General features: G+C 41.3%; 1 protein-coding gene across 1 annotated transcript; it reads right to left on the bottom strand.

The window, feature by feature from the left end:
• Positions 1-29,053: 29,053 nt before the first annotated feature.
• INHBB (inhibin subunit beta B) lies at positions 29,054-42,965 on the bottom strand. Its single transcript, XM_020963094.2, has 2 exons — positions 34,527-42,965; positions 29,054-31,790 (listed from the first exon to the last, which is right to left on the bottom strand). Exons 1-2 carry the CDS (start codon positions 34,954-34,956, stop codon positions 31,015-31,017), a joined length of 1,206 nt encoding a protein of 401 aa, XP_020818753.1. The 5' UTR covers positions 34,957-42,965; the 3' UTR covers positions 29,054-31,014.
• Between the last annotated feature and the right edge of the window lie 29,124 nt (positions 42,966-72,089).

Genomic DNA, 72,089 nt, shown 5'->3' on the forward strand with positions numbered 1-72,089 from the left:
TTTTTGTTTAATTTTTCTTCTTTGTTACAAGTTAAGAACTGAATCTGGAAGGGTAAAGGGGATCCTTTTCCAGAAATTATTGTGATGTAAAGATAAATGGTATCAATGAAATGTTTGGGTTGTTGTTGTTATTGTTGTTGTCAAAAAAAAAAGGTCTACTTGGTTGCAGAGAAACCTGGAAGACTTGTATGTGAGAAATGATGCAAAAGGAAGGGAGCAGAATCAGGAGAACAATTTACACAACATTGTAATGACACACAATTTAGAAAGACTTAAGGATTCTGATCAACACAACAACAGGATTCCACAGCACTCATGACAAAACATGTTACCCACCTTCTGACAGAGAGGTGATGGACTCTGGGTGAAACATATTTGTTGGACTTGGCCAATGTAGAGATTTGTTTTGTTTAACTATGTATATTTGTTACAAGGGTTTGGTTTGGTTTTGTTTTCCAATGGGGGTGGGAGATAAATAGATTTTAGTTCATTGAAAAGAATAAAAGTTAATTTAAAAAAATACCAAAGTAGGTAGTTCCTTCCACCTCATACTGACCTTCTAAGTCCTAGTCATGCTTGAGGGTCTAGCTTTGATGTCACCCTTCTCCAGTCACTACAGCTGGAAATGACTTCTCCTCCCTCTGAATTCCTATTGCCACTATCTGCACCATCCGGGTTAGCTATACATAGCATTTTATTGTTAGTTAACTTTTCCTGGGTAAGTGCCTTGTCTCCCCATCTAAATTTTAAAGTCTCTGAGGACAGAGACACTGTCTTGGAATTTATTGCATCCCTTTGTGGCTTAGCACAATAGTGAGGACTTAGTATAAGTTCAGTAAATATTTATTGGTCAAGTGATTCATCTCCATGTTCCCTGGACCAACTCTGAATGGATGCTCCCACCCATGTCTTCTGCTTTAAGGAACAGGGCCATAGAGCTGGTTCTGATGCAGCATCAGGCAGAACCAGACAAACTAGACCAGGGGTGGGGAACCTGTGGCTTGGAGGCCACATGTGGCCCTCTAGGTCCTTAAGTGTGGCCCTTTGACTGAACTTCACAGAACAAATCCCCTTAATAAAAGGATTTATTCTGCAAAACAGAAGTTCTGTGAAGTTTGAATTCAGTCAAAGGGCCACACCTGAGGACCTGGAGGGCCACATGTGGCCCTCTAGGCCACAGGTTGCTTACCCCTGAACTAGAGGGTGATATTCTCTTTGGAATTCAACCTTCTTATCAAGTTCAACCTAGTCTACCTTCAGAGGACAGAGTCAAGGGTCAAACAGGAAACCCCTGTGGAGCTGAGGCACTGTCTTCAGTTGCTCTGGGAGACAGAGACAACATCTGCACCTGGTACAATAATAATAGCTAACATTTACATAGTGCTTTGTGATTTGCAAAGTACTTTCCTCACAAGCCTGTACAGTAGGTCCAGCAAATACAATTAATTGTATTTTACAAATAAGGAAACTAAAATTTAAGATGCCTTGGCCCAAATTACATGCTTAAGTCTCAAAGCCAGAACTCAAAAACAGGTCCAGCCTCATCTCTGCTGTGCCATGTTGGACAAAGACCATGCAGTGGGAAACCTCAATCTGGACCAGTCAGGTTCAAGTCTCATTAAGATTTCTCAGACACAGTTACTACTAAGTGGGACACGCAGTTAAATGAATACAGGGCTTGTGGAAGAGCCCTGAGATTAGAGGTTAACTGGCATAGCTTCAACAATAACTTTGTTAAATCAACAGATACCGTGGGGGGCAAAGGAGAAAGAGTCAAAGGGCGACTCCTAACATAATTCACACACCAATACGAATCTACCTTGAGCCTCCAAAGACTCTGAATAGAGGAATGTGCCATGCTGCTGACACCACAATCCCTATCCTGAAAATTGTGGCAGAGACACATTCTAGGAGGACCAGCTGGGGCACAGGTTATCATAGAAGGATCAACTGCTAGAGCTGAAAAAGACCCAAGAAGTCAAGATTGGTCCTGAACCGTGATTTTCCCTTTCTGTCTGGATACTTCACTCACTTCAGGGGCCCAGTAATCTCAACTCTCTTCTCTTTCCTCCCCATCAATCCAGAGAGGCAGCTGATATATGCACTCGTTGATAGACATTATACTTTACACAGAGCTAGGCCTGGAGTCTGGAAGATCTGAGTTCAAATCCAGACTCAAATACTTATGAGTTGGGACAACTGATCATTGTCAAAATGGTCATTTAGCCATTGGACAATTAATGGTTAATTGACCCAATTAACCATTGGTCATTTAACCTCTCCCTGCTTCAGTTTCCTCAAGTATAAAATGGGGCTCACAATGGCACCTCCCTCCCCGTGCTGTTACCAGGGTCAAATGAGATACTTGGAAAGCATTTTTCACATTGCCTGGCACACAGTAGTCACTTCTTAAATTATTATTCCCTTCTACTTATTCCCTAAAGAAAATGCGCTTTTCAGTCAGTATGATCCCTCTCCTGGGGGCAAGTACAGTTGAGTCTTATCTCTGATAGTGGAATGAAAGATTTTTATCTCCTGATAAAGGGTCTTGATAGTAAAGAGTCATTGACTGGCTTGCTTGGGGGAAGAGGGAGAAAAAAGAGAAGAGAGCTCCTGGGCTCAATGGTGAGTGTGGCTGCCAAAGAAGATGTGGCCAAACTCACCCACCTCCTTCAGGAATCATTCCATGATCCCACCCCACCTTCCCTGGGAAAGACATCCTCCTGTGCTTTACAAAGCACTTTGTTAGAAATACTCTCATGTAATCCCCATTCTTTGCTAAGTGCTATAGTCACCTATATTACAACTGTATCCATTATAGACAGGCTGTGAGTTCCATTAAAGCAGGGACTATGTCTTATCTAAATTTTGATTTCCCAAATACCTGGCAGTGATCTGCACATAGTGGAAGCCTAATAAATGCTTGTTATTTGAATAAATGAATAAATAAATGACTGGATTGATACATGAGTTAATGAAAGGATGGATTTCAGACATTAGCTAGCAGGTGAGAAAGGAGGATTTTTTTTTTTCTTTGGGGAAGGGACACAGAATAGATGTTCCTTAACTAAGAAGATTCCATCAACAAATGTTTATTGAGTCCCTTAGTAATAATATGGGGCAGCTAGGTGGCGCAGTGGATTGCAGTGCCAGGCCAGGCCAGGAAGACTCTTCTTCCTGTGTTCAATGTGGCCTCAGATGAAAAAAGAAAAAAAAAACTAGCTGTGTGACCCTGGGCAAGTCACTTAACCCTGTCTGACTCAGTTTCCTCATCTGTAAAATGAGCTGGAGAAGGGAATGGCAAACCACTCCAGTATCTCTGGATACTGGAAACTGAAAACATGCTAAAAACCCTAGATCCCAATAAAAACAAACAAGCAAACAAAAAACAAGTCTCTACCCTCAGGGAGCTTATAGTCTAATGGAAAAAATAACAAGCAAACAACCACCTGCAAAGGCGATACGTACAGGATAAACTGGAGGCAGTCTATGAGCACCTCATTGCCTTGCTTCCTCTTCATTAATAGAGGCATTGCTAGAGAGGAGATCGGTGCGGCAGAGTGGACACAGAACCAGCCTCAGAGGCATCATAACTAGGACCAACGTGCTGCCTCTACCTTCTGCTGGCTGTGACTCTGGGCAAGGCATTTAGCCTGTTGGTGCCCCAGAGGCACTCTCTAAGACTATGAATTTTGGAACAGTGGTTGATCCACATTGGTAGGGGGACTTTCTTCTCCTGGAAGGTCCCTGAATGAATAAAAGAATATGCTGCAGGGGTGGAGAACATGTTGCCTTGAGGCCACATGTGGCCCTCTAGGTCCTCAAGTGTGGCCCTTTGACTGGATCCTTAATAAAAGGATTTGTTCTGTAAAACTTGGACTCAGTCAAAAGGCTGCACCCAAGGACCTAGAAGCCCATAGGTGGGCTTGAGGCCACAGGTTCCCCACCCCTGCTAGGGGGATAAAAAGTTTTCCCATAGAGGAGATTGGATCATAAGCCAAAGAGGATCATAGATTTCCAGAGTTGTAAGGGATCTTAGATATCTAATCCAGGAATTCTTGAGTTTTTTTGTGTCATTGGACTCCTTTAGCAGTGTGGCAAAGCCTATGGACCTCCTTATAAGAATAAGGTTTTTAAATGCATAAAACAAAATATCCACAATTGCAAAAGAAACAAATTATATCGAAATAGAGTTATAAAAATATCTTTTTTTAAAGCAAGTTTACAGATCCCAGGTTAAGAACTCCTAATCTAGTCCATTTTACAGTTATGTAAACTGAGGTATAGAGAAAAGTGACTTGCCACGTCACACTTCTCCTTCATGGCAAAGCCAATTCAAACCCAGTTCCCTTGACTTCAAGTACAGCTCTCTTTCCAATTCCCCACACTGCCTCTTTCTATTGTGGTTGCTACTGTCATCCCACCCAGACTTGGACCAATGGTAAATGTCTTTCGAAGGGTTAGATGATCCATAGTCTTCGCTCCTTCTGCAGCCCACAGAGTTCTTAGATGGGATTTTTTTTTTGGTCCCATTCAAAAGTGGCATGTTTTCGCCCACCTAGCCTCCTCACACATGATGTAATGACCACCTGACCTGGGAGGATCTTGAATAATGTGGGAACTAGTGAGCAGATTGCTTCTTCCTCAGAATGTGGTGACAGGACTGGTCTTGTTAATGCAGTGAGGATCCCAAGATTGTAGCCTCCCTTGTTCTGTCTGAGGCAGGCCGAGCGTGTTTGGGGACCTGCCTCTCCGGAGGTGGGAGGAGGATTTGGGCTTCTGTATCAGACCTGAGGAAATGCCTTGACTTCCTAGAATTATAAAATCATTGAACACCAGAGCTGCAAAATACTTTAGGAATCATCTAATCCACCTCCTCCCCACCCCCGGAGTTTAGGCTGGAGAAGCTGAGGCACAAAAATCTGAAATGACTCCCCCAAATCAATTAGTGACAGGAAAACAAAACTAGAACCCAGGCCTCCTGCTTTCAAGTGGGTTTTTTTTCATGTTATATTGCCTCTGGGAAAAAGATGAATTCCATTAATTAATGATTATTACTCATCAGAGAATTATTAGAATTATACACCCAATTACACACTCGATCATAAGAGCCCTTCTTTCCCAGGTCTGAATAATGCAGATCCTTAAACCAAGGACGTTTCCCTCCAGCTCTTCCTCTCAACAAGGTAACCAAAGGAATCAAACATCCTAGTGAAGAAAAATCCTAGAATGAAGTCATGTTGCCACAGTGATTCATGGTTTGAATCACTTCCATTCACTCTTGCTAGATTGAAAAGCCCCTTACTGCAACCCTAACCATCTCCTTGCTGTCCTCTGCCCTCACATCATACTGGCTTCCTGTTTATAAGACCGCTGTAGCTTGTCCATCCTGAGCTAAGCTACCCCCAAATCAGCTGGGTAGTCTTCAAGTGAGCTCTCTAGGCCTGCCTTTCCTACAATCCTGAGTTTCTAGATCAGTGGTCTTCAACCTTTTCAAGAAAGAGGAACCTTTTTTCACAACAAATTTTTTCAGACCCCCCCCGCCTCTGTAAGAGCAGTTGTATTATTAGCGTTAACTAAGAAGATACATTACAAAATGACAGTGTTCATTGTGTACGTGGATTCATGGGATCCATGGACCGAAGGCTGGGAAACACTGTGCTAGACTTACGTTTTGTAAGAGAAAAGAACTTCACGCTGACACCTCTCTGTCTTTGGCCAGTTTCCCATCCATCCCTTTATTTTCTTCCACTGGATTCAGAAAATATCATAGACCCTGAGATTGTGGGGTGAGGGAGGGGGGAGAAGTGCTATGATGCCCAATGAAAACTCCAAAAGTTCAAAGCCAAGAGTGACTGACATCCAAGAAGAATCTCTGGACTGGCCCTATGGATCTAAGAACTTCTTGCTTTACACACAAAGGTGTTAGATTCCGCCATTCCCTGACCCTCTTTCCAGGATAGAGATGGAGGACAAGCTCTTAAGGAAGATGGCTTTGAACTGAAGGCTTTTAAAACTCTATGATCATAGACTTACTTTTTAAAGAATAGCAATGTTTGAAGAATGGGAGGTGAAAGGAATGATTTCAAAGAGGGGAGGGTTTCTCTCTTCTCTGAGATCCTGTGATACCCTATATAATGCCTGAATCATATATCACACCCTTAATTGTACATATGAGGCAACTATGTGTCAGAGTGGATAGGCCTGAGTTCAGGAAGTCAGGAAGGCCTGAGTTCAAATCCAGTTTCAGGTGTTCGTTAATTTTGTAAGCCTGGGCAAGTCACTTTATTTGTCTGCCTCAGTTTCCTAAACTGCAAAATGGGGATAATAATAGCACCTACCTCACAGGGTTGTGGTGAAAAATCAAATGAGATGATATTTGTAAAGCTTTAGTACAGTGCCTGGCACACAGCAGGCTCTAGATAAATGCTCATTCCCTTCCTCCCTTCCCTAATAACTTCATTTTCAGAACCAGACTTGTGATTTCAAAACCCCCTTTACCAATGCAGGTCAGCATATACTCTACTGTAGTCTTAGAAAGTTGTCTAGGGAACTCAAAGTTTCAGTGACTTGCCCAGGTCACATAGTCAGTATGTATCAGTCGGTCAATAAACATTTATTAAGCATATACCATGGGCAAGGTACTATGCTAAGACTTGAATCCAGGTCTTCCTAATCTCAAGGCCGGCTTTCTCTCCATTGCCTCCCAGATTCTTTGACTAAATAACTTAACATGATATCTTATTTATATGTTGATTGATTTAATGTATGTATGTCTTATCTCCCCAGAGATTGTAAGTTCCTAGAGGGTCCAACACAGTGTCCTCTTCCTACTCTGAAATCATCCACAGAGGTAGGCATTGGCCAAGTACTCAGTAAATACTTATTAGGTTGAACTGAATCTTGGGAACAGCCCTCACCTCTTAGCATTGACTAATCGATGCTCAGCTGCTATTTATACAGAAGCCTTCTTCACTGTGTCAATATGTGTAACTTCCCATCGGTGGTGGCAGTAGCAGCAGTATTATTATTATTAAGCATTCATATTATGATCCACACCTGGTTCTCCCAATGAGATGGGGTTCTTGCTCATTTGCAGTCTGAGAAGTTGACCAAAATAAAAATTAGGAATGGAAATATACATGACTTACTTATGAATCCCATCTCCACTTTCACCTCCACCTTTCCTGGCAACATCTCAATGTCTATACTTTAGATTATTGGGTGGACATTTAGCCACACAGATCACAAAACTTCAATGTTGGAGGGGGCCACAGAGGTCAACTCAGAACTGAACAGGAATCTATTCTATAGCAACCTGAAACAAATAATGACCCAATCTCTCTCTCTCTCTCTCTCTCTCTCTCTCTCTCTCTCTCTCTCTCTCTCTCTCTCTCTCTCTCTCTCTCTCTCTCTCTCTCTCTCTCTCTCTCTCTCTCTCAGAATTAAGTGACCAGGGTCACAGAGCTAATAATTGTCTGAGGCCAGATTTGAACTCAGGTCCTCCTGATTCCAAGGTTGGTGCTCTATCTATTGTACCACCCAGCTGCCCTGATCCAATCTCTTCTGGAAAACTTCCAGGGATGGGAAACTACTCCTTTCTTAGGCAGTCCATTCCATCACTGGACAGCTCACGATGTTAGGTTTTTCTTTACATTGGACCTAAATCTGTTTACCTATACCTTCTACCCACTGTTGCAAGATCTGCCCTCTGGAGGCACATCTAAACATTCTATTCCCTTTTCCACATGGAAGCCCTTCAAATATCTGGAAGCAGCTTACAACACGTAGTCTCTGATGTCTTCATTTTTCCAGGCTAAACATTCTTCAGTTCCTTCAACCCATACTCATGTGAACCAGAGGATCATAAAGCTAGAGTTGGATGTCTAACCTCCTTATTTTACAGTTGAAGAAACTGAGGTTCGGAGAGGTCAAATGACCTACAAGGTCACATAGGTGATAAGTGGCAAAACCAAGATTTGAACTCAGGTCCTTGGACTCTATGTTCAATGAGCTATTTTCACTATACTATGCTGCCTCCTAAGGGCATGCTGTCCAGTGGCCTCACCATCATGGTTATCTTCCTATGGATGCACTGTAGCCTGTCAATGTCCTTCCACCTCTCTTGTTTCTCTATTGCCCACCTAAAACATATCTCTTTGGAACAAGGATCTCAAGAGAATAATGCACATGGAATGGGGTTTTACTGGTTATAGAAGAGTGACTTTAGGAGGTCTTTTTTTAAGACAGGGAAGACAGGGCATCTAGGTGTAGTCTAAAAAGGGAGGGAGAAGGCTGGGGAATGTAAGTGAGCTGGTATGGCTCATACGTAGTAGGTAGGCCTTCTAGATAAGAGACAAATTAAGAATCTGGAGAGTGATGGGACATTGGGACAAGGATGGAGTGGGAGACCCATGGAGTACACAAAGGAAATATAAAAGGTATCACAAGACAAGTGATAATCTGAGTCAGGAGTTGAGGGTTCCTGCCTTGTTGAGTACCTATGACTTTGGCCAGTGACTCAGTTTCTCCATTTTTAAAATGCATAGAACAATCCCTCTGATTGTTGCTGAGAGGACACAAGTCAACACCTTGGCACTCTTCAGAGAAAGATTTTCATGGGAAGTTAAAACCACAACTTAAACATTCACCTGACTCTCTGACTCATATGTCCCACAGAGGCTCAATTCTTGGTATGTATCCAAGGTTGGCCTTACTCTGAGTTGCAGCCTCCTGTGTGGTGCGATTTCAGGAGCTCTGGGCTGCCACCAAAATTTAAATCCCCATATGACTCATTTCTTAGAGCTAAGGCTTTGAAGGCTCCTGTAAAAAAAAAAAATTGAATATCACCTGACAGGGGCAACAGATTAAGACATTATCAGTCAGTAACACCTTAGCAACTAATCACTCAACCAGCAAATATTTATGAGCACCTACTATGTGAGAGGCACAGTCCAAGATAATGTAGGGAGAAACAACAATGAATAGGAATCCAGTCTCTGCACTCAAGTTGCTCGCAGATTGGTTGGAAGACAAGACCCACATGGGAAGAGACAGCTAACAATAGAAGACAGCATATGCTAAATGCCAAACGGGTGATGCAGATGACTGCGGGAGCTCACAGGAGGGCGAGATAAAACACTAGGAGCTGGAGCTGCCAGGGAAAGCTTCGAAGAAGAGGTGAGACAAGCTGGATTCTGCACGATGGATGAGACTTAACATAGGCACAGAGCAAGGGGAAGGGCATTCCAAGTGTGAACAAAAGCCATGAGGCAGGAATGCACATGGGGTTTTCAGGGAATGGGGAGTAGAGTGGAGTGTGTGGATGGACTCACACTGAGGGGCTGCTGTTGAAGATAAAGTTAAAAGGTTAGGTTGGGGCCAGATCAAGGAGTTAATCTATCAGATTAGTGAGTTTTATAGAAATTAATTCATGGTGTTAGCTTCAGTCATCTAGCAAAACTCTCAGGGGATAGGGGATAGGCCCTAGAATATGGAAGCTTTGAAAGGTCTGAAGCAAGAGGCTAGACCATGAAAGACTATTTCAATCCATAATGTGCCTGAAAAATGGCACCAATGGTACTATAAAAACCAACCACCAGGTATGGTGGTGTTTGCAGTGGGAAAATGTATTCAGGATTCACAGGCCCCAAGAGACCTTGCTGAGATCAGCAAACCCAACCACCTCATTTGACAGATGGCAAAACTGAAGTCCAGAGAATATAAGTGACTTGCCCACGGTCACACAACTAGTAAATGTCAAAGGCAGGATTTATACCCAGATCTTCCAGACTCCAAGTCCAGGATGGACCTTGGGATGCCAGGACACCATTTTTCTCTCTGCAGTGAGGCCCAAGGTTTCATAGCTCCAAGCCACTCTTGGTGGCTCCCAATGCCTTGGGACAAGACAGAGGCCAGTGGAGGGTAAAGGGCTGAGGAATAGAAGGAAAGAAGGGAGGAAAGAAGAAAGGAAGGGAGGAAAGAAGAAAGGAAGGAAGGGAGGAAAGAAGGAAAGAAGGGAGGAAAGAAGAAAGGAAGGAAGGGAGGAAAGAAGGAAAGAAGGGAGGAAAGAAGAAAGGAAGGAAGGAAAGAAGAAAGGAAGGAAGGGAGGAAAGAAGGAAAGAAGGGAGGAAAGAAGAAAGGAAGGAAGGAAAGAAGAAAGGAAGGAAGGAAGGAAGGAAGGAAGGAAGGAAGGAAGGAAGGAAGGAAGGAAGGAAGGAAGGAAGGAAGGAAGGAAGGAAGGAAGGAAGGAAGGAAGGAAGGAAGGAAGAAGGAAGGAGGAAGGGAGGGAGGGGCGGAGGAGATAGGATGGGATTCCAGTCAGTGATAAAGTGTTTCCAGGCAGTGTAAATCCCTGGGGATGCTTCTCAGCTGGCAGGATCTTCCTCGGGTTCCAAGGAAAGGCCCACCTGATTCTTTTTCCAGTGTTACCTCTTATTGCTTCCCTGACCTACTGCAAAACAGAACAAAAGATGAGAGAAAGAAAAAATAAAAAGACTTCCTCTTATCACCCCTCCTCCCCTCCAGGATTCTCTTTTTTTCTCTTATACAGGTTTTATGCAGCTAAGTGGCATAGTGAATAAAGCACTGGGCCTGGATTCAGGAAGACTTATCTTCCTGAATTCAAATCCAGCTGCCTCAGACACTTATTAGCTGTATGACAATTAATTTAAGCCTGTTTGCCTCAGTTTCCTCATCTGTAAAAGGAAATGGCAAAGGACTCCAGTGGTTTTGTTTGCCAAGAAAATCTCAAATGGGGTCACAAGCAACAACAACATTTTGTTGAAAGCAAAATTATGCAATGGTGGTGTTTTGTACCTATAAAGGCCTTGTGATAAGAGGAAAGTGGTGGATTTGGAGTCAGGGGATCTAGGTTTGAGTCCTGGTTCTTCCATTTTCTCTCTATGTTACTTTGGGTAAGCTACTTCTGTGGGCTTCTATTTTTTTCATTTGTAAATTGAGAGACCTAAACTAAATGGTCTCCAATTTCCCTTCCAGCTCTAAATATATGATGACCTATGACCATAACAGAAAAGAGTAAGCCTGAGAGGGGTACCACAGTGCAAGAACCCTGGATACCTGGGAAGCAGAAGGTACAAAGCAATCAAAGCAAAAGGAAAATACTCGTGGCTACGAACAAAAATCATAGCAGCTCTCTTTGTGGCAGCAAAGAACTGGAAACCAAAGGAGTGCCCATTAATTGAGGAACATCTGAACAAATTATAGTGCATAAACACAATGTTATACTATTATTCCATGAGAAATGACTAAACGACTTGGAAAGACTTAAGAACTCTGATCACTGAAATGACCAACCAGGATTCCAAAGGACCCAAAACCAAGCATGCTACCCATCTCCTGAGACAGAGGCCACGAATACACTATGCAGAATGAGATATACGTTTCTGGACATGGCCAATGTGGGAATTTGTTGTGCTTTCCTATGCATATTTATTACAAAGATTTTGTTCTGTTTTGTTTTGATGGGGGTGAGTAGGTAATAGAGAGAAAAAAAATAAATGCTTGTTACTCTTTTTTAAGGGAAATGGAGGTGGGAGGGGGGCATCAGAACAAGGGGGCTGAATGGAAGAAACTTGGCCTACTTCCCAATACTACTCCACTGGTGTCCTTTTAATCATGGCAACCAATCACCCTGGGGTCCCAAATAGGAGATTAAGGGGGGGGGGTGTTGAGCTGACACTGGGCAGGAGGAGGATGGTGATGGTTTTCAAATGAGCACAGGAGAGATGGGAGCTGTCCCCTGTTACTTCCTCCCTAGCCCATCCCTCCCCTGTTCCTGACAACCCACTTTCCATTAAGCCTGTTTCCATGACAATGTCCCACTGTCCATGGTGGTGGAGGGGGACAGTAATAATGACAAAACGAAATGAAATCAACTAATAATCCAAGTGGAGCGGAGACCAGCCGAGTGCGGCCAACGTGAGAAAGGAGCTGCGTGGAGGCTCCGAGCTGGGTTTCCCCCTCCCACGTTTCCCCGGAGTTGTCAGTAACTCTTCAAATACCTTTGTCGGAGGCTGCCCTCCCCTCCCGCACAGGGCCCGGCTCTAATTCCAGTTTAAAAGCTTTAGGGCTTAGCCGAGGCAAACAGATAAAAAGGGGTTTAGAAACAGATACAAATGGGAAAACGGGGGCTTTGTGGAGCCTCATAGATACTGTGAATAAAACTCGGCAGCCAGAAAGGCTGGTTTAATCCACCCCAGAAACACCCATCGGGCAGGCGGCTGGGGGCAGAGGCACCCAGTCCCCAGACCAAAGAAGCTGCCAGGGTGCCAGGGAGAGGTGGGCAAGCTCTCTCCACTCCCATGGCCTCCTGGCTTCATCAGGGGCAGGGAAACCTGGAGGAAAACTGCAAAGTGGCCAGAATAAGGAAGGCTTTCCCTCCAATGCTTCTCTCCCCATCAATTTTCTTCTCTGAGATTTTCATTAGTTTCTTGTTTGGGCCTGAGATTTGGTTTTTCTGTTTCCCTGAAGTCCAATCAATAAATCATAGGATCGTAAGATCTAGAGCAGGAAAGGATCTCAGAGGCCATCTGTCTTAACCCCCCTTGTTTTACAGATGTGGAAACTGAGGCTGATGGAGATTAGGTGACCTGCCCAGGTTCATACAAATAGTTAAGCATCAAAGGTGGGATTTGAACCCAGATCCTTTAACTTTAGGGCCAGTGCTCTTTTGACTATATTTATTAATCATTTAGTAAAAGCACTGTAATAGAATACAAATACAAAAGTGAACCAGGCCTTACAAATTCATGTGTGACCCAGCCTTGAGAGCTTGATTCACAAAGTCCCATAATCCTTATATAAGAGTTGGAAAGAACCTCAGAAATCCCTTTAATTAAACCCTCCATTTTACAGAGGAAACTAAAACTGATCAAAGGTATTTCACCTTTCCCAAGTACACAGCCTGTTAGCCCTCAATGTTTTCTTTCCCCTTAAATAAACAAATAAGAGGAATTGTGGTGGAGAAGGATAAAGAATTGGCATCCGAATCAGGAAGTCCTGGATTCTTCTTCTGACTTAAACTGGCTGAGTGACCTTCGGTAGGATAGCCATTTAATCTGTGTTTCCTCAGACAGCTCTCTATGGCTATAACGCGTTGCAGATTGGTCAAGGAAGCTCCTTCCCCGAAAGCCTTCTCTGCCAGTGAAATCAAAGGTCCAACAAATAAACAAAACTAGAAAATTCACTCTAATATTTATCCTTTCACTGCTTTCTGAAAACAAAAACCTAGTGATCCAAAACACCACCAGGAGAATCCAGCGGATGCTACTCAGAGAGAAGCCCAGCTAAGGCCTTAGAAACACTGGAAGTTTCATCCATGTCCGGCTCAAGGCCCAACTCTTTCAAAAGGCATTCCTTGACTCCAGCCCACATTGATCTCCCATACCTCTCGTCTCCCACAGTACTTGTAGCTGACATCACACACTTTGGCACCTACTTATCCATACACTCTGCAGAAGGAAATGGCAAACCACTCCAGTATCTTTGCCAAGAAAACCCCAAGTGGGGTCATGAAGAGTCAGCCACGAGTGAGCCGACTCAACGAAAACAATCTGTATGCTATCTTGCATTGCTCATTAATGGTTTCATACTGTACTTATACCCATATACACACGCACACATACACCTACACATACATACACACGTGTATATGCACATGCATTTACAAATACACACATATATGCATCATATCCATGATGAGATTATAAACTACCACAAGGTCCAAATAATGCCCTGTTCTACCCCTTTTCTTTATGTCCCACGGTATCTAGCAAAATGAAGGCACAAAGCAGGCTACCCCCCAAAAAAAGAAAGAAAGAAAGTAACTGTTAAGTTCAGCTCAATTATCTGTGTGACGTTGGGAAAATCCCTTCATATCCTTGGGCTTCACTTTTTTCCAGTATAAAATAATGAACTAAGATCCCTCATGCTTCTAACATTTATGTTTTGGTGCTTCTGTTGGCCTTGAACATTTCTTCCATTTCTATGCGAGTGCCCTAACCTCTGAAAATCCAATCTACTCATATCCTTCACAGTTTGGGGTTTTAATTACACAAAATGGGGCAGGGGTGTTCTTTTTTTTAACATATGAAAAACACACATCTATTCAACAAAATTTTTAAAATTATTATTCATCTTTCAATGTTCCACTGCTTTTATCCTCCTATTATTCCCAGAGATTGTGAAATTCAAAGGGCCCATTAGGTTTCAGCCTCAGACCAGAGCTTAGAAAAATTTTCATGGCTGCCCCACTCATTTGGTAAATAAACATTCCACCATGCCACTGTGGTATGAGTCACTTGTGCTCTGTGCCACAAAGGGCTTATATAATAAATAACTAAATGGCACAGGAGAGCACCCCAGCGCCATCATGTCAGCCTCAGGTTTCTCTGAGATGGAACTGAAGCCAGCTTGAATCTGGCCCAGGGCAACCTCTCATTCCCAACCAGATTCTAATTCTTATCATCTCATCTCATAGAATGTGAGGGCCAAAAAGGACTTTAAAGACCATCAAGTCCCAGCCCTCATTTTATAGATGGGGAAACTGAGGCTAGAAGAATGGAAATATATATAGAATCATAGGCTTATAAACATAAAGCTGGAAGGGACCTAAAGGCCATTTGGTTCAATTCCTTCATTCTACAGATGAGGAAACTAAAGCCCAGGAAACTTAAGTGACTTTCCCAGGGTCATACTGTTAGTAAGTGTCAGCAGAGTTGGGATTGGAGGGCAGGTCCTCTGACTCCAAATTCAGTGGTTTCTTCCCATTGCCCACACTGTACAATGATCAGACTGGGATTGCTTACATCATGCAGGCTGGAGAGATGATGAAGAGCTGGCACAATTTCCTTTCTTTTTCTGTACTCAGTGGTTTGTAGCAGAATGAGTGCCTGAGGAACTTGACATGGGTGAGGCTGAATGGGTGGTGGAGAACCCACTGAATGTGCAGTCAGAAAACCTGAATTCACATCCTGGTTCTACTAGTAACCACCTGTTGGAATGAATAATAATAATAATAATAATACTAACATTTATGTAGTGCTTTCTGTGTGCTGGGCATGTGCTAAGCATTTTATAATTATCTCACTTGATCCCACACACACACTCCGGGAAGGAGTTGTTATTACTTTCCGCCTTTTACAGTTGAAGAAACTGAGGCAGACAGAGGTTAAGTGACTTGCCCAGGGCTAGTAAGTGTCTGAGGTCATATCTGAACAGGTATAGGTTTGATGCACTTCGGCAGCAAACTGGCTCAGATCCTCCATTTCATCATCTATAAAGGGAGGGAGTTGGACTGGATGCTAAGGACCCTTCCAGCTCTAAATCTCAGGATTTTGGGCTGTCCTTCCAATGGTTACAACATGGTCCTACCTAGAAGGAAAGGGGGTGGGTTAGCTGGTTTCTGCAAAGTCCTTCAAGACCTAAGATTTTGCTATCTTGCTACTCATATACCTGGATATTTGGTACAGTGAGTAGAGGGCTTGACTTGGATTCAAGAAGACCTGAATGCAAAGCTGATCACTGTCACTGTCTAGCTGTGTGACCCTGGGTAAGTCCCTAACCCCTCTGTGCCTCAGCTACCTCCTATATAAAATGGGGATCTTAATTCCTGTGACACCTGTAATAGAGGTGGTTGTGAAGGTCAAATAAGATAATACATGCAAAGCATTCTGCAAACTGCTCAATACAAATGTCAGCTTGTGTGACCCTGGGTAAGTCACAGGGCTGTAGGCAGCTCAATCATGTTAAGTTCTGTAGAAAGCGCCCTCCTATGTTACCAGAGAGAGTTTCCTATGCCATTGGAACCAAATGAGTTCATCCTCAGTCCTTACCCCTAACCTAGAAAAGTTGGCTATTATTATTACAAGCTCTCTATAACTTATAGTCTGAGGTTCAGAGAGGTTATAATTACCCTTGGTCACATAGTACTAGTGGTAAGACTTGAACCCAGATCTTCCTGACTCCAACATTCTATCTATTGTGTCACATTGCTCTCAGCAGTAGTAGTGGTGGTGGTGGTGGTGGTAATGGTGATAATGGTGATGGTGGTAGTGGCAGCAGTAGTAGTAGTAGCAGCAGCAATACTAGTAGTAATACTAGAAGTAATAGTACCACATAGTTCTACTAGTAGTAATGGTACTAGCAATAGTAATACCAGTGGTAGCAGCAGTAGTGCTACTAGTTCTAGTAGATGCAACAATAGTGCTACTGCTACCACATACTAGTACTACTAGCAGTAGCAGTAGTACTAGTGATAGTAGTATTAGTAGCAGTACTAGTAATAATAATGGTAGTAGTATTAGCAGCAGCAGTAGTAGCACTAGTGATAGTGGTACACATAGTAGTAGTACTAGTGGTGGTAGTAGTATTACTAGTACTTATAATCATAGTAGAAATAAGACAAGACCTGGAGACCCCAGTTCTAGAATGGTCTCCACTACTAGTTATGTGACTTCAGCAAGTCCCTTAAGTCTCTCTTTGCCTCAGTTTGCTTGTCTATAAAAAACGTATAGTGATACCCAGCCTGCCTACTTTTACAGAGTTGTTCAGGGTGATTAAATGAGATCATAAATATGAAAGCAGATTTATGGGGGCGGGGGGAATCAACTGCTTGCTCAGCTTTTGGGCAGAAACTAGCTCTTCTCTCTCCTCCCTTCTCAGTGAAATATCCATCAGCAAGTCATTTGCCGAGTGCCTGCTATACACCTAGCACCTCTCCTCCTCTCCCTCCTTTCCTCCCTTTCTTCTCCTTTTTAGCCTTCTTTTCCCCACCCTCTCTAATTCTTTCATCTTTCATCCTTTCAACCTTCTCCTTCAGCTATTGAACAATTTAACCTCAATTCCATCTAAATCTTTCTCCATCTCCCTCCTGTTCTCTCTCCCTTCCTTACCTCTCATCTTCACCTTCTTTCTCTTTCCCTCCCATTTTCACCTTTCCCCCTCCCACCTTCACCTTTTTATTTCTATCTCCATTCTTCCTCAGTAATTCCAGAGAAAGTCCATATTTATTTTTAGGATATTAGATCTTGAAGAAATGATAGACATCAAAATGCCTAGCACTGGACCCTTGACATAGGACATATTTTATTTAAAAATTGGCTGATTGAATTAATGACTGAAGGAGTGAATCAATCTAGTCTGGCTCCTTAATTTGACAGATGAAGACACAGAAGTCCAGAGAAGACAGATGACTTGCAAAAAGTCACACAGTTAATTAGTTAGTGGCAAAACCAGGACTAGAATCCTTACTTTCCAGTCTCTTCTTTTCTACTAACCCCAGAACTAACACTATGCTAGGACAGTCTGGTTTAAGGTCTTAGACGTGAGGATCAGCAAGCAAGATTCGTTTCCAGGATCAAGGGTTCTAGCTTTCTCTGGTCTCCCCTTCTTTCTAACCTGTGGTGGTAACATTAATTATTAACATTTAAAATAATTGGTACTCATAACAGAGCCACTCAGGACAAAGGAGCGTGGCTGGCTTTAACCAATGCAACTCACATGTCACTTGATTAATTAAAGCTGAGGCTTTTATGAGACACCCTCAGGTTTCAAAATGCATCCTTCCCAGGCTCCAGGATAAGGACAAGGAGGAATATGCTATTCATGAGATGCCAGAAGTGTCCTAAGCAAAAGCTGAGGGGCCAACTAATGTATTTTATTGGAGTCAATTTAAAATAGTAACCACCCGTTCGAACCGGCATCACCCTCACCCACAATGGATGGTGTGTTTTATATCTACACCTTGGAACTTGATACGCTCTTTGTAAATTATAGGCTTTTGCAAAATGCTATTAGATGATTCATATGTGGAACATGGAGTGATCTTGAGAAGGAGATAAATACAGAGGTGTGGTCGGGAGCTAGAGGGCCAGAGCAGAGCAGTGCCTCCTCATCTTCAGCCATGGCTGCTCTGCGGACCCTGAGGATTCAGGTAGGTAGCCCATTCTGCCTCATCAGGAAAAGAGAGTCATAAGCCATGAGCATGGGACAGAAGGGAAGGTCATCTCATCCAACCCATTTTGATTTTTTACAGGAAAGGAAACTGAGACACAGAGGGATGACATTACCTGCCCAGGGACAGATGGTCAGTGATTGCTTTTGCTCTCAACTTGTTTCTTAGGGATAATTAGTAAATACTAACTAGGGATTGTAAGTTCCATATGGGTAGGGGTTATTTTTGCCTTTTCTTTGTATCTAGCAAAGTGTCTGACAAATAGTAGGCACTTAATAAATGCTTAGTAAGTGTGTGTCGGGAAAAAAACCTTCAGTTATTGTCTAACTACAGCACAAGACATTGACAAGTGAATTTTGTTCATGGTATTCTTCAGCTTCCCTTTTTGGTATCTGTGACATTTCTATTCCTCCCCGATCAGACTCCTATGCCCCAAACATGCTCTGACTATTGTAGACTCATAGATCTACATCGGGAAGAAGACTCAGAAGGCATCTATACCAACTTCCCTCACTTTACAGAGAAGGAAAATGAAGGCCAGAGAGGTTAAGTCACTTGCCCATGATCACACAAAGAAGCATCAGAGATTTGAACTCAAATCTTTGGGCTCCAGAGGATCTCATAAACTCAGTCACCAGGCAGTTTAAATAATTGATAATAGATTCAAAGTGTTACTATCCCAAAGGGTATTTTAACATGGGACAATCTCTTTATCCAAAGTTATAAGTTTCAAATAACCTCAAACTCCTTCACAATGAAGAAGAAAAGGGGCCTTCTCAACGTTCCTCAAAATCACACCACAGGTTGAGGCCCACTCCAGTAGGCATCCTTGCCTGCCAACTATGATCTTTCTTATTCCAAGGAGTACCATAACCTGTTTTACCAAGGAAAGACAAGGACCCAAATGTTTACAAATGACAATTGTTCTGACATAGTGCCACCAAAATAAATCCCTATAACCCATGACCTTGCTAAGAATCTGGGGCTCACAAAGATCCCCTCAGACAAGGACTATTTTTATGGACCTAGGATCATAGACCTAGAGTTAAAATGGACCTCTAAGGCCATCTAACCCAATCTTTTCATTTTGCAGATGAGGGAATTGAGACCCAGGCGTTGGAGTCTCTGATCACATGGCTCTCCCAAGGTCACACAGTAAGCAACACAGGTAAAATTTGAACCCAAGTTAGCATTTTTTCAGAGTTAACTTTTTTTTCCCTTTATGCTATATACTGCCTCCTTTCTCCATGGAAGTGGAGATCAAGGAGGCAAAGGCCCATGTCTCAGATTTCAAATTTCCCTTCCTCTACAGTGCCTTTGGCCCTTTCCCATACCACATGGAACCTCATAAAGGAGGACTCTTAATAAGCTCACTTAATGAACTCTGCAATCGAGGGGGACATGGCAGCTATTTGTTTAAAGGATTTGTCTGTAGTGGATACTGCGTGAACATTTAACAAAAGCCCCCAATGAATTCATAGAAACAGGAGGAGGTAACTTCCAGGTAAGCCACTTCAGGCCCCTTCAGCCTCTAGGACCCCCAAGGATTTCAAGGGGATGCTTGGATGGTCACCCTGTCAATGCAATTAATTGGTCTTAAAAGAGCAAAGTCACAGAATAATAATAACTGCTGTTTGCATAGCATTTTACCTCTTCTGAAGTATGCTACAAAAATTATTTCATTTGGGCCTCACCACAACCTACAGAAGGTTGGTGGTGCATCACCCCATTTGACAGTTAAGGAAATCTAGGCCGAGATGGGTTGAGTGATCTATCCATACTCATAGATATGAAGTATCTGGTGGAATTCAAACCCAAGTCTTCCCAACTCGGGGTCAAGCACACAATCCTCTATTCCCCACTAATCACCTCTCTGTTTTACTGATACAGGTCTTTAAAAAATAATCACCCAGGCCAATCTGTTTATTTTATAAATGAGGAAAATGAGACCTAGCGAAGTGACTTGGAAAACACCTAATTCTACAAATAGGATAACTGAGGCCAGAGAGGTTAAGTAACTTTCCCAAGGTCACATAGTAAGCTAAGTGGAAGAGCTGGAAGTAGAATTTATGTCTTCTAACACCCAGTCCACTGCTCTTTAATGTTCTCTTCCTGTTTCAAGTAAGCTTAAAATGTAATAGAGGAATAATGTTTACCCCACATGCTGAGGCGTAGGAGTATTTTAAATAGCCAAATATAGCCAACCTTTCCACTATCTGAGCTAAGGACAAAGCTCATGGCTCTCACGGATAAATGATTCCCACTGGCATTTTAACCAGCAGCCCCAGCCTCCCCCAGTGCCCAGTCTTTAGAAGAGCAGCCAGCATAATTGTAGTATCACAAGGAGAGCCAGGGAGAGCATGAGGGACACACAATCTGAAACTAATGAGGTTAACTTTAAAAATCTTCCCAGTTAGTGACACTCTGAACATGTGCTGGCCAAACAGAACCCCTTCTCTGTAAGAACGTGGGGTAACAGAAAAGGCTTGAAGGAGCCTAAAAATGGTTCAGTTAAATTGGACAACATATCCCAAATCCCTGAAGGGGACTAAAAGTAAATTGCTTTTGGGAGAAGAGGGAGGGAGACAGGGAAAGGAAAAAGGGAGAGAGGGAAAGGAAAAAAGGAAAGAGAGAAGGGAAGGCAAGAAGGGTAGAGAGAGATGATAAAGACAGAAAGAGGGAGAGGAGAAAGGAAAGGTGAAGACAAAAGAAAACATGAAAGTAGGAGGAAAAAAGGTAAAAATGGGAGAGAAGAAATGAGAGAGAAAGAAGGTACAGTGAGAAAAGAAATGAAGATGGGAAGGAAGGAGAGGAGGAGTGACAAGGACAGTAGAGGCTGAATTTTTCTATAGGCAAAACAGGAAAGAACGAAAGTGTGAAAGGAAAAAGTGAGAGAATTTGGCTGAGACAAAGAGAGCTAGAAAGACAGAAGGGAAGAAAGAAGGGGAAGAGACAGAGAGAGACAGAGAGGGGTACCATGCATATAGTAGGCACTCAATAAATGACCTGTTTGATGTTTGATTAAGAGAGAGGAAAGGAAAGAGCCAGTTTCCACCCAGAATCTGTGCAAGCTGTGGATTTTCTTTCCCTATAAATCCGCTTTTCTGTTTCTCTGGTTATCTAACTTGGAACCATGCTTGAGCATCATATGCCCTTTTCGACCCAAGGCCTTTTAGTGGGCTTTGGAGTTCCATCTTTGCTTAAAATGTGTTTGGACTTGACCTCTTCCTCTGGCTATTCTCTCCTTGGCTCATGGTGGGCCTGAGTCTTTCCAATGGTACTACAACTGCTTTTTTCTCAATTTGGTTCTCAGGGATAAGTGATACAATGACAACTAAAGATTTTAAGCTTCTTGAAGGATGGGACTTTTTTTTTTTGCCTTTTCTTCATATCTCCAGCACTTGGCACAGTGCCTGGCATATAGTAAACACTTAATAGATGCTTTAAATTAAAAAAAAAAATTTGGAGGCAACCTTACCTCATGAGTTTGACAGTCCAAGTCAGTACCTAAAGGAGATGTCCCCTACAGCTACTCTAGAACTTCCTGGATCACCAACAGAAGAAGGCTACACACCCTGCTCTGTCCTACCAAAAGTCTTGGACCTTTAGACAGCGCACAGCTGTCAAAAGTAAAAAGCTGATTCAGCAATGTCACAAAATTTTTGATGTTTTGATGTTCTAAGTATCAACCTCCTGGGGGAGAATAATGTGGATATAGTACTGTACCTGAGTTCAAATTTGACCTCATACACGTACTAGCTGTGTGACCCTGGGCAAGTCGCTTAACCTCTATCTGCCTCAGTTTCTTCAGTGGTAAAATGGGGATAACAACAGTACCTCTCTCCCAGAGTTGTTGTGAGGATCCAATAAGCTAGTACTTGTAACGCATTTAGCACAGTGCCTGGCACATGGTAAGTCCTATGTAAATGTTAGCATTATTATTATCATTAGTAGTTATCACTTACCGCTTGATGCCTAAGTTTTTGTCAGTTCACACTTGTGGGTAGTTTTGTGTTTTTTAACTTTTTTTTCTGCATGGAGAAAATAAACAGCTCTTTCATACTTAATTAAAATTGTGCATCTAGTACCTTTCTTCTCTCTTCTGAGGGAGGACCCTTGACATGAGGCAAAGCGAAGCTTGAACTGTTTCCCCCAGGGCTCTACAGTGGGATTATAAAGTGCCCAAAAGTGTGAGAAAAAAGCCTGACCCTTCTCCCTAGGGGCCATGCTTGCTTAGGACTGAGCTCAGTCTTGTCCCTGGGTCCAGAGCTATGGATCCTTTTAGAGGAAAAGGGCATGTGTCCCCTGGGCCAGGAGCAGATCCTATGTTGTCACAGTTAGGAAACCTGTCTAGATTCAAAAGTCTACTTACAATTAGCCCTGACAGCTTCGTTTCTTTTTGGGAACCCCACATATATGTTTGTGGCCCAGCTGATTTTCCTAGGAGTGAGGATCCAGGACTCAAGCTCACCACTGCACAACTTTCTAGCAAGAAGGGTCACCAGAAGCGGCCAGGGCCCAGGCTTGGGATGGCCACCATTGCATCAATAAGCATATATTAAATACCTACTATGTGCCAGGTGCTGGGGATACAGATATAAGAACAATACAGTCTCTGCCTTCCAGAAGCTTCATTCCAATCAGAGGAAACAACATATATACACATAAGTAGATACAAAAGTAAGTACAAAGTAAATTCAGAGGACAGGACACCATCCCTGATGTAGAGGGACCAGGAAAGGCCTTGTGTAAGAGGTACTATTTGAGCAGTTTTGAAGGAGGGTAGGGAAGCTAAGAGGGTAAGGTGTGAAGAGTATACTCCAAGTATGGGGAAGGAAGGTGGGGAATAGCCCATGCAAAGGCCCAAGGACGGGAGATGGGATGTCATGTACTAGTAATGGCAAATAGGCCCCTTTGGCTGCACCATGAAGTACATGGGAGCAAAGTGTAACAAACCTGTAAAAGTGGCTGTAGGGTTCTTCATCTTTTGGGGGTCATGGTCCCCTTTGGCAGTCTGGTGAAGCCTATGGACCCCATCTAGGAATAATATTTTTAAACGCACAAAATGGGATTATAAAGGAAGCCAATTATGTTAAAATATGTGTGTGTATATATATACACATATACATATATGTATATATATATACATGTATATATATACACATATACATATATGTATATATATATATATTATATATATATATACATACACACACACACACACACACACACACACACACACACACACATACATTCTTTTTAAAGAAGTTCATGGACCCCAGGTTGAGGCTGCCCTAAAGGGAACATGGAGCTCAAACTTCTTGAGCAAGTACAAGGTCAGCCCTGTGCTTTAGGAAGATTATTTTCCCAGCTCTTTGGAAGATGGATTGGATAGGAGAGGGACTAAAGGCAATGAGGATGCTACTGCAAGATGTGATGAGGCCCTGAATGATGGTGGCAGCCACGTGAGTAGAAAAGAGGATGCAGAAGAAACACCTATTGTGAAGGCAGAATTGATAATACCTGACAATTTTTCGGTTGCGGAGGATGAAGAAAAATGAAGAATTGAGAATGATTGCAAGGTTGAGAACTTGGGTGCCTAGAAGGATGGTGGTGCCCTTGAAAGAAATGGGAATGGTATGGGGAGGAGGGTTAGCTTTTGAGGACAAGATACTGAGTTCTGTTTGGGACATGTTGAGATGTCCACAAGATACCCAACTGGAAATGAATGAATGAATGAATGAATGAATGAAAAAGCATGTATTACTATATGTAATGTACCATTATGTGCCAATCACTGTGCCAGGCACTAGGGTTACCAATACAAAAGGGCAGTATAAGCCCTGCCCTCAAGAAGCTTACATTCTAAAGAGGGAGACAACACACAAAGTGAATGGAGCTATAGAGAAGTAAACAACCTCAATCCAAAAACAATGGTAGGGATCTTATTTAAAAAAGGGGTGGGGGGAAGGGGCAGAGAAGAGACTGAGGAGGCTTATGGCAGGGACTAGGAGGGTCCTAAGGTAAAGGAGACCTCTGCCAATAAGGTCTCCTGGGAAACTTAGCACAAACTGAGGTAACAACATAAGAGCCTCCCAGAAACCTGGAGCAGCACAGAGCACCCCTGGGATGGGGCTGCAGCCTCCAGTGTGAACTGAAACTCTACCTTCTTTATAGATACTCTTCTCTCCTATTCTTAAGATCTCCAAAGAAGGGGGTTCCATAATACACACTGGCAACTCTGCTAGGCATTGGCTAGATGCTTTAGGATGTGGGCATGGCCTACAAGAACTACCTTTGGGCAACAACAGCAACAGAAAATGGATATTTATACATTTCCAAGGGACAAAAATTCCCTAAGTAGCTGTAGCATATGGGTACATGCTCCCCCCCCACCGCCGTTTATGAGGGCTTTACAATGTATTCTAACTGCACATTCTAATTACCGTATGTGATTCCCAGCAATTACCCAAATTAAATATGTTGATATAATTACCCCAATTACAGAATTGTACAACAGTTTAGTAAAAACCCTCATTTGGGGAGGAAAATGCAAAAAGAAAGAAACATATGAGCAGAAGAGCCCCGAGGTTGTGAAGTCCCTTGAGGGAATGTATCCTTTGCCTAACATGTAAAACTACCAGGCCGAGAGATGGGCTATTGAATATGTATGCCAGACCATTCTCCCAGAGCAAAATGGATAGGTTGCAATCCATAAGGTCAACCTGAATTCCTATAGCAATCTGAGGAAGATGTGGAATTCTCTGTCTATACCTCTACTGAGCTTTTATGTATGTCTTGGAATCCCTACTTTATCTCAGCCTGGACCATAGGTCCCAGGAGGACTAGTGTTTTGGTTGAGGCTGGAGCTAAGGAAAGCAGGAAGCAGGTCAGGCCCTAGGCAAAAAATGTCAATCAATCAACAAGACAAGGGACATACCAAAAATATACGACATAATTCCTACCCTTAATAACTCCTTCCATTTACATTCATTCATTCATTCCTTTGTTCATTCATTCAACAAGCATTCACTAAAAAAAAAAAAATCCTAGGCACAATATTAGGCCCTGGGGACATACAGACAAAACACAACAAAATGAAACTGAAAACAGTCCCTGTCCTCAAGGAACTTACAGTCTATGGAAGAAACAACATGAGCACAGAAGGGCAAATATATGTATGTGTATTATGTATATGTAAATATGTGTATACATAGAGATAGACATACTGATAGATAGCCAGAGGCCCCAGCAACTGAAGGGGATCAATATAGCTTCCCTATAGGAGGTGGCACTTGGGCAGAGCTTTGAAGAAAGCTAGGAATTCTATGAATTTATAAATCTGAGGCAAGGAGGGAGTACCTTCCCAGGATGGAGACAGAAGATCGAATGTCTTGCATAGGCCAGGTTGCCTCCAAAGGGAGGCTAGAACAGAGGAGTTTGTCTTATATTCCAGGGGCAGAAGGAAGCTACTGGAGTTTCTTGGGCAGGGAAATAATGCTTTAAGATATTTTAAGTGTTAATTCAGGACCGGCATTCAGGAGAGAGATAAGGGCTGGGAGTCATTTGCATAGAGATAACTGACTGGCTGCTAGGTGGACAGTGGATTAGAGTACTGGGCTTGGAATCTGGAAGACTCACCTTCCTGAGTTCAAATCCCTCCCAAATACGTACCACCTGTGTGACCCTGGGCAAGTCACTTTACCCCGTTTGCTTTAGTTCCTCATCTATAAAATGAGCTGGAGAAGGAAATGGCAAACCACTCCACAATCTTTGCCAAAAAATTCCAAGTGGGGTCACAGTCAAAAATGACTGAACAACCACAAATTGGTACCACCCATGAGAGACAGTCACAAGACCACCAAGAGACCAGAGAGGAAAGGATCCAAGACAAACTAGTAAGTAGCAGAACCAGGATTTAAACCCTTACACAAAAATACAAGCACTCTGGGACTTTACCTACAGTATCTCATGGGATCCTAAGAGGTAGCATTTTTATATACAGCACTTCCAGGTTTGCAAAGCCCCGAACATGTATTATCTGATCTCTACAACAACTCTTGGAAGTAGGGGTTATTCTCACTACTTAGAGAGATTTGCACAGGGTCAAACAGCAAGTGTCCAAGGGGAGATTCCAACTCAAGAAGCCTTCATAACTACAAGTACAGCACTCTATGTACTGCCTATTCTTGTTAACTATTATTCAGTCCTCACAACCACCCAATGAGGTAGGCAGTGTAAATACTGTTATCTCCATGGCTCTCTGGGGAAAACTGAAGTGACTTCCCTAAAGACAGCCTTCTATGGCATTTATATTCTAGCTGGGGAAACCAAACTAATGCATGCATACTACAACAGAGGACAAATAAGGGCAAAGGGGGTTCAGGGAAGGGAGTGATCAGTGTAGATCAGAGGAGAGCTTTGTCACAGAAATGTGATGCAATGGGAAGTCAGCAAAGTCTATCCTACACTCCCATTGTGCCTGTCTGGGCTCTTTCCTCCTTCATCACTGCACCCAGAGCCTGGGGCTCTGCTGGTCCTATCTGACCGAGTATTCAGTCACTCTAAAGCAAAAGGGAATTTCTTTTAATAAGGAAACTTGTGTTCTTAAACAGGGCCTAGAGAAGGTAATAAATAAACCTCAAATAGTGGAAACTTGGGCACCCAAGCACCTTGGTTTGGAGAGATATTGTGACATAGTGGGGTTCTTCTGGCATTCTTCAAAGTGGGTTACATAGGTGACCATCTTTTCCTTCTGGATGGGATAAAGGAAGAATAAAGGCCAGAGAACAAATCTTTGATAAAGGCTGAAGAAAATGCAGGTAGATTGCTAACTTTGCTCTGTCATTAAAGACCTGGCTGGATTAAACAGGCTGTATGTTTTTTGGTGAGGCAATTGGGGTTAAATGACTTGCCCAAAGTCACACAGCTAGTCAGTTATGTCTGAGGCTGGATTTGAACTTGGGTCCTCCTGACTCCAGGGCTGATATTCTATCCTCTGTGCCACCTTGCTGCCCCCAGGACCCATTTTTTAACAGTAGAACTTCACCCCTCTCACTTCTTATGCCGCTGCTATGGTTTTATTAATACTGTTTCTATAACATGGAACATGCCATGGCTAATGTGTTTTGGCAAACGTCTATCAACATGCCTTATTCATCTTTGAATGCCCACAGCAACCAGCACAGTGCCTGGCACCCAATACTTGTCAATAAATACTTGATTGATGGGTTGGCTAGCATCCATTAGTTTTCAGCAAATCTAGAGATTGTGCCTCTTCTACAGGCACCGGTTCAGTCCTGTCCTATCAGCGTTTAAAGCGGAAGCCCCTTATAGCCCAAAAGTTGGTAGGAATATCTTATCAGTGAGGTTACAGATTCAGTGGCCCATTGAAGTAGTTTACAAAGATCAGTGAATTGTAATGTCTCCACTAAATGCAAAACAGAAGGAAATAGGCTTTACCTGTAACAAGAGGGATTTAGATAGAAAGCATGACCAACCCCCCTAACATGGAGGCTGTGAGACTCTTACCTGAGGTGGCTTAACTCTGCTTCTCTGTGGAGGTAGAAATAAGCTGGATGACTGACCTTTTGAAGTCCTATCCTGATGTGAGTGAGACCTCAGCTTAATCCCTGAGGACTAGCTGCCTTGTGCATGTGTATACACTCACTCTCCCTCACACACACACACACACACAAACACACCCTTGGTTTGGAAGAGGGTAGGGGACAGCTAGGTGGTGCAGTGGACAAAGTATTGGACTGGAGTTCAAATCTGAAGAACCTGACTCCAAATCCAATCTCAGACATTTATTAGCTGTGTGACCCTGGGCAAGTCACTTAACCCTGTTTGCCTCAGTTCCTCATCTGAAAAATGAACTGGAAAAGGAAACAGCAAATCACTGCAGTATCTCTGTCAAGATAACCCAAAAAAATAGAGTCACAGAGTCAGACAACAGTGAAATAACTCAACAACAAACAATAACAAAAGAAAAACAATGAGAAAGGACGGACCAAAGAGGAATAAAAAGAAAAGCAGTCTTAGGCAAGAAAGGAAGTATTTCAAGGCCTAACTCCAGACCTGATGGTATCAGGGTGAGGGCAGTCCATTGATTCATCTGATTAACAGAAGCCAGGTTTTCACTGGTATTCCAAAGATGGGAATAGTAACTTAAGCAAAGGCAGAATCCTTGAATGGGAGATGGAAGATGACAAGGAAAGGCTTCTGAATAAAATGTATCTCTATTCCTCCGACTCATAAAGTGATGTTTGGCTGGTCCTCGGAATGCAAGGAGCTACAGAGCCTGGACTTTGTTCCCAATGAGCTATACGATAGTGTCAGGCACTGGACTGAGAATCAGGGAGTCTGGGCCCAAGGACTGACTCTGCTGCTCACCAACTACATGGCTTTAAAGCAAGTTCAAGTCACCTCTCAGAGAGGGTAGACCGAGGTGATCCTTAAGGGCCCTCGGAGCTCTGACAGTCCATGGCTCAAACAACAGATTGCCTATTTCCAAACCAGCATGAGACCAAAAACCATACTTCAGCAGTCACTTCCTAAAAGGACAAATAACCAGGGATATGACCTGACTAAAGACTTCATACTATGTTAGTTACAGACTTAGCTAACAATAGAGAACGAGGAGATTTGTAGAAAATATGTAGAAATAATGTTTCTGCTTATATTTCTAGCCCAAAAACTAATTCAAATAAGTGGTTTTGCCTGGATCACCATCCTATATAAATGAAAATCTGTATACATTTTTTAAAGTGTGTTTGAATTTCCTAAGCATAAGATTTTATGTCAGGGCACCAGCCTTGAGCAACACTTTCAATGCAGATAATTAGCCATTGGAAGAGGACTTCAAATAAATACATAATCTGTCTACTGTTCCTCTCAAACTATAGATAACAGCAATTCATATTAATGGTAAAAAGCCAAAATAAAGTAGAGAACACACAATGTGAGGTGAGTACTTAGGTCAAATAACGCTTGTATTTAGCTTTTCCCTACCCAATGCATCAATTTTGAGGGCTAAACTTCCCCGAACATTATATGCTGCAAGAACAGTATTCTCAATCTTGCTTTTTTTTATTTACTTAAACTGTACACAAATGTAAAATACTTTAACAGCAAATCTATGTGAAAATTGTTTGGTTTTAAATTATTATGAAACAGAACCTAAAAGGAACTTTATTAAATAAACATAATGGGGATGTAAAGATGCACTTCTCCATTCTACAGCTGACATTTTCTTTCTACATTCTGTGTGCGTATGGTATAGAAAAAAAACATTGAACTGAATAAACAAAATCCATTTGTACCCTGAAATAATTGGCAGGCCACCCAAGGGATTGCTCGAAATGTCTACATCCTATGTGATGGCCTAGCCATCTAATAAAAAATCACAACTAATACGTTGGCCTCTTTGGTTCCAAAATTATGTATAATACATTTAACTGTATTCGTTTTTGCTGCTATAAAAATAACTTTTTTTTCAAATGGCAGTTTTTGACTAATCATGCAACTAAATCAGTGCAAACATTAAAAGCAATCATTCGCTTAAAAAAGAAGCAAAAGATTTCATTTCAAGTATAAAAAATATAAAAAGTCATTATTTGAAGTCCAGTTTCACCTAATATGGGTCAACACTTTAAATTGCATAGCTCGTGTGGCACCTGTTTAACTAGATAGAGAGCCACAGTGAATGCACTGTCAAGTGCCACTTCTGAAGACATGGATGGAGATCAGCAACTGCTGCAGAGTGGGCCTTCAAGCTGTTTTGCAAGTGCTATGCTGGATTGGTGTTTTCTGAACTTCTTGGCCGTGGTAGACATCTCCCGGTGAGGAAACCGAAAGCATTCATCCTCCTCCTTCCCAAGACCAGTGAAAACTCGGCTGCTCTGCGGACACTAGGTGAAACGCTGGGTGCTCTGATCATGCATGCATCCATCCATCATGTCACTTCTGCTTTGGGGGACCACTGCTGGGTTCGTGGGCCACAGAGGGCTTGTTAGCCCAGCCCCGACTGGTCCTGGAGAAAGGCCCCATACAAGAATACAGACTGCAACTTGGAATTTTTCCCCCCACTTAGGACAGTTCAGATTTTTAACTGAAGGTCAGACCAGGGAGGAAAAGGCCCTTTTCAGTTTTACACAACTGGCATATTGATCTATGAACTCCTTCTGTGATCAGTTAAAGCATCAAATAATGTGTCTCCCCACCACCACCCCCCAAATCCCTCTCCACCCCCACCCCTCAATCTCATCTGGATGACAAGTCAGGGAACAGCGCAAGTCACACTGTTTTTGCCTCTGCATGACTGTCTCTGCCTGACTGTTTTCTCTCAGAGCCTCCCTCTCCTTTTTTCTGGAAGGGCTGCAGGAAGAGACGTATATCTGTGATTCTCAACATCACTGAGCCTGAAACGTGAGAAGAAGCCATCACCTTCAGTAGCAGGTAGAGCCTTAAAAGGTGACAGTCACTCTTACAGCAACACATAAGAAAACATAGCTCATACTGCACCCCCCAAACCCCCGCCTCATTCCCTGGCTCCCCATCGTCCTCAAGCGCTCTCTCTTTGTGCTTTTATGTGAGCATGGAGAACTCATTTCAGTTCAGCTTGGACAGCTGGTGGGAATAGCGGCTGCTTACCCATTCGCTCGGACTGACAGGCGTTTTGAGATAGGCTGCCATTTGTCACTGTATCCATTTGCTAGTATTCTGGAAGCTGCTCAGTGGGTGGCTCTGTGTGTGTGTGTGTGTGTGTGTGTGTGTGTGTGTGTGTGTGTCCGTGTGTCTGTGTGTCTGTGTGTGTGTGTACATGTGCATTCTAAGGTATTTCATTTCATTCATGGGTTCTCTTTTTTTTCAAGCAGTGGCAAAATTTAAATGTCCAAGATTCGCAAGCCGGCACCATCTTTGCACCCCAGTGAAATGGCCACATCCAACTCTCCACAGTGACTTTTGTCAACACCGATGTCTGGAAGGATCTAGTCTGGGAATGTTCTCCCCCCACCCCAGCTTCCCCACCCCTTAAATCAAGCACAGCCACATTCTTCCACAATCATATTGGGAACGTCCCTCTTCACAATGTTGTATTCATCGTCAAAGTACAGCATTGACATTGTGCTGAGTTTTGTTGGAATGCAACAGGAGTTCACGGTCCCTGGGTTCAGCCCTCGCATTCGGTACTGATTCACCACAGCGGTGTGAAAAGAGGAAGCTGACCCTGGGACTCCGGCCAAGTAGGCCGGGCAGCTCCCTTCACAGTAATTCCCATAGTAACCCGTGGGCGCAATGATCCAGTCATTCCACCCAATGAGTCGGAAGTCAATAAAAAACTGTTGCCTGCAACAGAGATTGGTCCTGCCGTCACACTCCAGCCCCCTTTTTCGGATTCGGTGCTTGTTGTCGGCTAGTCTGGCCTGTACTACCAAGAAGGGTCGGTGTGATTCTTCCCCAGGGTCCACAAAGACAGGGACCACTGCAAGCTCTTCACAGCCCTCACACTGGAGTTCCAGGTTCAGCCTCCTCTCCCCTTTCTCAAACAGGGACTGAATTGCCTCAGTCAGGGGGAAAGTGTGCCAGCCACTTCTCTTGAGGTCTACCTTTTTCTCCACCACATTCCACTTGTCACTTCGGTCCAGATCCTGGAAGTACACTTTGATCCGGACTTTCCGTCGGGTGCCTTTCTCAAGGACATAAGGGAGCAATTTCAAGTATAACCACAGGCTGGCCTGCACCACAAACAGATTCTGGTTGCCCTCATTGGAGATAAAGAAATACAGGCGGACCCTGGAGGAGGCAAGGTCATCTGTGGAGAAGGGGAAAACATACCAAATTAATCCAAGAAGATAAGGCAAATGGGGGAAATTCAGACAACTTTTTTTTTTCCTGAATGATGCTAGAATTTGTGTTCACCAAACAGATGGAAAAAGTTAGTGACCAGAAATACTGTTCCCAAGCCCCAGCGTCTCTAAATGTATCCTGGGAGAGACTGAAAAAATAATTTCCCATTGAGAAATTCGGATCAGGTTAGAGCTGGAGGGTCCAGGCCTATAAAATCCTGCCTCACCTCTCTGGGGCCAGGATCCCTGGAGACAGATTGTCAGGCCTCAAAGCTAAACAGAGGAACTTGTAAAGATGCCAAGATCTTAACAAGTTGTGATGGGTATCTGTGAAATCTGAAAAACAAAACCGGGATTGCACGGAGGTTCTTTGGGTGGGTTGGCTTTTTTTTTTTAAGTTAGGGCATTGCAAAATAGACCTCAGCTACCTCCTCTTTTCACTAGAGTCTGTTTACCTAAGCATGATCCAATACCTGGTGAAACCTCCACAGCAAACAAACCATCTCTGCTCTGATTTTCAAACACTTGGAACATGTGTTTCTGGAGCTATAAGCTACAGTCCTCATTTCAGATCAGTTTTAGGGAAGAGGACAATTCAGCCTTGAAAACTCTGGTCCAGTGCTTTGGCCAGACCCTGACTCCTAGGTAATGGATATGCTCAAAGTCTCTAGGGAAGAGAAGGCTGGTTTGTTAGTTTTCTCAATAATTCAGCTCTATGAGAAAAGGGCTGTGCCAACTGATAGGTAACTCCTCTCCCATACTGCATTTCAATTACTTTTCCCTTCTGATGGCTTCTACCTTTTTTTTTAACCTTTTTTTTTTTTGCAGTAAGGACAAATGAAGCAATTGTGTAGCAACTGCACAGCATTATCACATATACCACCCCCCACCTTTCCCCTGCCCCCAGTCCTCTCCACTTTCCCTGACTTGCTTCTTTAATAACACTGACATCCACCGTTAGAAACCGGGAAAGCTGCAGCCTTAAAAGCTGCTACTGGATGAACTGCCTGTGACCGGAATATGTTATTTATAACCCAAAAGGTCCATTCTATGGAATGGACCAGAAATATCATAACCCCTACTGTCCTTTTGTGCTATCAGGATTAAAGTTTCATGGCAAAGGGGATAGATAACATTTCCACCTTGGGCCCCAAAGCTCCTTTTAATCTAGGTCCTCTAATTATGCATCATACTTTCAATTACTACTGCAGATGGCAGAGAGAGCCCTGTATTTCCAAATGGTTTCCCTCTTAGTGATTTTTCTTCTTTTTTTTTCTATTCATGTTCATGCAAAACTTTTTAATCCCTGAGTCCCCCCTCCCAAAAAAATATCTCAAACAGATTCTGGCTGCTTATTTGCAAAATATTCATTTCTATTTCTGAGAGATCCCATTTAGGTTTACTTAACTGCCTTCCTGTTACAATACATCTCTCATCTGCTTCCTCTGGAAGTACTCTCTGTATAAATATGATCTAAAGGGCGGCACAAAAGCAAACCAACATCATTCGTGTCCTGAAAAAAGACAGCAGAGCCAGAGCTACTTTCATAGCAGGGCCTTTTTCCTCTTTCTTCTAATGTTCTGAAATACTTTCTTCCTTGATTTTTACATATAGTCAGTTATAAAATCTGGGATCCCAAGCAAAAAACAAAAACAAAACACCATCAGAAAGGCCCCTTGCCCTTTGTTAACAGCAAAATAACCGTATTCTAGCCAAGAGGTATCCCCACACACCCCCTGCAATGCAGGTGCTGATTGGGTAGTATTTATGCCTTTGCTATTGACATGTATTTATTTATGGATGCATCTTTACCTATATAAATTATGGGACCTGTTGAAAATGTATTTAAAAGAAGCAGTTTTATAATTCCATGAGTAACTACAGCGTGTTATCAGCGCAACTGTACACACGTCTTGCAATTACAACCCAGACTCTAGGAATACTAGTATTCATGGATGATATGCAATTGGAGTACTTACACACGCATACCATCCATGTATGTCAACAAGAATATATATCCCACTGTAAGCCTATCTTCCAATCATAAGAAACACAAACATTAAGCAATCAGTGAGCAAGTGTACAGATAGACAGGGCCAGATCGCTACTAACCATGGGGTAGCAGACAAGTAAAAAGATGTATGTAGCTGACATTCACGTACAGAAGATGAAGAGAACCGCAGAGAAAAGTAGGCACAGTAAACAGGTAGAAATGGTTTTATATATATAGCCTGGAGGGGGTGGGTGAAGACAGACCAGGCAATTCTATAGGAAACAGAGAGCACCAGCAATGATTTTTTAAAAAATAGATATGTATATATAGGAGTATAGAAATGCAGAGCTAACTTAGAAAGCCAGAGAGCCAGTGAGATAGATACATAGATAAATTACTAAGAAAGGTAGATTGGTGAATGAGCCTGACAGATGATAAATGATTGACCATTTAAATGAAGGACTGTGGCTGGAACACGGGGAGGGCTGCACGAGAGATGACAGATGAGCGAATTAATTAGAGATGCAGCAGGTGGAAAGACAGATAGAGTTGGGGTCAGAAAAACACCAAATGAGGCTGGAGAAGAAACGGATGGCTGTATTGATAAAGAAACGGGAGGAATGAAAGCTAGGGGGCAGGGATAAGAAGGAACTGAAGGGGCCAGGGGGGAAGCTGACCAAGTGCGGCGGCGACGCTGGTCCCCACCCACCTGTCTCAGCGAAGCTGATGATCTCTGACACCTGTTCCTGGCCGTCTGAGCCCGAGCTGGCATGCCCGTCGAGGTGCGGGATCTCCATTCGGCCGTCTTCCCGCACCTTTCCCGCATGCAGCTTGCGCAGGGCGGTCACCATGGCGGCCTTGGGCACCGCGTGGGTGATGTTGGGGCGGCCCCGCATCTGCAGCCGGCTGAGAATGTGCCGCTTCACCGCCTCCAAGAAGTCGCCGTCCACTTTGCCCGGCTCCTCTGGGCGCCTGAAGCCACACGACGTGCAAGTATCTGGGGGGGCGCCCTCGGTTCCCGGAGGGGCGGCTGGGGAAGGCAGAGGTGTCGGCGAGCCCCAGGCCTCTGGACCCAGCCAGCCAGCTACCAGGAGCAGAAGGCAGGCGGCTCCCAGCGCCCTCCCGGGCAGCCCGTCCATGGTGCGCAAGGAGGGCGCAGAAAGGGAGCCGGGGATACAACGCGCTCCCTCCCCCGCCCCCCAAAGCTCTGGTCCTCCTCCCCGCGCTGACTGCTAAGCGCCCGGAGTGGAGGTCTGGGGTCGGGGGGGGTGGGGGAAGGGGAAGGCTGGTTGGGGTGGGAGGTAGGGAGTATGTAGCCTCGGCGGCAGTTCTTTGCTTGGGGAGGAAGGGGAGGAGGACGTGGGGAGAAGCGAAGCGAAGGAAAGCGCGCACGGGAGGAACCCGGGGCGGGGAGGGGAAGGGGGAGGGGGTGAGATGGAGGGAAGGCAACAGATCACGGGGGAAAGGGGGGAAGGGAAGCGAAAAGAAGAGAACCGGGCTGGGGCTTCGGGGAGGGGAAGCAGCGGCCGGAGCAGCCCCGGGACTGGAGGGGGAGGTAAGGAGAGAAGAAGAGAGCAAGCAACGGGGGTCACATCCAACTGGGTCCCTCAGAGCAAATCAAAATCTTCAGCTTTCTCTTCATTTCTCTTAGGATTTACCACCCCCGCAGTCCTCGCTTAAAAACAAAAAATTTTAAATTAAAAAATAAAGAAAAAGAAAAAATATTTTAGTCCGAAGTCGTCAAGGTGAGGTGAGAGGGCTTAATTCAACTTGGAAAAGAAGGAAGGCATAAAATGTTCCAGCACCGTCTCCGTGCTGTAGCGGGTCCCCAGGACACACACCTGAGCGCCCTCCCAGCAAAAGAAAACACAGTTTCTCCTCGAGGCAGCCAGTGCTGCTGCCGAGTCGTGACTCGCTGGGCTCCGCTTTATAGGGAGGCGCTGGGCACCCTGTCCTCTTAGCCCTTGCAGCTCCCTTGACGCGTCACGCAGCCAAAGTTGTCTTTAAGAAAGGCGGAAAAAAAAGGATCACATCAAGGAGCGACCCTCTGTCCTCACTCTGCCTCTCCTCTTCCTCCTCTCCCTCTGGATCGCTTATTTGTTGGTGATGATGGTGATGGTGATGATGGTGATGATGGTGGTGATTTTCCCCCCTTCTTCCTGTCGCTGCGGCGGAGGCGGTGTTTTTCAGATCTGGTGTCTAAAAGTCTCGCAATGCCCTCGGTGTGTGCATACATACACACGCGCGCGCGCGCGCACGCACACACACACACAGACATACACATACATATACACAGAGAGAGAGGGAGAAGGGGGGGCAAGACGGAGGAGAGGAGAGAGCTCGGTCCGAATGCAGCAGCTGCGAAATGAAAATCCTCTCTCGGTCAGATGAGTTCTTCTCTTTTGCCCTCTCCTTTTACTCTCCCTTTTTTTTTTCTCCGGGGGGGCGGAGGGGGGAAGCAACACAATCCCTTGTGTGCGTGTGTGTGTGTGTATTTGTATGTGTGTGTATGCGTGCGTCGCTTATAGACGCTGGCCAAAAAAAAAAAAGGCTTTGCGTTGCAGTAGTGGATGGTGTCTCTCCTCTCTTCTGATTCTCCACCCCCCCCCCGGGAGGAGGAGGAGGAGGAGGAGGAGAAAGAGGAGGAGAAGGAGGAAGGGAGGGAGTCAGAGAGGCTGTTCAGGTTGGTGTCCCTTCTGCTTGCCCCCCCATACACAGACACACACATCACACATACATACACATACACACATAATATATACACACCTTTTGCTTCTTCCCCCTTCTCTCTTTTTTTAAGGAGAGGAACGGGGAGGGAAAACCACCCCCTTTGTCTCCCCATTCCCATTATGGTGCTACTTTTTTTTCCATTTGAAACTTATATCGGAGTTCTAACCACGTGAGGAAACTCCAACCTCTAAACGACTCCGCGGACTTCGAGATCAAAAAAGACGTTATTTGTTATGATCGTATCATTGTTTTATGCCTCTTATTTCCCCTTGCACCCCAATGTGCTGGGGTACTTAACTTCCTGAGGCGGGTGGGTAATAGGGACCCCAGTTTGCTCCTTCACTGTCTGTCCATAGCACATAAAAGCCTTTCCCCAAAGCGTGCCCTTCCCCCAACTTAGCCAGGCTCACTCCTTTCCCTCATTCCACCCCCTCCCGCACATCCGTAGCAAACTACTAGCTTCTATTTGTCTGTTACGATATACGACTCATACTGGCCCCTCTGCCGTCTCTTCAATCCCTCACCAATCACAGATAAATCACGACTAGAGATAGGGGGATGGGGGAATTGCAAATAACAACTACATTCCATAGCAAATTGCAATGTAAACAATATGAGTGGATTTTTTTTTAGGAGTGAGAGGTTGGGAATTTTCTCCTGGAGTTGAGGGATGGGGGGAAGGGGTGTCAAGAAGACCTAAGTAAGTGAAGCAGGCTATATTAAGAGGAATAATTACAAATCTTTTCCGGGCTGCAATGCCCTCCAGCGTCAAGGGCTGGTGATCCTTCATCTCCGAGGTGTGAGCAGGGGGCGGGTCTGAGGAGTTAGCTGGTGTGGCGCTTCTAGGAGGTTCATGGAGGTGGAGGAGGTAGAGAAGATAAGGGGCCCAAGTGGAAATAGCCTGGGAGCTGGGTAGGGAATCCCCAGAATGCTGACACCCTTCACCTTCTGTGGCCCTTAACAGTGACACCCCCCACCACCACCATGGTGTGCTAGGATTGGGGCATCTAGGCTGAATCAGACCACTTACTAAAAGAAGGTGCCTCTGAATCTTTAAACTCCCCCATGAGCTACCAACTCCTTCCCCAACATCCTCTTCCACCCCCCCCCCAAAAAGAATCCCTACAATACAAATCATGTAACACCTTTCCTGGTATGTTTCGCTTACACATACCAGGATATATTGAGCTTTAAACACAACACTTTTTGATACTTACATCCCCATCCACCAATCCTACAATCTTATTCTCAGAATGTCTTCCTGCTTCCTTTTCCTCCTTAGACCTACATAACACAAAGTATGCTACAGTACTTTATATGCTCTCAATTGGAAATGGTAACTCTGTGCTTTCCCCCACACCCCCATTAAGATAATAAAACAAATATCCAGAGATACAGGCCAAATTCCATTCCCCCTCTCCCAAGCCCCCAACTGTACAAACTGCAGACATGGAAACCCAATAGTCATATGCTGACACCAACATCTTCCACAGAGCACAGAGTGTGCCAATAGCATAGCATACAAGCAATGGCCCTGGCACCTGCCGCCCCCTCAAACCGCACACTTGAACCTAGTACTCCACAGCAGACACACCCCATTCCTATATACTCTCACCTGCCTGACACAGAGCTGAACTGCAGGCCTTGAGTTGGCCACCTTTTCCAAAGTCACAGTTTCTATCTTTCCTCTTCTAAATGGAAGGAGAGCAGAGGAAGCATTCCTATAGTTTCTTTATAATAAATTAGAAGTATTATATGTGGAGTGAAAATGCAAAAAGGAAGACTCCACACACACACACCCTAAGGCTAGCCAAATGCCCATTTTTACCATAACTGGTAGCTTCCTACCAGTTAAATGTCTATCTGTTAAATGTCTCTAAGCACCTTGTACAACCTTTGAGTAGCTAGAAATCTGGAGACAGAGCGCCCCCTCCCTTCCACTATGAGAATGGCCTTGTGATCTGCATTGGCCACTAGAGAATCTTCACTGAAGCAGTGACAAGATATGTGTGAAGGTGCAGGGGAGAAATGAGGAAGGTGACTGAGATGGGTGGCTAAGAAGGTCGAGAAGTACAGAGAGCAAAAGCTCTGAGTATGTTGCAAACACATACATACACAGGGAGAGAGGAAACAATTATGTACTTGAATATACATACCAGGAGACTGTGGGCCTTGTCTATTTGCTGAGCAAAGAGAAGGCTGGCTTATGTAGGCCTCCGAAAAGACATTCTCATAAATCTTGTGTTCCTTTTCCTGCCAGAGGCACTACGGTGACATTGTCTATGGAAGATAACTGCTATACCTGGGTTTCAACTTCTTTTCTTCCCCCAAAGCTAAGTCAAGACCTTAAGAGTAACGTGGTGACTGAAGTTTATGGGATATCACAGAGGCTTGGTGTTGGAAGAGGCCCTCAAGGTCCTCTAGTTCAACTAGTAAGTGAAGAAGAGTCCCTTCTCCAACATGGGGGGGGGGGGGCCTTAACCTCTCCAAGAGGATCTGGAGTAGGAAGGAGCTGGGAGAGAAGGGATTAAGGGTAGTAATAACTAACTTCAACCTACAAAGTTGGCAGCCTTTTTCCACAATTGTAATATAGACATCTGAGACACTACCCACCATAGACCTTATTTCTCCTCACTAGAAGTCTATAAGCAAAAGTTGGTGATCGTTTTTTGGTTAACAGACTGGTAAGGTTTTTAAAATGCTCAAAATAAAATACATAGGATTGCACAGGAAACCAATAAAATTGAAATTGTTATCAAGATTTAAAAAAAAGTTCATAGATCCCACTTTAAGACCCCTACAGGTCACCCCCTAGGAATAAGATTATATCTTGTTGCCTTCCTCATCTCTCTCCCAGGTCTCTGCCTTCAACCCCTGGTCTCATCCTGGTCTTCCTCCTTCATCTATTCTAGACACTCATCCTATGTTCTCTTCCCCAGGATTTACCTCAACTAACAGACCCAGTAAGTTGCCATGTGAAGGTTAAGGTGTTATCCCATGCCAGAGATCTGCATTTTAATAGAGACTGTTGGAGGTAGGAAAATTTCAAACCCATAGAAGTAGATCACTAATGGTGGAATTTCAGGAATTGAAACAGGTAAGGGAAGATGTTATTGGGAAGAGTTCTGCCTGGTATTTTAATCAAGCCATGTAGGCATCAGCTTACACCTTGGATCCTAAGGCTGGCCCTGCCCACAGGAACTCTTCTTCTTCAGTCCCTACCGGCCTCCCTGACTCTTCCCATGATCAAAACATTGGATGCAAAATGAGGGAAGTAGGTATATGGATTATAACCCTTTGGGAAGGCGCATTCCTGGTTTAGGACTAAATAGCAAGATGGTACTTATGAAGAAGAAAAAGAAAAATCATTTCCCTCAGGATCTGGAGGAAATGGAAGGCTGGTGGAAGCAGGCCTTTGCTCCCACCTAGGGTAGGAGTTGTCATCCTTGCTGCCTTTTATCTGCTGTGAGGGAACTGGGTCAAGTGGTAGTCAGAAACCATCTGCTTGAGAAGCTGGGATAATCCCTGACCTATGCTGATTCCACCCAGCCCATAGGAACAGAGCGTAAATGAGGTCCTACCAGATCACCTCGTGGCTCTCTGAGGGGAGGAGGGAAATACAGTCATTCACTCCCAAATCCCCTCCCAGTGATATAGTGACAGGTTCCTGTTGCTTCAAATCCTCTTCTAACACCAGGCTGTCCATTCTAATCCAGATAATGACCTTGGCATTTGCTTTTCCTGCTTGCTATAGGGAGTCTGGGGAAAGGGAAACCTTAATTGCTAATAAAAAATACAAACTATTAAGAACTCAGAAACTATACCTAATTAATCAAATTTATCTCATCATCAATTATCATAACCATCATCAATGGAGGATAAAAAAAAAAAAGACTACTCCTCTGGCTATTGCCCAAACCCTCAAAAAGCAAGGCTTCCTGCTGTTACAGAGAAACTTCACCCCATAGTAGAGCAGACTGTGTGGTAGTGAGTTTAATGCCATGGATTATACTGGATGCAGAGGAAGGAAATTTCTTCTAAAGAATTCAAAGAGCTTTCATGCATTATTGCTTTCACATCTTCCATAATTAAGTGGCAATCTGGGGACAATAAGCTTATCTAAAAGAAGCAAATCCCAATTCAATTCAACAACGATTTCTTAAAACCCAGAAGGTACCAGCCCATCCTCTCTCCTTATTTTATAGATGAGGAAAATGAGGACCATAGAACTGATTCACCCAAGATCACATCAGTAAGTCACAAAACTAGGATTTGAACTCAGGTCCTCTGACTCAAAATATAATGCTTTTTCCATTAGACCTTGATATTTCCAGGGGTTGGTAGACACTGTCGAAAGATTCTGAATGTGGACAGAGGCCTAACATGGTGACTTTTGTGAAATTTTCAGGACACAGGCATATCAGTAACTTCATTTTGGTCATTTTGAAGTGACCCCTGTAAGGTGTCCCTGTAGAGTTACCAGATTCACAAAGGGAGCCTAACAAAACCCGGGAGTTCCAGGGGGCTGGTCAAGGGTCATTTACAAATTTGCCTTTAGGGGAGGAGGCGTAGTAGGGTCTACCTAGAACAAGCTGGAAAGGCCTTCAGAGGCCACCTACTCTTTTCCAATTCCCTCATTTTCCAGATGAGGAAAAAAAGGCCCAGGGAGGTTAAGGTACTTGCACAAAATTGGTTAGGCAGGAATATGATTAATATGTCTTCCTCCAAGTGTCAAATATCCTCCACATGTCAAAATCATACCCTATTTCTTGAGAGATAAAACAGAAAATTTTGTTCAACAACCTTTGATCATTAATATCAAGCAAGGAATAATAAAATAGAGGGCAGGAGGGCTGTTGCCAAATCCCACACATAACTGTGGCATCTGAATAATTAAACAGGAACAACTGGATTCCAGATGGAATTCAGTGTCATGCCACACTGATTACTGAACTCACAGGTAACAGGAAATTCCCATAGGAGCACAAGGACTGAGAGTCAAATGGATAAAGCAGATAGCTATGGTTCTCCCAAGTGTGCTCAGTTTATGCTTAAGTTTGTACCAAAGTAATTACCAAAATGAAAACACTGCCTTGCATGGGCTCTAAAAATTTTTCAGTCCCACTGATTTCTATCTTTCAAGGCAGCTCCAACAATAATAAAAATAAATTTATTTATCACCTACTTTGTGTAGGACACTGGAAGGTAGGGGGGGTGGGGAAGAGAAGGTCTATGAAGTTTAAACAAAACATGATTCCAGCCACCCTCACAGAGCTTATAGTCTGGTACAGGAATAGGATATTAACAGACAGTGAAAATATGCAATATTACATGGTAAGTCTATTGCAGTTACGAAACACTATAACAAGGTAGAATTTTGTAATGAATGTTTTTTTCCTATAATTAGATGGGACTTCATTTATTTACCAGTGCATTTCTTAACTGGATAGCTCTCAATTTGCCACATCCTGGAAGCTAAATTGGAATGGATCTTACAGTCATTTTACAAATGACATAGCTAAAGCACAGAGAATGGCTCAAACAAATTACACAACGAACAGACATTTGAATTAAAGTTGGATGACATAATTACTACCTCGACAATGTAATATTAAATTGTTTGAGTATATATGTTTTCACATCCTCTTTTATTGGGAAATAATGTTGCTAACAGAGAAACCTGTCACAATTTAATTCAACCAACCTTTTAGGTGCCTACAATGTGATAGTTATACAAATACTGTGACCTGATAGGATAGAGTAAGATAAAGAGACAGCACAACCTCATACTCAACAAGCTTAAAATCTAATCATGTCGTGCCTTTTCTCTCTTGTTGCAAAGTGTATTTCTACAACCAGGTTTTGGCATTTCCATATCGTCCTTCTGATTCGAGGAAGTTATTTTTCTATGCTTTCTCCTAACATCATTTTGCCAAAACCTGATTTGTTAGTGATGGTGGTAGTGGTGGTTGCAATGTTAGGGATTAAGGAGGGCTGTTTTTTGTTTTTTTAGGAACAATAGTTTTTTTTTAAAAAAGTATTGTTAACACTTATTTTGGTGGCTTTTCCAAATAAATATGTTGCCATTCACACAATATGATGCTATTTCTTTCTGACCAAGAAGCCAGATGGGAAGGAAGAGGAAAGTCAAGTGAGATAAAACATGAGGCAAGGCTAGGAGGCAAACCTCTACCATTTTGCTAGACCAACCTGCCCTGGCAGGGGCCATTTACATTCTGTACAGTATCTAACACATTTTGGATACTTAGGAAATAATCAATAGCAGGCCACAAGCGTATGGCTGTCACAGGAAGCAGACTTTCTCAGAAAAACAGAGGAACTAAATACAGCAGTTGAATAGGTAATACATGTCATACTGTTAGTCATTACAGCTAGAAGATAAATTTTCACACATGCAGTTTTCTTATTTCTTCTTAAGTATATAATGATCCAATCATTTGTTTACATTTATTTGCATACTTAAATCCTAAAGGGCAACTGAACTCTTTTGTTGAACTTTTCTGTTGCTGTTCAACAATTAACTAGATTGATTTTATTAAAATACAAACCAATTATACAATTTGAAAGCCGGAATAGACCTTAAGATCACTTAGTTCAACTCACTCATTTTACAGATTAGAAAAGGGAGGCCACAAGAACCAAAGTAAGCTGCCCAAGGTCACAAGATAATAAGTTAGCCAACCTGCTAACTTTGAACCCAAGTCTTCAAACTACAAATCCAATATTCTTACCCAACCCCACCCCCATCACACATACTATCTATTCGTTTGAAACGCATCAAATTGATTTATGTTATAGGCTCCAGTCTTTAGGGCTGTCTTTTTATAAATAAATACACATTAAAATGCCATGCTACAGTATCTGGGAAAAAGTTATCATAAAAATTTAGGACCACACTGCTTCTACCCAAGATAAGACTCCTTCGGAGACCTCAGTAAAGTGGTCTCAATCTTGCCATTGAAGGCAACCCTGCAGGCAAAACAACTAGGGTTATAGAAAGAAAAAAAAGAAGAAAAGCAAGAACATAGCAAACTTAATCTCCCTCAAAGAGCATGGCCTATTGATTAGTTCATAAAGCTGTGTTAATTTCAAGTCTTCTCAATTTTCAGCACTTTCCCTTGGGCACAACCCTACTTCAAACCTCAGTGTTAGGCTCCTTTATAAAGCAGTCTCCTTTATTCACACTGCTTCTTCCTACCCCACCCCACCCCCCAAACTCAACTTCTCACCCACCTCCCCACTTCCCCACCCCACCCCCAAACCCTTGGATGTTATTTGTTAGGCGCTAATCTGAGAAAGGATGAATTTTTCACATACCTCCTCAGGCTCTCCCGCATTCAGCTCTTCCAGCATCATGCCTTTCCCATACATCAGATTGTGTATTGAAATGCCGGCAAAAAAAAAAAGTGAATGAAAAGGAAAGGATCAGATTTTTGCTTGATGGCTAAATGTATTTATATCTAATTAGGATACCCTACTGTGAGTGAAGCAAAGTGTTTTAGCTCCACCACAATAAGGGACAAGCACCTATTATACATTCACTCTATAGGTTGGCAAAGGATTTCCAGAGTCACAGTCCATATTAGTGCCACCAATATAATTGAGAGCATAACACACCAGCTGACAACACTATTTGGGGCCCTGCCTGCAGATACATCTACTTAAACAAATTTTATAAGTTGAATAGTTGCAATATGGTATTTTTCCTTTCTATATAAGAATTTTTTCCAAAGACAGACAAGTAGAAAGTGTCTTAAAGAAGATGAATAAAACATTGTATTTGGAAAACCTTATAGAATGGTATAGTGAACAGAGGATAGAGCACCGGCCCTGAAGTCAGGAGGACCTGAGTTCAAATACAGCCTCAGACCAAATACTTGACACTTACTAGCTGTGTGACCCTGGGCAAGTCACTTAAACCCAACTGCCAAAAAAAAAAAAGAATAGTATAGTATAGTGAAAAGTGCAGAAGACTTGGGAGCCAAAAGCTCTGGGTTCAGTCCTGGCTCTGCCTCTTACTAGCAATGTGACAATGTGGCATTACCTCTCAGAGCATCAGCCTCCTCACTTATAAAATGAGTAGCTTGTATGAGATTATTTTTGAAGTTGTTTTCTGCTCTGAGTTTCTATGATTTCCTCTTAGGGAGAACAGAACTCCCCATACTCTAGAAACAGAATCAGGGAACAAGAAATTTGATTTAGCTTGCAAAAAAAAATGTTTAAAAGAAAAAACACTCCTAGTCCAAAGTATGTTGGGTTTTTTTTACCAAAACTCACCAAGGTATGGTTGATATATTAATACTGACTAAGCAAAGCAGTTTGATGGATGTATTACTGCTAATAGTAAACCCATGTTGCAATGAACCAATAGTGAATTGTTTAATACTACTGAAGCAAGAAATGCATAAATGTGTTTGTTGCTCAGCCTGAAAAGGATAAGGTATGATCAAGGCAAAGGTCATATTTAGGCAAAATCTTCCAGGAAATTTTGAGGAGGGTGAATATTTTTGCCTAGGAAGGATAACTGGAGGCCTTCTAGAGAAAATGACACTTACGCTAAGCTTTGGAGAAAGAAAAGCCTAATGAAAGGCCGAGATGAGAAGGGAGGGCATTACAGGCAAGAAATAATATGTCAAATTCAGAGAAGAGCAAGAAGCCTGGTTTGGCTGTCGTGTAGTGAATGAAGGGAAGCAATGTGAAATATAAGTTCATAGAGAGGTGACTGAGACAACCATTTGGAGATGGGCAGAAGGCAATTGGAGACACAGGAAGGACTGCTCGGTTCTAATATATAGATTTGAGAGTTTTCTGTGATAGTGGTAATAAATCACAGAGGTGTGAATGAGATTCCCAAGGGGGGAAAGTAAAGACAGAAAAGTGGGCCTCCTCTTGGGGAACACCCATATTTATGGGGTGAAAAGAAGGTAAGGATGGGAAAAGATTGAGAATGGTCAAGCTGATAAGGGAACCAGGAAAGAAAAGTTTCATGGAAGCCAAAGGACCATAGAGTATTCAGGAAAAGGGTGTTCCAAAAGGCACAATGGAAGAGGACAATGCATAATTGGTAAAGGGGAGCAGCAGGACTTCACAGTGAAGCAAGGAGAAGCAAGGAAAGGTGTTTTGTTTGTTTGTTTTGTGGGGGCGGGGTTTGTTTTTGTTTTTTGTTTGGTTGGTTTTTGCCTAATCAAGTATTTAAGTACCTACCACCCGCCAAGCACTGGGGATGCAAGTACAAAGAAATAACCCTACTAGCAAGGAGTTTATGTTCTAATGGAAGAGACAAGTAAAAGACATAAAAACATAGACAACATAAAATAAAGTAAACAAGTACAAATAGATACAAAGTAGCTAAAAATAAGGTAGTTGGTAGAGTAGTTGGTAGTGAATGAGAAGGAAATTTTGCAGGGAGAAAGAGGAGGGAACAGGCATTTATTTAGCATGTACTATGTACCAGGCTCTGTGCTAAGTTGGGAATATCAGCAAAGGCTTTATGCAGAAGATGTTGCTTGAGCTGCATTCAGAATCACAAGGACAAATAGTAGGAGGTAGGAATTTTTTAGCCATAGGACAGGTGGAACACCTACCAGGGCAAAACTTAACAGACTAAATTGGCCTAGTATTCTAATTTGAATACTACACTAAGGTGCCTCTGCTGAGGATCACCTAGTCTCCCAAATGGAATCACCTCTGTAAATTACAATGCTTATGGTGTCTAGGAGGGTCCTAAGATAAAGGAGACATTTCAGATATATCTAAGGGTAACTTATAGCAACCAGGAAGAACAGGATGTCAACGTGAAAAAAAAGATTTTTCTGGCAATCATTAAGGAAGGATTGGGATACTGAAAGAAGAGATCTAGAAAGACCTGTAAAGGAACTGTTGCCTATTGCAGCGGTCCAGACAAAGGTAATAAGGGTCAGTATTTGGGTACTGGCAACTGGGCAGGGGGTGGGTGGAAAGGAAGGGGAAAGATGAAGGAGATGTAGTAGAAGTATAATTAGCAAGATTCTATAACTGGCTGGATCTCTGAGGTGAGGAATAAAAAAGAGTCAAAGACAACCTGAACACTTCAAATATAGAAGACTCAGTGAATGACACTGCTACAGTGACAAACATAGTCAAGTCAGCTAGCCATAGAGAAGGGGGAGTAACAAGTGTGAAGAACCTGGTACACTAAATTGGCCCTGGAGTTTTAACTCACTGAGGTGCCTTTCCTGAGGATCAGACTGCCCAGGACAAAGCAAGCTTGGTTATCTCTGAGTCATTGGAACAAGGTGCAACATGACATGACCTTTTGAGCTATACCCATTCACAGTTTTTAGTATACTATAATCCAGTAAAATAAAGTAAAAATGTTCTCTACTGAGGCAGCCTGATGCATCAGAGGATCCCAGCACTGCTGTTTGTTACCTGTGGTACTTCCTGCAAGTAATCAAATTTTTCTGGGTCTCAGTATCCTCACCTGTAAAGTAAACAGGGCTGGACTAGATGACCACATCTATGTCCTATGACCATAAGCAGACAGATCCACCCTCTACATACCAAAAGCTGAACATCTAGAAAGGGAGGCAATTCAGAACAGTGGAAAGAATATTGGCTCTGGAGTCCAGAGAACTATGTTCCAGTCTTACTTCTGATAATTAATACCAGTGGGACAGAGGTCTCTAGACCTCAGTTTCCACATTTATAAAATAAGGGGTTGTATTAGATGGTCTTTCTGGCTCCAGATCTATGATGAGAACAACTTTTCCCATGAATGAACATCTTTTTGTGTGGAGATAAAAGCCTTCTTGAATGAATCTATGTGTTTCTATGTATGTATCTAACATGTTTTGCTAATATAGGTTTATTTTGTAGCCAGGGCAGAGACTTACACATAGAGATGTACCAACCAGGCCTTTTAGCTAAGTTCTTTGTATATAACCAGACATTTAAAAAATCACAGAATCTCAGAGCTGGGAGAGATATCCAGAGTCATCTAGACCAGGGGTCAGCAAACTACTACCCAAGAGCCAAATCTAGTCAGCCACTTGTTTTTGTATTGCTGCTAAAAAATGTTTTTTACATTTTTAAATATAATAAAACTTTATTTTAAAAAGGTAAAAAACATTCTTAATTCCTGAACTATAGAGAAACAAGCCTTGGGCTAGATTTGGTTGGTTGGCTGGCTGGCTTAGTTTGTCTTGTTTTAAAATATGTAAAAAAAACCAGACAATTGTAGCATGGTTTGGCCCACTGGCCCTAGTTTGCCAACCCCTGACCTAGATCAACCAATACCTACATAAGAATCCCCCTCTAAAGCATCTCTGAAAATAGCCAGCCATTATTTGAGGACCTCCATCATCAAGGAACTCTCTTCCTCCTAAGGCAGGTCATTTTACTTTTGGATTGTTCAGTGAGGAAATGTTCCCTATATCAGACTCAAGACTGCTTTTCTGCAACTTTTACCCTTCATTTTGTCCACTGTGACCATAGAGAACATGTCTAATCCTTTTACATACAGTAGCCTTTCAGATAGTTGAGCTATTGTGTGCCCCCACTATGTCTTTTCTTCTCCAGGCTTACAATCCAAAATTCCTTCAATTGAGCTGCATATGGCATGCTATCAAGGTCCTTCATAAACCATACTGGTCACCTTCCTCTGGATAGTCTCCAGTTTATCAGCGTTCTTACTAAAATGTGATACCCAAAGCTGAATACAGTAATCTAGATAGGGTCAGAACAATGACCCTAGTCTGAGACATTAGACCTCTCCATGCAACTAGGTTACTTTGTTGACTCATATTGGGCTTTTGTTGTTATTGAGTCATTTCAACCGTGTCTGACTGTGACCCCATTTGGGTTTTTCTTGGCAAAGATACTAGAGTGGTTTGCCATTTCCTTCTCTACCTCTTTCTTTTTTCTTTTAACAGATGAGGAACTGAGGTAAATAGATTTAAGTGATTTGCCCAGTGTCACACAGCTAGTAATAAGTGTCTGAAGTCACATTTAAACTCAGGTCTTCCTGGCTCCAGGTCTGGCACTCTAGCCACTGTGCTACCTAGCTGCCCCATATTGGGTTTGCAGTCAAAACAACGACAACAACAATAACTAAAGATTTTAGTAGATCGCATATTGAGCTTGCAGTCTACTAAAACCTCTAGGTTTGTTGTTTTTTTTTGAGGGGGTGGGGGTGTTTGTTTTTTCTACTCAAAAAAGACTGAATCAGGCATCCCTCCCCCATCTTGCATTTATGAAGTTGGTTAATTGATTCTAATTGTGAAACTTTATCTATATGTCATTCAAAAACCTGAGAAGACTTATATGAACTGATACAAAGTGAAGTGAGCAGAACCAGGAAAACTTTGTACACAGCAACAGCAATAATGTAGCTATGATCAACTGTGAATGACTTAGCTCTTCTTAGCAAAATAATGATCCAAGACAACTCCAAAGGACTTAGGATGAAAAATCCTATCTACTTCCAGAAACTGATGGAGTCTGAATGCAGATCAGAGCATACTTTATTTTTCTTGGGTTGTTATTGTGGGGGGGGGTGTATGTGTGTTTTTTTTCACAACATGACTAAAATGAAAATATGTTTTGCATGACTGCATATGTACAATCTACATCAAATTGCTTGCCTTCTCAAGGAGGGAGGGAGAGAATTTGGAACTCAAAAGTTTTTTTTTTAAATATTAAAAATTGTTTTTACATGTAATTGGAAAATATATGTAAAAAGAGAACTCAAAAAGAATTTTATTCAATTAGATTTAGCCCAACATTCTATTCTGTTGAAATCTTCTCAGAGCCTAAGTCAGTCACATAACATTTCCAATTTCATGTCAAATGCAAATTTGATAAGCATCTTATCTATGCCTTCATCTGAGTAATTAATAAAATAGCACATAGCCAACGATAGATCCCTGGGACACTCCACTGGAGGCCCCTATCCAAATCTACACCAACCCATTAATGACTACTCTTTGGTTCCATTCATTCAACCACTTCCAAATAAAAATAATAGTTAGTATTTATATAGCACTGTAAGGTTTGCTAAACATTTTATATATACAGTGTGTCCCAAAGGTCTTAATGCAGCTTTAAGTTTTAATAGCTTAAAGACTCTTAAGATACACTATATTATATCTCATCGGATTCTCACAACAATACTATGATGTAGGTGCTTTGATTATCCCCATTTTACAGATGAGGAAACTGAGTCTCAGGGAAGTTAAGTGACTGACTTCTCCACAGTTCCAAAGCTAGTAAGTGGCTGAGGTGGGATTTGAACCCAAGTTTCTTGATTTCAGGTCCAGGTCTCACCCTATGCCATTCTGCTTCCTAAGAGCACTATTGAGTACCTTGAATAAGTCCATCTTGTCGACAAGGAGAGCATGAGAGGTTTTTGTTCAGTGCTTTGCTGAAATCTAGGTATTCAAATGTCTACAAAAGAGTTGTCAAATGGAGCACAACACTCCACAATGCACCTCTAAACTGATTAATATGTAATTGGGAAATATTTAACAAAATAAATAAAAACAATAAAACATAGATAATGTTAATATGTGGTTTTCTAAGTCAACATGCTGCCTATAAAGATCCTTATGTATAATTTAATGGCCCTGTTTCTATTTTAAGTTTGACACCACTCATCTATAGCATTCTCCTGACCTATCAGTCTAGTAATAATAATGCTGTCAGAAAGAAAATTAGCTTAGTGCGATAATACAAGCTCTTGAAAAAGCCATGCTGGCTCCTAATAAGCACTGTTTCCCTTTCTAAGTATTCATGAACCATCCCTTTATGTAAGTTCCACAGTAAATCAAAATCTTTGAGAGATTACCATATCTATGGGCAAACAGCAAACTTTCTGAACTATATGGCCTTACTGGATTATCACTCATTCTCATCAGCCTGAAAAAGGGTCTATGCCAGGGGTGGGGAACCTGTGGCCCTCTAAGTCCTCAAGTGGGGCCCTTTGACTGAATCCAAACTTCACAGAATAAATCTCTTTAATAAAAAAATGTGTTCTATAAAACTTAGACATAAGGCCACACCCAAGGACCTGGAGGGCCATACGTGCCCTTGAGGCTGCAGGTTACCCACCCCAGTCTATGCCTTTCATGTTAGGAAAGTCTTTTGATATGGTAAGGTCAAGCAGCATGTAGACAAATTCCAGGTAACAAAAACAGATTCCATATGCGGTTTGCTGACTGATCTTCTTTCTGGGCCTAACCAATCAATTACTGTTAGCCTTTATGTCCCCTACATCCTAGCGTTTGGTTATCCCCACACCTATTCTATACTGTCAATCTAACTTATCAGCTCTTCTAATCTTTACATTACATATTTGTGTGTGAAGTATCTATTTACAAATACAGTTATCCCTTACAAATTGTGACCTTCCCCATTGAAGTTTCAATATATCATTGGTCAGCATAAGAAATTAAATGGCAATTTTTTGAGAGTTTTGCAGAAGCTGCAGATGACATGCAAAGGCCAGTAGATGACACAGGAAAAGTTTAGAAGGTTAGAAATGCATAAAATATAAGTACAGTATTGTATAATATCAACATATTTTATCTTTTAATACCATAATAATTCAGACTTCTTCTTTGGTTCAAAGGGAGGACCAAAAAATTTTACGTGGATTTTCCAGATCTTGGGGGTGCTGCGTCCCTAACTCTCTCAACTCGGAAGGGATAACTGTATGTATCTCCAAGTTTGCAACATTATATAGGTCTATCAATGTATGCATACAAGTGGTAAAAAGATCGCTAATGGTCTGAATTCATGTTGTCTGATAACATTTGCCTCTGATAACTCATTGGAGCATTCTGGGAATCCCAAAGTTTTGAAGGACAGGCCAGTGGAGTACAGGTCCTTGCCCATCCTACAAAGTTAGCCCAATAATAGACTGAATGTCCATCCTAGGAAAACCCCTAGCCCTTCTTCCATTTAGTTGAAATGTTCTTTGGTCTTCTGGTTTTAGCCACACAGTTGTACTTCCACCTGTGTTCTTCCATTAGCATGTGATTTTGTTTGTTGCCAAATAAAAATAAGCAAATACAAGATATTTTGAGCACTAAAAATGGAGAGGATCAAGAAAAGTTTCATACGGGAGGTGGCACCTTAACGAAGCATAAAAGCAGGGATTCTGAACCTGGGGGCTGTGAACTTGGTTTTGACTGTTTTAGTTTACACATTTACACATTTAAAAATATCATTCTGAAAAGGGTCACCATACTGCCAAAGACGTCCATAACACAAAAAAAGTGAAAAACCCCTGCCTTAAAGGAAGCTAAGGATTCTAAGAGCCCAAGGCAGGAAGGGTCTGTATTCCAAGTTTAGGAAGTAGCCTCTTCAAAGGCTATATATAAGCCACAGAGAAAGGGAAGAACTATTTAACTCTTATTTCCCTTCTATTTTCTCTACTAAGGAAACAGACAGAGGTCAGCCAGCAGAGTGGCTAAGATTCCTTCAGACTAGAATGAAAAAGAAAAAAAAAGAGCTAACAGGGAGTTACAACTGAAGATAAGGAAAAGATGATAAAACTACCTCGTTACTCTCAGTAAATTCAAGTCAGCAGTCTGGGGATACAGGTCCAAAAATGAAGCAGCACTTGCCCTCAAGGAGTTTTAGATGTGGATAGATAGATAGACAGACAGATAGATAGATAGATAGATAGATAGATAGATAGATAGATGTATATATGCACACACATATAAAATCAATTATATAAATAATATTTATATCATTGTGTCATACAACATGATGCATATATGTATTATATAACATACTTATGTATTCTATATTATGATTTCTATAATATAATAATTGTGATATGATAAAATATAATTTAAAATATAATATAAAATAATAATAATAAAATATAATATAAAATATCATTTCTCTATTAAATATTACATTGTATACAATATATAATTATATGATAAATTGTTATACATAATTTATATATTTTATAATATAATTATTATATTACAGAAAATCATCATATAGAATACATAATTTTTCATATACAGAGAGAGAAAGTATTGGTGTGCTATGGTCCATAGGATCAAGAAGCATAGGACAAAACTGAATGACTCAGCAATAACAAAAGTAAGGGAGGTAGACTCAATGGCTTCCAAGCTTCTTTCTAGTTCAAAATCTATGATTCTTTGCTGGTTAGAAGATCAATAACAATTGGCTCAGCTATTCCATCTATCAGTTCTCTCGGTACCTTGGAATGTGTTTTAGTTTAGTGAGGGGGGAATAATCTGAAAACAGATAGCTTAGAGTCACATTGTGAAGAGCTTTAAATGCCAGCAGAATCTGTATCTGATCTTAGAAGCAATAGGGAGCCACTAAAATTTCTTGAACTTTAGGCATGTGAATTTGGCCTCTGTGTAGATTTAGGGAGGGGTGATACTTGAGGCAGGGGGACTAACTGGTAGCTACTACAAAAGTCCAGACAGAAGGGATGAGGGAATAAACTAAAATACATTCCAAGGTATTAAGAGAACTGATGGATTTAATAGCTGAGCCAATTGTTACTGCTCTTCTAACCAGCAAAGAATCATAGATTTTGAGCTAGAAATGACCTTAGAAATCATTGAGTCTCCTTCCCTTATTTTTGTTGTTGCTCAGTCAGTTGTGTCCTATTCTTCTTGACCCAATACTGTCCATGGGGTTTTCTTGGCAAAGATACTGGATTAGTTTGCCATTTCCTTCTCCAGTGGATTATGTGCCTTGCCTAGGGTAGCTAAGAAATGTCTGAGGCTGGATTTGAACTCAGACCTTCATGACTCCAGGACCAGCACTCTATCCACTGATCCACCTAGCTGCTCCTTATTGTACAGATGACAAAACTGAAGCTCAGAGAGGCTACGGGACTTGCTCAGGGTTCACGTGGCTAGTAAGTGTCTGAAGCAGTATTTGAACCTCAGTGACGTGGTTATCAGCAAACAACAAGCTTGAAGTTTCATCCTAGGGAGCAGTGACCTTCAAGGTTCACATGGATGACTTTTTCTACCATTTTAGGGAGCTTAAGAATATGAGTTAACAATAAAAATCACCACCATAAGATCCTCTGTCACACATATAGTTCATCAAGTCCCCAGTTAGGGACATTTTTAACATTCAGACAGAGATTTAGCACTCTGACCTATTTAAATTCTGTGTATTCAAACTGGACATTGATGTGTCCCTCCTCTCCTCTCTATTTTCACTCTCTATATGCAAGATATATACAACTCAAAAGCAAGTAAGATCAATATTATTCTTATCTAAAAAAATTTGACTTTAAAGAATTATTGAAAACAGAAAAACAACAACAAAAAAAGAGAATTTAAGATTTAAATATCTATCCTTTCTGATGGAAATGGAAGAGGAAGAGAAAGAGACACTTTACCAGCTGCCCTGAATTCTCAGACAAGGTTAAGTTCACCAATGGTCAAGAATGTTCAACACACTAGTCTCCATTATCCCATCTGTTCCTGGTGAACAAAGACATTGGCAGCCCTAGTGGAAAGACCCTCCTCCACTTCCGCTGTCTGCCTGTCTATGCCTCTGAGTCTGCCTCAGTCCACTCTACCATAAAGTGATTTCAGAGTGATTTTCCATTGCAATGGAAATCCTAGCCTCCTGTTTAGAATCCACAATAACCACCTAGTCTTCCAGGACTACAAATCTCAGGGCCCTTGGTTAAGGTACCAGAATTATTTCCTCCATCTGTGGGTAAAATTAAGTCTGAACTGCTCAAAATATTGTTACAACCTAAAAATAATGGAGACTAAGAAAGTTGTCACAGAAATGAAGATGGCAAATGTCCTGATTTTTTTTAAGGTGATAGTAGAATCTGTACACTATTAACTATAAAACTTGGAGTTTATTCCTGATGAAGTCCTAGAACATATTGTTAAGGTATGGTTTATGAGCATTTAAAAAGAGAAATGATGGCTAGGAGTCACCATGAATTGGTCATATTAGACTAATTTCCTTTTTCACAGAATCACTAAACAGATCAAGTAAATGCCGTAGACACACTGTGTTTTGATTTAGTAGACTATATGCTTAATATGAACTAACCAAGGGATAAATAAGCATTGATTAATGCTTACATGGGCCAGGTACTATGCAAACCACTGAGGATACAAAGAAAAGGCAAAAAATAATCCCTGCCTTCAAGGAATTTGCATTTTAATGATGGAGATAATCATAGTTGTTGTTGTTCAGTTGTTTTTAGTCATTTCTGACTCTTGGTGACCCCATCTGGGGTTTTCTTGGCAAAGATCCAGGAGTTGTTTGCTATTTCCCTCTCCATTTTACCCTCCCAGTTCATTTTACAGATGAGGAAACTGAGGCAAACAGGGTTAAATGACTTGTCCAGGGTCACACAGCCAGTAACTGTCTGAGGCTAGATTTGAACTTAGGTTCTCTGGACTCCAGGGAAGGCATTCTATCCACTGTACCACCTAGCTATTACAGTAATGACATTTACATAACAATGTAAGGTTTGCACCATGCTAGAGGCACTAGCAGATAGAGGAAACAGGAACTGCCTCCTGCAGAAAGGGAAATTTGAGCTGAATCTCAAAGGAATTCAGGGATTCTGAGAAACAGAGGTGAGGAGGGATAGCATTACAGCTAGGAGGGAACAGCCACTGTGCAAAGTCATAGACACAACAGATGGAGCATAGTGTGTAAGGAACACAAGTGAGTAAGTATGGTTGGAAATACATAAATACTAAATACATAGATTTGTTGTTCAGTTGTATCCTACTGTTCATGTCTCCACTTGAGGTTTTTAGGCAAAGATCCAGGAGTGGTTTGCCATTTCTTCTCCAGCTCATTTTACAGATGAGGAAACTGAGGCAAACAGGGTTAAGCAACTTGCCCAGAGTCACACAGTAAGTGTCTGAGGCCAGATTCTTGAACTCATGAAGAGGAGTCTTCCTGACTCCAGGCCCAGAGCTCTATTCACATATATACATATATATATAGAATGGAATAATCTATAAAAGACTGGAAAGACAGAATGGGGCCAGATTATGAAAAGCTTTAAATGCCCACATAGGACTTTCTATTTTATCCTAAGGATGATAGGGAACCCATGGAATTGCGGTAGGGGGAAGGTAACATGATCAGAACTACATTCGAAGAAGATTAGTTTCACATCTGTATGGAGGAGGGTGCAATGGGGAGAACAATTGGAAAATTATTTCAATATTCCAGATAAGTGACAGTGAAGGCCTGAACTAGGATGTTGGCTGTATGAATGAAGAGAAAGAGAAGTCTACGAGGGATGTTGTGGAAGCAGAAGTGACAAAATTTGGCACCTAACATATAAGTGGATCCATGAGGCTGGTGGGAGTTAAGGATGACACCAAGTTTGCAAATCTAGGTGACTGAGACAATGGTGGTGCCGTTCCTAACAATAAGGAAGTTCAGGAGAGGGATAGATTGGGGCAGGGTGGTTTTAGAGATATTGAGCTAAAATGTCTACAGGACACATGGTTTGAAAAGTTCAATAAAAAGAGCCAAAAGGACTGATGTGACCTTAGGCTACTTGAAAAGAGAAGTGGTTTATAAGAGTAAGCAGGTCTTAGCCTATGTCTATAGTATTCTATTCAGTTATGGGTATCACAATTTAAAGAGACTTTGATAAGCTGGAGAGTATCCCAAGGGGGCGACCAAGATGGCAAAGGGCCTCCTGTCCATGTCATATGACATTGATTAAAGGAACTAAGGATATTTATCCTGGAGAAGAGAAGATTCAGGGAGGACACAATAACTTTTCAAGCATTTCAAAGATATCTTGTGAAAGAGAAATTCTTGTGTTTGACCCCAGATACACAGCAAGTGACATTGCAAAAAGGATGGCCATTTACTTGTGGGCTGTATTGAAGTAGGGATTATGACTAGATGTTACTAGATTAGATGGCTGTTGATTCTGTGATTCTGATTTCAGCATAACAATCTAACCTCTCAAAAAAAAACCCACACAAACCAATCTCTTCAACCTAACCTTGCAGACAAATAAGGAAATATTGGTTAGATGATGGAATCAGGTGAATTGGGACCTGGTTCAGTGGACCTGAAGAATAATAATTAATGGATCAATGCCCACTTGGACAGAAGTTTTTAGCAGAATGCCCCAGGGACGCATTCTTGGCACTGTACTGCCTTAACTTTTTTTTTTAAGCAATTACTTGGATGAAGGCATTGATGGGATGTTTAACAGAATTATAATGTCCCCAGTCTGGGAGAGATAGCTAATGTATTATGTGATAGAATCAAGATTTTTAAAGATCTCAACTGTACAGAACAATGAGCTGGTCAAATATGACCAGATTTAATAGTGACGAATGTAAAGTTCTATACTTGGGTTTAAATAAAAGAAAAACAAACCCCTGCACAAGTACAATAGGGGTAGGAGGCAATAGTTAATGAGAAAAATGTTTGGGGAATTGTAGTGACCTGAAAGCTCATGAGAAGCTAGTTCATCATTTGAGTCTGGGCATTCATCACCACTTGCCTGGACTATTGAAATAACCTCTTGATTGGTCCTCTCCCCACTGCACCTTCCACACAGATGTCAAAATGATCTTCCTAGAATATAGGTCTGATCACGGTACCCTTCCCCTCCCCATTTTGGCTATGACACATTAGCCAAAAAACAACCCCAAAACCCTAATCTCTGCTTGGCTACCTTTAAAGGAGAGAATGTAATGAGGGAGGCTATAGCCCTGCTGGATTCTGCTGCGGCCTTACCACGTTTGGGGTGCTGTCAATAGCCCTGGGCATCATATTTCTTGAAGGACACAGACAAAGTGGAATCAGTCCAGAGTAGAATGACTAAGATGATAAGGGAACTTGAGGCCATGCTGTACAAAAATCAGTTGAAAGAATTGGTGATAGTTAGTTTGCTGGAAAGGAGACTTGGGGCAAGACAGGTGAAGGGAGGGAAATGATAGCTGTCACCAAATGTTTGGAAGAGGGATCAAATTTGTCTCGTTTGGTTCCAGCTGACAGAGGTAGGAGCAATGAGTGGAAATCATAAAGAGGCATATGCCATCTCCATGGAAAGAGAAATTGTAATATTCAGAGTCATCCAACAGAAGCTAGATTCCCACTTGTTGGGGATATTATAAGGAGGATTCTAGCTCTGGTATGGATTGGATTAAATGACCTCTGAGGGCCCACCCAACTTTCAAATTATATAATTTTGCAATCCATAGATGGGTTGCTATATTTACTGAGAGACCAAATTCCCACCGTGGGAGTTCCTCATGTTAACAAAATCACAAATCCTTCACATATGCACATATGAAACAAAACTCTATCCAGAACTATAATTATTCTGCATAGTCAAACTTTCCAAAAAGCTAAGGGTTTGCCTCTTTGAAATTTAAATAAACAAAAAGTAGTATACATAATTTTGGATGGAAATTTTTCTAAAATATATAATACTATTGGATTATAGATTTAGAGCTATAAGAGACCTTAGAATTCATCAAGCCCAACCTTCTTTTTTTACAGATGAAGAAACTGAGGCCCAGAGAAGTCAAGTGACTTGCCCAAGATCACACAAGTAGTAAATGATAGGGCTTGGATTTGAACCAGGACTGAGAGTTGATCCAAGGTTCTGCAACTGGAAATCGAGTGTCCTGTCCACTGCACCATGATGCTTACCTAAAATACGCTGAAAAATATTGACCACAAATCAAGAAAAGGTGATTACATCCTAGGGTTGTTGCATCAAATCAAATAATATATGTGAAAGCACTTTATCATGAAGTGCCATAAAACATAAGCTGCTATTATCAATGACACTCTATTAAAGTAATGCCTATACCAGGGATGGGGAACCTGTGCCCTCAAGGCCACCTGTAGCCCTCTAGGTCCTCAAGTATGGCCCTGATTTGTTCAATGAAGTTTGAATTCGGTCAAAGAGCCGCACTTGAGGACCCAGAGAGCCACAGGTAGTCTTGAGGCCGAAAGTTCACCACCCCTGGCCTATACAATAATAATAATAACAATGATGGTGATGATGAAATTAATAATAATAGTAATAATAATAATAGTAATAATAACAATAGCTAGCATTTATATAGTACCTACTATGTGCCAGGCACTGAGGTAAGCCCTTTACAATAATGATCTCATTTGATATTCATAACTACTCTTCAAGGTAGGTGTTAGTATTATTCCCATTTTACAGTTGAAGAAACTGAGGCAGACAGAGGTTAAATGACTTGCCCAGCTACTGTCTGAGGCAGGATTTGAATTCAAATCTTCCTGACTCCAGGCCCAGCTCTCTGTCCCCTGTGCCACCAAGCTGCCTAATAAGGTATATGGAAGTGTGTGACCCTACAGGAAAGGGTCCCATTTGATGTATTTCTGAATTCTTACATTCTGCATTTTATATTGCCTCAGTAACCTTTAAAGGGCAATCAGGGATTATTGCTTTGGGCCACTTACTGTTTCCAATCCAAAGGGAATCCCATGTATCTGAGATAGACAAGTTAACACCAGAAAAATAGCTTAAGAAGTACTTGAGTAAATAAACGAGTTAAATTCTTCTAAGGGGTACGTTTAATGCAATTTATTTTTAAAATAGACTTTATTTCTTTAAATAGTTTCCAATTAAATGTAAAAACAAATTAACAATCTTTTTTTAAAAGTTTCTTTGAGTTATACGTTCTCTTTCCCTCCTGCCCCTCACCCCTCCTTGAAAAGGCAAGCAATTTGATATCGATTATATATGTGAAGTCAAGCAAATATATTTCCATATTAGCCATGTTGCAAAAGAAGGTACAGACAAAAAAATAAAACAAGAAAAAGAAAGCAAGTTTTTGTTGTTGTTTTTTAAAGTATGTTTCAGTTACTCAGAGTTTATCAGTTCTCTCTCCGGAATTGTTTAGTATTTTTCAACATGGGTCCTTTGGAATTATTTTGAATCACTATATTGATCAGAGTAACTAAGTCTGTCGCAACTGATCATCCTTACAATATTGTTGTACAACATTCTCCTGGTTCTGCTCACTTCACTTTGCATAAGTTCATATACATCTTCCCAGGTTTTTCTGAAACCATCCTGCTCATCATTTCTTATAGCACAATAGTATTCCATCAAAATCATATACTACAATTTGTTCAACCATTCCCCAATTAATGGACATCCTCCCAATTTCCAATTCTTTGCCACCACAAAAACACCTGCTATAAATATTTTTGTACATATGTGTTCTTTTCTCTTTTCTTTGATCTCTTTGGGATAGTAGTGGTATTGCTGGGTGAAAGGGTATAAACACACAGTTTTATAGCTCTTTGGGCATAGCTCCAAATTATTCTCCAGGATGAATCAGTTCACGACTCCACCAATAGTGCATTTTTTCCACATCCCAATTTTTCCACATCCCCTCCAGTATTTGTCATTTCCCTTTCCTGTCATGTTAGCCAATCTGAGAGGTGTGAAGTGGTATCTCAGAGTTGTTTTAATTTGTATTTCCCTAATCAGTAGGAATTTAGAGCATTTTTTCATGTGATTATAGATAGCTTTGATTTCTTCTTCTGAAAACTGCCTATTCATATCCTTTGACCATTTATCAGCTGGGGAATGACTCTTACTTTTATAAATTTGGCTCAGTTCCCTATATATTTGAGCAAGTGAGGCCTTTATCAAAGAAACTTGCTATAAAAAAAATTTTCCCCAATTTCCTGGTTTTGTTCTAATTTTGGCTATATTAGTTTTGTTTGTGTAAAAACTTTTTAAATTTTATTTTGCTTCTGGTGATCCTATCTCTTGTTTGGTCATAAATTTTTCCTTTATCCATAGATCTGAGAGAGAGCTTTTTCCATGCTCCCCTAATTTACTTAATGCAATTTAAAATTACACCAAATAACATGCAGATTGGAAAAGATGAGCTAATTCCAACTCTCTTCTCTTTGGACTTGGTATATATAGTATATTGAAAAAGATAACAGATTCAAGTGTCATTATCCTCAAACAATCTGATGTATCCCTAGCAGTTCTACCTGGTCACAATTAGTTGTATTATTTAAGTTAAATAACTTGCCTAATTAGCTAAACTTTCTTTATAATTAGCAAATAAATGCATAAATACAACACTACCAGATCAAACTCTGAATGACCATTACGCTACACTTTTCATTTGCAGGACTGCTTAGTTTCAGCTTCACTGAACAAGATATCCCTGAAGGTACCCCTAAAGGTCCCCACCATCACCACTTTACTTTTGTGTGTTGTTGTCCCCCATTAGATTGCTACTGTTTGTCCTTCATTCTTGAAGAGGACCATGATATCAGAGAGGTGATGTCATAACATGCAAGTGAATTGGATTTGAGGGAAGGAGGGCTGTGCAAAGTCCCTCATTAGATTGTAAGATCCTTGAAGGCAGGGGCTGTCTTTTTTTTTCTCATTTGTATTCCCAGTACTTAGCACAATGCTTGGCATACAGTAGGTACTTAATAAATGTTTATTGAATTGAGTTGAATTGAATTGAATTTTTTTTAAAAAAACTGCAGAGAAGATAATGCTTCACATTTTGCTAGGAGAAACACTTTCTCTAAGAAAAATAGTTTCCTGGCTTGTTAATATCCCATTTTGGCAATCCATTTACTGTAATGGCCGAACAGAAGACCTGTATATTCATGGCAGCCTCCGGATTTGGCTTAAATTAAGTGGTTCTTTCTACCTTATGGCCTTGAAAGTCAGAAGCACATAAATTCGTGATTAAATAATGTCCACTCGGTTCACATTTCTTCAGAATAAAAACCACCCCACCTACTTTGCCTTTCTTTCCTACAGGAATTGACAGAGAGCCAGTTTACCCTACACCACCCTTCACTGACATTCTTCTAACACTAAATCATATGGATTTACTAATACAAATTTGAAAATGGCTTTATCTTCCTGATCTGTACATAGTATTTGTTCTTCAAAACTCTCCCCCTCTCCACCCTCATCCTAATTCCACCCAAATCCTTTTGTGCCTATCCTGTATAATCCCCTTCTCCAAAGTATTAAGCAAAATAAAGTGGTATCAAACATTGCATTTTCACCAGAGATTTAAATGGTTAAAAACAAAATGGGTCAAATCTATTACTACTACTACTACTCATTTTAACAGAGAGATCATTTTCTCAACACTCAGTAGGTTCTTCCCTCCCCCCCCCAAAAAAAGGAACTGAATCTCAAGGGGAAAGAGATCAAACCCTTTCTTGAATACTCTGGCCTACCTTCTCAGCCTTCTATCCTTTTCGGGGGAAAAAAGGCCTCAGATTTAGGCCTACTCCTGTCAAAAAGGGCACCCAAGACACATTGCTATTTTCTTTAGGAAATCTTGTTTGTAATCCTAACCAATTCTTCTTTTGGTTTGTTTATCCTGGGCCAACCTGGTCAATACTGAATTGGCTAATCAAGATAGGAAAAAAAGATAACAGAGCTGCCTCCAAAAACTATAATCACTGAGGTCATCACCTTTGCTTTGAAAATGAGAAATGTATTTGCTTTGGGGAGGGAACAATGCGAGGACAAAATGGCTCCTTTTAAACTTGGGCGACTTCACTTGAGTTTTGCTCAATCTCCAGCACAAACGGCTAAACTATCTGAACTCCAAACCAAAATAAATATAGCTCTGAAGTTAAACAATGTTATTACATCAAGGCTGATGTAATGGCTCCAAACCATGAGAAAATAATGCTTTGGCATAATGGGCCCCTCTGTTTAGCCAGGGGAAAGGCTGGGCTTGCTGGCTTCTAGTCAACTGGAATTTGGCATTTTCAATAGAAGCTAAGCTGGTTGTGTATGTATGTGTGTGTGTGTGTGTGTGTGTGTGTGTGTGTGTGTGTGTGTGTAAAACTCACTAGCAATGTTTTAGGAATTGTAGTATGAATGTTTATAGATATGCACGAACTATAATTGAGAGATATGCAAATACATATTCCTGAACTTATGCAACACTGGTTCAAAACAAATTCATCCTCACGTGTCTCCATATGATACTTTTCCCAGGGTCATGCTTCTCAGGCCAGCACAGACCACTTGATGGAACAGGGAGATTTTGGGGTGCTTATATCAGAAATGGGATCTTAAAAAAAAAGTTGCTTCGGGGAAGGGTGATGAAATGGAGTGAAAACTAGATATGTGAGGACTTTGCTAGTAAACTGTACAGGTCTTATTGTTTCCTCAGTTATTAATTATCTACCACAAGGGACACCTTCATTCTGAGGGCCAATTTCCAAATAAAGAGAGAAGATGCAACCAAAGAAAGTGCTGCTTGTCATCAGATGGGTAACAAAACTAAGATGCTAACCACAAACAACTCTTGAAAAACCCTAATGGTGTCTGGAGGCAGAATTGGGAATTGTTCACACAACTAAACAGAAAAGGGAGCATTCTGAGTAATAAAAAAAAATGTACTTTAGAAAAGGTATCTGATGGGGAAACATATCTCCCTTTTCCCCAGAGATGAGGGATATATTGGAGAGTTATATTGACAAATTAAGTCTGATCTTTGCTGATTAAAGGTTCTACATAAAATTTAAAGGTTGTTTCTATGTACTATTAATCAACACTAAATACCAGTCACCTGCAAGAAGTAGAGGCCCATAGGTGCCCAATGTGGGATATGCTGTCAGATAGGGTTGTTATGTCAATTAGTCTTGCTTAACTTTTTTTCTTTATGACCATGGAAGACTCTTTAGGGTGGAGGGCAAAGGAAATAAAGTCATCAGTGTGAAAAACTAAATACATTAATAAAACTTTAAAAAGAAAGATGTATCTGAGTCCAATATTCCTACAATTCCAAAAGCACTGGATAGTTGTGTTGCTGGGAGGTCGTGAAGTTGTAGCTTCAATGAAAACATATATGTAAGGCACTTTAGGCATTAAATCATTATATTAATGTCAGCTATTATTGCTTTTAGGTTATTCATCTCCTTACTTCCCTAACTTAAATCCGGACAATTCTGATGTTGCCCTCAGCATCTAGAAAGTAGAGTGAAGTTGACTGGAAGACATGTCAGTAAGTCAACCAGCATTTATTAAACACTATGTGCCAGGCACTTATGCTAAGGATACAAAACCTGTCAAAAACAACCCCTGATCTCAAAGAGCATTCACTCTAGTAGGAAAGACTACCAGTAAATAATTAGGCATCATACAAGATATATACAGAGAGAAGGGAAGACTTTAGCACTTGGGAAGACCCAGCCTTGTGCAATAAGTAGTATGACTTCAGTTCTGTCTTGAAAAAAAGCCAAGGAAACTGAAAGGTGAAAGTGAGGGGGCAGAGTATTACAGGCATTAGGGACAACCTGTACAAAAGAATGGAGATGGGGGATGGACTGTCTTGTTCGAGAAACTGCAAGTAGGCAAATGTATCTGGATCATCGAGTATATGGAGGGGAATATAATGTTAAGACTGGAAAGTTTCTCCTCTTCTGCTGTGTCTTTAGCTAAAATGAAAAGAGCTCTGAAATAAAGAGAAATGGGTTCTTTTCTCAGTTCCACCATTAATTCTGGCTTTAAAAAAGTTATTCCAAGTCTCTTTGTTTCACACAGTGATAGCACTACCTCATCTTGCTTCCCCACATATACCAAAGTATTTTCTGGACAGATATAAAGCACTAAGGACAAACAACATAAAATCACAGTATGGGAGTTGAAATAGGCTCTCTTTTCAAAAGTCCCCAAGCCAGAGATGAGGGATATATTGGAGAGTTATATTGACAAATTAAGTCTGATCTTCGCTGATTAAAGGTTCTACATAAAATTTAAAGGTTGTTTCTATGTACTGTTAATCAACACTAAATACCAGCCACCTGCAAGAACACAGAGCTAATCACTGCTCTGGCCCATGGGGGTCTTTAACTAAATTAGGTACAAACAGAAAACCACAAAATTGTAGGAGATCACAGCATAGCTTTGTTCGGAAGCACAAGGATGTATTAAGTAATTTCTCAAGTTTCCTTCTAAGGTTTTAAGTCACAAGAGATAGACAGCAATAGACAGATGAGTAAAGTTATTGGTTCTTGGCTCTCTCCACAGCCACTAGCTTCCCTGGGGGCAAAACAATGCTTACAGTTTGGGACCTTTGCTTTATTGAAAGCTGATGCCTGTAATTTATATGATCAAAACATTAGAGAACCTGAGAATCTGGCTGCTAAGTCATCTTCTAGGCATACATGGGAGAAAAAACTATTGAACTTGAAAACAAGTATGAAAAAAGACTGATGTTGCTCCGTCAGCAAAATATGCAAGATTGGAATGTATGACCATTACGGATTAGTAAATATTTGTTAAATAAAACATATAATAATTATATAAAAATAAACATATACATAATAATAATATATAATAACAGCTCAGCTTTGCAAAATTCTTTAAAATTTATAAAACACTTTCCTTAAAACATGCCTATAAGAGAAAAAGCCTCAACTTGTGACTTCTTTGGTAGTATAGTCTTAAAAAGTTCTCTGGAGTGATATCAAACTCTCCTTTGATTTGAAGGTCTTTCTCTTGATTGCTTGCAAAACTTGCTGTTTATTAATTGAATTGTTAAATTTAACCACTCTGTGTCTGGTTTTGTAGCCGGGTTTTTTTTTTCCTAGAGGTGATCTGTGAATTCTTTCAAATGGAATTTCACTTTCTACGTTCAGAAGTTCTAGGCAGTTCTCTTCTATTATTTCCTTCACTATGGTGTTAAGATTTTTTTGTCCTGTTGTTCTTCTGGAAGACCTATGATCCTTATGTTGACTCTAATCATCTTGTCTTCTGAGATCAGTATATTTGCCTTGTGTTAGTGAACTTTCATTCAATGTTATTTTTTGCTTCTCTTCTAGATATACTTGCATTGCCAATTTATTGCTCTGTCTTTTGTTTGCTTTGTGGTGCTTGCAATTGCAGATTCCAGTTTTCCTATTCTGCTCGTTATTTTTTGACATGCAAGACATAAATTCTTCTTTCATAGTTCTCATTTCTCTTTTGAACCACTCAAGAACAATGTGTTCTGGTTCTATATTCTCCTTAGCATTGTAAAGCTCAAAACCCAGGTCCTCTGTCTCATCAAGTGTTGGATCATTTTCCTTTGTTTTTCATTTTCATTCACAGATGCCTGAACTTGTTTACTAGCTCTGAAGGCCATATTTCCTTTTGTTGTTAGTTTTTCCTGTTGATTTATCTGTTTATGTTCAAAGTCTTTGAGTTTTCTTCTTCTTGAAATCTTTGATAAGTCCTTTCCCCCTTTATTTTCCCTATCACTCATTTTCTGACTCCTTCCCCTCTCTGATTTCCTTGGTGGATGGATATCAAAGCAGTCTCAGCCACCTCCTGCACTGGGAAAGTTTATCAGCCTAAGTCTCTGCCCCAACTGACTTATGGAAGGATTAGAATTGGCCCCAGCAGGATGTTCTGTTCTTTCCCTCATGCTTAGTGGACTACCCCCCGACGCCCAGTCCCCAACATACACTCATACACTCTGTCCTGTCCTGGTGACCTGTCCCACTCTCCCAGTTCCTCAGTTCTGTGGCTCAGCACTGGCACTTCAGAGATCTGCAGCTAAGATGCTACGGGGCTGTAGCCTACAACAGGCCTTTGCTCCTAAAGAGCTATGGCCAAGCTAGCTGTCATGGCCCAGGCAAACTTTTACAGCCTGGATTCAGGATCTTCATGACACTGAAAAGAGGGACATGGTAGGAATGAGTTTTGTTGTAAGCCTCTGTAGAGTCTGTGAGTCTGCTAATGCAGCCTTGATACCAGTAACATGAGAAGTGGGGGAGGGGTGCTAAGTGAGCTTAAGGTCAATAAGTTCATGGATTTCTAGGGTTGTTTATTTTTTTAACCTTCTTTTGATTATTCCTTGACCAGGTAAATAGATGAAGTTGATTTATTTTTGATGCATAATTTCTGTTTTCAAGAGGTCTGGGAAGTTGTGGGGATCAGAGAAAATGTTTAATCTTTCATCTTGTTGCTTATATGACCCAGAAGTCAGTAGGGTCAAACTCAAAATAAAAATAGGGGCCATTAATCCATACATAAGGATCCCTGTCCATATATAGACAGTTTTAAAATGTAATATTATCTCTATTTTATTACATTTTTATTTATTTTGTTAGATATTTCCCAATTACATTTTAATCTGGTTGGGACCTCACTCTGCATGCATGCCACTTACCAGCTGTGTGATTGACACCTCTGGCTTGGAGCACTAAATTAAGTCAATGCATGTCAGAGTCAGGACTGAAACCCAGGTCTCCCTGGCTTTGAGGCCAGCCCTCTCTCCACTATGTCTTGCTGCTTTCTCCTGTTCAAATATTATTTCCCTAATTATGAATGAGGAAAATAAGGTTCAGAAAAATTAAGTGACTTGCTCATGGTCACTCATCTGGTGCTGGAACCAGGACTTCATCTGAAGCTTTCTTGCTCTAAGAATAGTGATTCTAATGCCAATGTTGTTTACACAACAGTGCTTTGCCTCTCATCTAAGTAGCTGTTTAGTCTTCATTAAACTGGTAGACAAAAGAAAAATTTCTACTCTACACCTGACTACAGATTTACAGCTGACATTTATATAACACTTTCAGGTATTCAAAGCACTTTTACACAAATTAGTTCATTTGACCCTCACAACAGCCCTATGAGCTAAATACTGAAGATATTATTATCTGTATTTTACAGATGGCAGAACTGAAAGTCTCTAAAAGGTTAAGAGACTTGTTAGTGGTCACATTATTAGGATTCAAACCCATGTCTCTCCTAACTCCAAGCCCAGAGTTCTACTATACTGTGCTAGTTCTCTATTTCTTACAAATTTGTTTCTTTTTTTTTTTTTTTGCAAAGGAGCTGAGGGGATGGAGTGGGAGGGAGGGGGACTATGAGTCACCAGCCAGTGATCAGTAACTGCTATGACATGACATCAAATGCTGCCACTTTGGCAATGTAGTCAAATAATGGAATGGCAGGAAAGCTGCTCAACTGATCTCAACAAACCATTAGATCTTTTCATAAAAAATCTGAAGTGCAGCTTTGCAGATGGGCTCAAAAAACACTTCTGCTTTCTGCTCAAGGGTTTTCTTTTTGTTTTCTTCTGTTTTTAAAGACCCTTCTGAACATTTCTAAGGGGTACAAGGCTGCATCAGTTGGCAAAGAGCATCATTAGTAGCTTGGCAGCTGTTTTGTTCTCATTCTGCCATGCTTCCCATCTGACTAATTTCAATCTTTCTTTGAGTTTCTGGGACTTATTTGGATGTCTAAACCAAACTCTCTGTCTACAAGACAAGGATAAGTAACTGCTGTGTGTGGAAGGGAAGATCAGAGATAGCTTCTAGAACTCCAAATAGCTTATAAATAAAGTTTACCTCCAATATTGACAGGTGTTAGCTGAAAGTCAAATGTCACAGTCTTGGGGGGGGGGGCGGCCCTGCTTGTTTGTCTTGGTTGCAATGGAAGGCAGTTATCTTAAGTGTAGGAGGGGGACATCAAAAATTCCACATCACAAATGGCCACAGGTTTTGAATCAAGTCAATGGAGTGAATTTTCTGATAGCATGCATTAATCCTATGTTTAAAGGAGTTACTGGGCCTGGGTGGGGGGTGGGGGGACTACTTTGTAAGTTTTTGAAAATAATGCCAATTTTCACCTGCCTGGAATAGCTTTCTTTGGTGTAGTCCTGCCCAAAAACAGGGAGATGGATGTGCTGATGCACGGGGTGTCCTCGAACCCCAGAGTTCCATGACACTATGAAAAGCTAACAACAATAGTTGGCAAGTGACGGCAGCTGACAGATCCCAATGGCCTGTAGCCAGCAATAACAGGGTGGCCCAATCTGGGCAATGCACCTTGAGTTAATCAAAGGACAGTTACAAATAGCAATAAATCCAAAGGCTTCCAGGATTAGCCATTTGAAAGTCTGTACAGGCAAGTAGATGGAATTGCTAGGTGTACATCCGTTATATGTCCACAAAGGAAACAGTAGCAGAACAGGCTCTCTGAATACAAAGTGTAGGTGTATGTATATACATGTGTCATAAAACACATAGACATACACTATTTATATCAGGGTGATAGAAAGGTCTGCTTGGGAGGTCTAATTTCCAAGATAATAAAAGTATCAATAACAATTAGACTGGTCTCTTCTTAAGAGCAGAGCATGTTTTCTGCCTTTATTACCTCTTTTATCTTCACAACATCCCTCTGAAGTAGGAAAAGGTTGGTATTATTCTCTCTATTTTACAACTGGAGAGCCTCAGGACCGGAGAACCTTAAATTGCTTGGTCAAAGTCACCCAGTGCAGCTATCTGAGCCTATTGGTAAAAAGTTCCCTGACATCCAGTGGATTTACCCTGGTTCCCATTTGTTCACCGACTTCTAAAGCAACTTTCATTTTAAATGCCCATTTCTTGAACTTAATTTGAGATACCTAAGTCTGACACATCACAGCACATTAGTTTGCCAACAAGTATTGATCAAATGCTGACTTTCCATGCTCAGAACTGTGTAAGGCACTGTAGAGGATAGTTTGATGCATGATACCTGCTCGCAAGTATCTTGTAGTCTGGATGAGAAAAGCAAAACCAATACACATGAAAAGCTAATGAACAATATTACAGTAACGCATGCAGTTGCAATATGTTACAGTAATATACAGTGCATAATTAGATGACAAACTGGGTAGGTACAAGTTATAAATATTGCAGCAATAAGAGGGGGGAGAGATGTAGTTTGAATGGAACTCTGAAGGCTGGGTAGGATTTGGATAGATGGAGGAGAAAGAAAAGACATTTCAAGGTGGAGTAAAAACTAGCAACAAAAATAAAGATGGGAATTAGCATAGCATGATTATGGAAAAGTGAAGAGACTAGCAGTTAAGTTTTACAGAACGAATCCTTTTATTAAGGGGATTTGTTCTGTGAAGTTTGGACTCATTCAAAGGGCTGCACTTGAAGACCTAGAGGGCCACATGTGGCCTTGACGCCTCAGGTTCCCCATCCCTGGATAAGCCCTAGTACAAGGAAAGATTTATGTTGGTGAGTGGTAGGAAATAAACTTTAATGGATAAGGTAGATCAAAATCATGGAAGGCCTTGAAAAAGGCCCAAGAGTTTCAGGAAGAGGAGAACAATGAAAAAATTTTTGCAGGTTGAATTGAAGGGAAGAGACACAGATTAAAGACATAGATTTATAGAAATCCTATTATGGAACTTCTCAAACAACAGGTATGCATACCACTTAATGACATGAATAAAAATATCCATTAGGGACACAGACTGAATCCCTAGAATCAATCATTAATGGCTGAAGGTCACTTGGATACATAACCTTTCACAGTGTCTAGCACTAGGCAACTAAAAGACAAAGTTCTAGAAATCTAAGCAAGCTCTTTGACTCATGTCCATCTCTCAGCTCAAAAATACCCAACTCATTATGATAGACATGGAAATCTTATTCATTAATTCACTAAAGTTATAATCATATGTTTAAATTCTGAGTGTCCATGCTAAAACTCTTTAACCAACATCACTTGCAGAACACGCAGACTCTGTCCTGTGTCCCCATTTCAGCAATGGGGTTTGCTGCTTGGCTGATACTAATACCCTTTGAGAGAGAAAATGAGAGCATCATGCTCAGACTTCAGCGTATTTGCTCTCACTCTCCCTGGACCTTTCTTTTGCTTTTTGAACTTTCCCTGTGTCAAACAGAACTTCATCTGCTCTAGAGCAAGTAGATACAACATAGTTCCACTGGCTATCATATAGAAATATGGCATCGTTACAGAGCTTCAATCTTTACACACTCTGTAAACATCATCCTTTGAGACTCCATGTGATATAGAGAAGAAAAAAGTGCTAAACCTGGGGTCAGGAGACCTGGTGTTGAGTCTCATCTCTGACATGATGTGACTCTGGACAAATCACTTAAACTCTTGTAATTTCAGTTTCCTCATTTGTTAAATAGAAATAATTTTTGGATTTGCCTACCACATTGTTTTGTTAGAAGGAATGCACATTACAAACCTTAAAAGTAAAATTGTGAGTTATCATCATTATCATTATTGCTTATTGCATCATCAGAGCTACAGGAACCCTGGCTACCATGAAGCAATACTTAGTCAATGATTTCCCTCTTCTCTCTCAGGATACTTATTTGGAAAACTTACGGTTAGACATTAGGAGGCCCACAAGGGGAAAAAAAGTTATAAAGAGTTCCTAGGATTGCTCCCTGACCAAATTAATTTCTAAGAAATCTAACACAATCACCTCACTTCATTTTGTCCTCACGGACAATAAAACACAACCTAAAACCATTACAAAGGGCAATGTTTGGACTTGCCCTTGATGTCATATTAACCACACCCAAGACTGCATTATACCTGTTTTTTTAAATATTTTTCCAGAGAGGTCATGTAAAAAATATAGTAAAGTGGAATTTTTTACTCTGTGCTGTTGATGAACTTTCTAGATGATACAAGGACAAAAATAAGATAAAACACATCTTCCCCAGCAAGTGCTAACTTGTTCCTGAGGCTGAAGCTTTCCTTGCCATTTACAGAAGAGGTTGGCAGTCAAAAGGCATGAAGGCAACTACAGGGACACTCATTTAAAGATATTTTAAAGCCTATTATTAAACTAGGCATAAACAATCTTTGGGAACTTTGTCATACCAACTGAATTCACCCTTGGCTACTTTGTGTGCAATGTAAGCCCTGTCTCTTGAAAACAAAATGTTTTCACTTTTAATGTGTTGCACACCCTTTGTTCTCTATACTAGCCCCAAATATTAATATATTAAATAAAGCTTTTGTGATATATTTAAACCCTATAATAAATTCTCACAGTTTGGGGATTCCACATCAAATAACAATTCTTTTAGACTGTGAATACATAGAGATGTGAAGTATTAGTCCTAAAAGAAATATAATTAGCTCTACCTTTGTGTTTCCTAGTCCCATTTTTGTTAGCTTTTCCATGGAAATCTATGAAGGAACCCTATTATCTGTAGCTATTGCTGGTGTTCTAACCTTGTAATTAAGTAATAATACCTAGGATTTCTTCCGTAGCCCTATTTCTACAAAGAGTTTCTTTTTAAATATCAAACTTGATACAATGCTTGGACAGATGGGTAGTGATAATGACTTCTAAAGATGGATAAAACCAAGCAGCCCAAAAAAATACAATTGGTTTGCCCAAGATTATCCAAGAGGTCAAAGGCAAATCCCAGAACAACCAAAGTCCATATCATCCTCACTGAATGTTTTGTCACAAAGATCATGTTGCCCTCACCAGAAAAAACACTAGGACTGAGTAGGAAAAAGCCATTAATAAGTTCATCTAGGGTTATGGAGGTAATATATGTAAAAATGTGTTGAAAAGTATGAACTAAGAGAACATTGTATACAATAATAGCAATATTGTTCAAAGAATAACTATGAATGACCAAGTTATTCTGAGTATTATAAATATTCAAATCAACTATAAAGGATCTATGAAGCAAGATGCTATCTACCTTCAGAGAA

The sequence above is a fragment of the Phascolarctos cinereus genome, unplaced genomic scaffold (genome assembly GCF_003287225.1).
Source record: "Phascolarctos cinereus isolate Bilbo 61053 unplaced genomic scaffold, phaCin_HiC Scaffold_726;HRSCAF=1367, whole genome shotgun sequence".
Lineage (NCBI taxonomy): Eukaryota > Metazoa > Chordata > Mammalia > Diprotodontia > Phascolarctidae > Phascolarctos > Phascolarctos cinereus.

Coding starts and splice junctions, on each gene's coding strand:
- INHBB (XM_020963094.2), bottom strand. CDS start 34,956: ATGGACGGGCTGCCCGGGAGGGCGCTGGGAGCCGCCTGCCTTCTGCTC. Junction 31,791..34,526: donor CATCAGCTTCGCTGAGACAG/GTGGGTGGGGAC, acceptor CCTTCTCCACAG/ATGACCTTGCCTCCTCCAGG.